This window comes from Cervus elaphus, chromosome 18, assembly GCF_910594005.1.
Source record: "Cervus elaphus chromosome 18, mCerEla1.1, whole genome shotgun sequence".
In the NCBI taxonomy this organism is placed as follows: Eukaryota; Metazoa; Chordata; class Mammalia; order Artiodactyla; family Cervidae; genus Cervus; species Cervus elaphus.
In genome coordinates this window covers 113,064,228-113,134,932 of record NC_057832.1, presented here as the reverse complement: position 1 = coordinate 113,134,932, position 70,705 = coordinate 113,064,228, and the positions used below count along the sequence as shown (strand labels likewise).

Genomic DNA, 70,705 nt, shown 5'->3' with positions numbered 1-70,705 from the left:
TAGTCTCACAGGAAGTGTTAGAAATCATACAGAGAGATCCCATATTCCTTTGCCCCAGTGGTAACATCTTACATAACTACAGTATAAAATCACACCAGGAAACTGATATTGGTACAATCCACAGACCTTACTCAGATTTTACCAGTTTTACACACACTCATTTACATGTATATGTATATATACTTGGGGCTTCCCTCGTAGCTCAGTCGGTAAAGAATCTGCCTGAAATGTAGGAGACCTGGGTTGGACTCCCGGGTTGGGAAGATCCCTTGGAGAGGGAAATGGCAACCCTCTCCAGTATTATTGCCTGAACTTGGCTTCCCCGGTGGCTCAGAGAGTCAAGAATCTGCCTGCAAATTGGGAGACCCGAGTTCAATCCCTGAATTGGGAAGATTCCCTGGAGAAGGAAATAGCAACTTATTCCAGTATTCTTGTCTGGAGAGTCCCATATATATTTGACCCCTGAACAATGCAGAGGTCAGTCGAAATCCTCTGCACAGTCGAAAATCCATGCACCACTTATAATCGGCCTCTGTCTCTGCGGTTTTTCCCTATGTGAGGTTCCACATCTGTAATACACTGTGGATCATGTAATTATACAGTATTTGTTATTTTTTTAAAAAATCTGCACACTTACGAACTTGTGCAGTTGAAACTCATGCTGTTCCAGGGTCAACTCTGTTTTAGGGTGCGTCAGCCACTCAGTCGTGTCCGACTCTTTGTGACCCCATGGACGGTAGCCTGTAGGTCTCCTCTGTCCATAGGATTCTCCAGGTAAGGACACCGGAGTGGGTTGCCATTCCCTTTTCCAAGGGGATCTTCCCGACCCAGGGATCAAACCTGGGTCTCCTGCATTGCAGGCAGATTCTTTACCACCTGAGCCACCAGGGAAGCCCCCGACTATGTTTAGTTCTATGCCTTTTTATCTCAGTGTAGACTCATGCAACCACGGCCACGGTCAAGATTCAGAGCAGCTCTATCAGTGCTGCCCGCCCCGCCCAGGTACAGCCACCTCCCGCCCCCTCTGCTCTCTAACTCCTGGCAATGGTGCTCAATTTCTGGTCAATGAACAATTATTGATCCCCGTGTGCAAGCCGCCATGCCAAGCCTGGGAGGATCTTGACACAGATTACAAATGAAATAAACAGGAAAGCCCGGTGGTTACGAGTACAGGCGGGAACCAGACTAACCGGGTTCAGCTCTTGGGTGTGCCGCTTACAAGCTCTGTGACCTTTGGCAAAGCACATAAGCTCCCTATGTCACAGTTTCTTCGTGATAAAATGGGGCTAACGACAGAACCTTCTGGGGTTGTGGAAATTCAGGGAGCTGAGACTTGTAGAGCAAGTAGGAAGCGCCTGGTGTGAACAGATGTTTATTAAGGCGTAAGAACTCACCAGCTGGTGGAGAGTTCACAGAATTCTCCTCTGGTCAGCCTGGGTTAGGTGATGTAATACATCGTTGTGAACACGGCACAGTGGGAGCAGGCAGGAAGCAGCAGTTCCTTCTGGCACTGGAAAGCCAAGATAGGCTTCCCAGGAAAGAGAATATGCCGGCTGGGCTTTGAAGTGTAAGACTTTGCCAGAAGTAAAAGGGACTGCACCATGTTCAGGCCTATCAACAATGTGATCTGTGGCCCTGAGGCATGAGAAGGCGAGGGCCATTCAGGGCGAGGTTGAGAGGGTCAGAAGGAGAGGAGACTGTGAGGAGATAGGAGCGGGGGTGTGGGTCGGGGGAGACAGGAGAAGGAAGACACAGATGAAGCCTGCGGGAAGGTCGGGGCCAGGTTTTGAGGCGAGTTCCAACGCCAGGCTCTTGTGAGCACCCAGCTTTGCAATCCTGGAGAAGAGCAGAAGGGAGCAGAAAGGAGACCGTCTGCTATAAAACAGAGGTGCATCAGGAGGGGATTAGCGTGGAAGGGAAAGCGCTTCGCAAATTACAAAAACACAAGTCATGGTGATATATTATGAGCTGTCGTTCAGTCACGAAGTCACATCTGACTCTTTGCAACCCCATGAACTATAGCCTACCAGGCTCCTCTGTCCATGGAATTTCCCAGGCAAGAAGACTGGAGTGGGTTGCCATTTCCTTCTCCAGGGGACCCCCCCTAACCCAGGGATCGAACCCGCATCTCCTGCACTGGCAGGTGGGTTTTTGTTTGTTTGGCTTTTGGTTGGTTTTTTTTTTTTTTTTTTTACCATCTGAGCCACCTGGGAAGCCCCTTATTATGAGCACGGCCTAGTTAAAAACGAGCAGCAGCAACCACACTGCTTAGACAGGCTCACTATTCTTGTTAGATGCAGAAAACCTTGAGAGTCTGGGGCACGGGGATTAGAAGTGATCAGGCGCATTCATGCCAGAACCTGTTTTCTCACTGCCGGGGCGGGTTCTGCTCTAAGCCAGGTGTTCTCAATGCCCATCACCAGCAACCTCCAAGCAGCCTTTCCTGGGGTTTCCCAAGCAAAGCAGCTCCGCAGAGACTCCAGCAAGCCCCCAGGGTCTCCCCCGGTAGCAGCCACCCTCGGTTTTGTCACACGGAGCCCACGGCACTCATCTGATCGTCCAGCCACGTGCCTTCCTCAGGCTCAGGACATCCTGCTCCCCTTTGCCCTCCTCTGCCTTGGGCCCTGCTGTCCTCCTGGTTGTTTCCTGGGGCCCTGATCTCCCGTGTTTGCGGGCACTGTGAGCTCCTGACCCAGGGCCTGTTCAGATTTCAGCCTTTCACAACCGCATTTTTGCCTCTGGTCCCAGGACTTCCAATGACCTGTTGCCCTGTACTCCCGTGGAGGCATGGAAGCCAAGAATGAATTACCCCATGTTGCTGCTTTGAAAACTTTTCTCAGTCAACTGCCTTCTATTGGTTATTTTCCTCATTATAGAGAAGAAGGGAGGAAGGACAGATAATGCTTATTTCATGTGTTTAAACTAACTGTATGGTTAACTCCACATAAACTAAAAAAAAAAAAAAAGATTAATTATATTCTTTACTAGCATCAGACCTCTTCCTTTTTGTTGTCATTCTCCTATCAAGGAGAAGAAAAGATGTTGGAATAAATGGCTCTTCCTAAAAGGGGACAGGAAGTGGTTTACAGTTTGGCTTTGAGAACCAAGGACAACCCCCTCCCCTACCCCAAAAGAAAACCCTTCCCTCTAAACAAGGTTACATACATGAACTTGCCTAAAGATCATGAAGATGCCTTATATCAAGACTTAGAAATAAATATTTCCAAGTACCCCAAAATAGAAATTTTTTATCCTCCCAATAAAGAGCTGTCCCCCTTCTCTGCCTTCTTCCCTTGAAGCTTCTCTGTGAAAGATGGAACTCTTCACAGCATATATTATAAAGACACTCCCTTCTCAACCTAGCACATCAAGACACACTCCCAAGCTTTCTTAGACTAAATTCACTTACAATAACTAAATCAAATATTCATGTAAATTAACAAAACCATACCATTTTTGGAAAGCCATAAAACAGCAAGGTGAGAATATTATTGAAGGAAAAATGGAAAGAAGAAGAAAGAAAAAGAAAGAGAACTTCAGTTTCCTGAATGTCATAGCCGAAGCCTAACAAATTCAATCATTTATGTGTTTAGAAAATGCCAACATCTTCTTCCTTCAGTGTGTATTTTCACTTTTGGCCAAAGGATTATTAATAAAATCACAAACTCTAAAAAGAGAAAATGCCAACATCTTCAATTCCTTAAGCCTCAGAGCAAACCCTTTTATACAATTAGACTTCATATTTTTCAAAGTTCTGTGCAAGCGTGGCAGCCAGTCTATGGGTAACTGAGTCTTTGCTTTTCTGACCTTCACCCAGGCAGAGGGTCACCAGAGAGAAAATATAAATGATGGTGGGGAAGGATGATTTATTCTTAACTTAATGAGATAGGATAACCTAATATTAAGAGATTAATTCTGCACTACAGCAGATAACCTCAGTAAAGGACAAAAGGTCCTTCCCCTACAAAGACCCCCCACCACCCACTTTCCCCACTTCTATCCCCAGGATGGTTTCAGGACTTTGTTTTTGCAGATCTACCGAGTGTCTCAAACTCTGATGTGAATAAGAATCACCTGAGGGGCTTGTTACACTTTCTAGACGCCTCTCTGGACTGACCAATTAAAATGTGTGGGAATGGGGCCTGGAAGCTACACTTTAAACAAATTCCCAAAGAAATTCTGATCCAAGGGGTTTCAGCAAGGGCTCCTTGAAAAACACAAGGTCAAAAGAGACAAAAAATTGGAACACGTGGGTGTGGGCAGCAGGCGAGCTGAGGCTTCAGAGAAAAGAACCAGACCTCAGAAGTCTCCTTTACCGGTCAGGGAGCTTGGTTTTTATCACACAGGCAGGCAGGGCTCATTGCAGAGTTTAAGCAGGGCTGTGACACAGTAGCAATGCCTCTCCCTTTAACCTTCAGCTCACAGATCTGTGTCACCCCCTCCACGAAGGCCTTTCCTGGCCCCACCCCCAATCCGAGTCCAGCAGAGCTTCCTGCTCCTCTGGGCATCCTTCTAACCCACCACCGACCTCTCCGTTGAATGGACACTGTTCCTTCTCTTGTGTCATTGTTCTAATCCCCTCTCCGCCAGTAAGCTTCTGCACTGGGCCTGGCATGACAGTGTCCTATAAATCTTTAATCAAGCAGACTATTGTATTCGTTACCACCATGTCACCAAATGGTGACTTTTCTCAAACATAGCCATTTTGCGGCCCTCTCTTTCTTTCTCACATGGCCCGGATTTCTAGCTGAAACTGGCCCCAATTTCTAAACCGCTCATTTACCTGAGGATATTCGTCTTGACGAAGTCAGAATGAAACACCAGAGGGCCTGGAATTATGATCATGTTATCACAAAATTAACTCGCTCATATGTTTATATTTTAGAACTGCCAGCTTTCCAAAGCTCACATGTGTAGGTCAAACACCTCAAAAGAATTTAAGGCACAGAAAAAAATATACCAACAGGTGATTACAGCCTGAAAGCACCCGCTGTCCAGAGTCTTTGCAATCCTAAAAGCAAAACACCTGGATTCGGTCCTGGACGGCCCCCCACCCCCACCCCCACCCCCAGCACCAAGCACCTGTTTCAATTTGGCCATCACCTCCCACTCAAGGGCAGATGGGAGGACGACGCCATGAGAATTTTAAATTCTTAAATTCTTTTATAAAGAAGGCAAGAAACGTTCCGTGAACGGAGAGTCACAAAGATCACGCCTGCAGGATCTCTCTTCTGTGCCCTCCGCCCCACCCATTTTCAGGGAGTAAAAGTGGTCTCAAGCGGGTGAAAACAGTCGAAAACTCTGAGCAGCACGCATGGCCTCCCCGCCCTCCGCCCGCTTACCTGTGGCCTCCAGGGCTCCGGCAACTGTGTCCATCCGAGACGTGTAGACTTCACCCCGTGGCCTGGCTTCTTCTAGCTCGGGGCTCTAGCGAACCTTCCAATCCGCACGGGGCCTTGGGGGCTTAGGCTTGGGGGAACCTCAGTGGAGCAGTGGTTTGGGGCTCCCAGGATAAGTGACTCCCTAAGTCGCCTCCCCGGGTTCCCAAGGAAGGACTCCGTCTCCAAGGCGCAAGTCGCCACCGGAGCCCAGTGCCAAGGCCAGCCTTGGGAGATGGTGGGCGCTGATGACCGCCGCAGCCTCCCGGTCGCGGGCCCTGGAGGCGGGCTGTCGCCCACGCCCCGCGTGCATCGGCCCCCACCCCGGGGAGCGGCCACACCCGCCCCTCTCGGCCGCGGTGGGGGCGCGCAGCTGCGTGGCCCCGGGCCTCGCGCCTGCAGCTGCCCCGCGCGCCGCCCTCCCGGGCGGGCCTCGCGGACGCACACCTGCCCGCGCCGAGGCTTCTTTAGGCGGCGGGCGGCGCGTGCCGGAGTCCAGGCCATGGAGCCTACCCGGGAGCTCGGCCCGGAGTTGCGGGGTGAGTGCGCGGGAGCCTGGGGGCCCAGCGGCCAGGCCTCTAGAGCTCCGGAGGGTCGGGGCTGGGAGCTGAGGGGGACTCGAGGGGGTGTCACGGGCCAGGGAGCACGCTTCCTTTTTTGGGGTTCGGATCTCTCTACGCGCAGAGAAGGAAAGAGGGTTGAGGCTCTGCTGTTCTAGGTCCCAAGATCCATCACCTTTCTTACCAGGGCCTGTCACCCTCATTTGTTGTTCTTCCGTCGCTCAGTCGTGTCCGACTCTTTGCGACCCCATGAACTGTAGCCCACCAGGCTCCTCTGTCCATGGAATTCTCCAGGGAAGGATACTCTAGGCAAAGGGGTGCCATGCCCTTCTCCAGTGGGCCTTCCTGACTCGGGGTTGGAATCGGGTCTCTTGCATTGGCAGGCGGATTCTTTACCGCTGAGCCGCTTTAGGAAAGCTATCCCTCTGATCCGTTGCCTTTAGTGACCACCTACTGTGTACCAAGTTTGCTAGGCTCCAGTGCTCCAAAAATACTGTAAAACGGGTCCGTCCCTTCTTCCGCATTTCGCTATCCAGCCTCGGCTTAGTCATGGAGTAGAAGCCTGCAAACCCTGTCACCAGCTTGTACACTAGGAAACGGTCTGAGGAAGCACCTTAGCCCGTGACCTACATCTTTCTTTACACAGTTAGAAAGCCGTTCCTTCAGTTAGTCAATCTCACACAACTTTCATTTAAAAAAACAAAAAAACTCGCTCTTGGAAACTTCCCTGGTGGTCCAGTGGTTAAGACTTGGGCTTCTAATGCAGGGGGCCTGGGTAGACCCCCCTAGTGGAGGAACTAAGATCCCACATGCTGTGGGGGCCAAAACAAAACACCAGTGAGCATCCACTTAAAAATATTCCAAAAAAAAAAAAAAAAAAAAAATTCCAGTTTAATAAGAAATAATACAGCAGCTCCTTGACCTGAGAGAGTTGTGGAGGTTATGAATAAGCTGGGAGGGAAATGAGGGGCAGGCTGGTGACCCTCGGAAGGGCTCCGTCTAGTGAGCAAGAGCCCTGTGCTTGAGTTTGGGCAAGTCCCTCAACTCTGCCATCCGCATTTCTTCATCTGTTAAAGGAAGAGATGCCTATGCCTTCCTCACAGGGATTAAATGCAGACCGGACTGATCTCTGAAAGGTGCTTAGCACCATGCCCAGGACCTGGTAAACTGATGAATCCATCATAGCTCAGAAAAGGACAGACAAGCTGGAGGCTGAGTGATGGGAACGTTCAGTGCCCGTCAGGTCACCCAGACCTGTAAAAGGGGGGCTGACCTAGGCCCCAGGCCCTGGGCTGAGGTCCTGCTTTGCAGGGAGGAGATGAGGGTGTGTATAGGGGTGAGGAGGGTCAGTGAGGTGAGAGCCAGTTCTGTGGGAGATGAAGGTAGACATTCCTGTTAGCTCCCCTCTGATGCGCTTGTCTGGGCCCCCAGACACCACTCAGTCCTGCGGTGTTCCTGCTCTGAGCCCTGATGCTGTGTCCAGAGCAGGACTGGGATCCAGTCTGATCAGCTGCAGAGCCTCCATCTCAAACTCACAATCCAGGTGTCTGGGAGAAACCTGGGAACTCCCAGGGAGTAAGTTCCCCCCAAATTAGGATCGCTCCGCCACCATCTAGGTTCACGAGCTCAGGCCCCTCATGGTTGCATCTGTGTGCTTTCGCTTTTCCAAGCTAGGTGTGTGCGTATGTGTTAGTAGCTCAGCTGTGTCTGACTCTTTGTGACCCCCTGGACTGTAGCCTGCCAGGCTTCTCTGTCCATGGAATTCTCCGGGCAAGAAGGATTCCCTCATTTGATCCTCACAGTAGCCGAGTTAGGAAGGTACACCTGGAACTGTTACCGCGTTTGCAGACCAGGAAGCAGCACGTCCTCCTGGGCCAGGCTCTTCTTTCTCCTGGGCTGAAGTCGGGGTGCTGGCTCTCCGCAGGCCCGGAGGGTGCAGGCAAGTCCCCCGCTGCCAGGCTGGAGGAGGAGGAAGCCCTGCAGAGGTCAGGCCCCCACACTCAGGACGCCCCAGGCAAGGACGTGCCCCTTTCCTGCACCATCTCTGGGGAGAAGCGGCCATCAGAGGCCCCTGGGGAAGGGGCTGGGGCTGGGAGAGCCTGCCAGCGCCCCAGCCCAGGGGCTCTCCGCGAAGCCAGAACCCTGGCCTCGCCTAGACCCCAGCCTCAGGGACAAGGGCCTCCCTTCCCGGGGACAGAGGGGAGGCCGGGGAAGAGGCCCTACTCTCCAGCCGCCGGCGAGCAGAAGCCTAGCGCTGTGGGTCCAGCCTCGAAGGCATCTCCCAGCAGAACTAACCCGGCTCGGGCCGCGTACAACCCCGTGCCTTGTGGGTTAGGCCGGGGGTCCTGCCACATGGCCAACCTCCTCAACACACTGGCCCAGAACAACCAAAACATGGAGCAGGAAAAGAGGGCCCCGGAAGTGACCTGCCAGGTCCGGAAGAAGACCCGCACCCTGTACCGCTCGGGTGAGTCCCTGAGGTGAGGGGAGACCAGAGGGGCCCTGGGCAAAGGTGGACCCAACAGAGAACGTGGCCCCAGGAGACGGGAGAGCAGTTAGCTTATGTGTCACCTTGGCTGGAACTTCTCTTGACCTCGGCAGGGCCATGACTTCTGACCCTCAGAGGGAAAGGTTGCGTTTTCTTATGGGGACATGGAAGAAACAGGAAAGTAACCAGCACACAGCTCCCTGCCACAAAGCCCGAGCCAGAGGAGGCCCCAGCCCACGGGGGGAACTTAGCCACCAGGCTGTGGGAGGCCCTTGGGTTGGGGACAGTGGTCCCTCCTGGAAGGCATGTGTACCTCCTCTGCTTCCTCATCACTGGTGTTCATCCTCAAAGCCAGTGATTTCTTCTTCCAGACCAGCTGGAGGAGCTAGAAAGGCTCTTCCAAGACGACCACTATCCAGACAGCGATAAGCGCCGGGAGATCGCCCAGACGGTGGGGGTCACTCCCCAGCGCATCATGGTAAAGGGTGCTGACTTCCCCGGTCTGGGGGTGGAGGGGAGCCCACGTGCCGGGACTCTGGGGGAGCTTAGCAAGTACTCAGCAGCTCCCCAGCAGGGGCTGGAGCGAGGCCTCAGCCAGCGCTGTGTTCTTGCCTGTTTCCACCCGGCTGTGGCCTTAGATGATTCAGGGAGGTGACTCAGACCCCACCTAGATGAACGCTTCATGCCAGTCTGAGTGGTGTGGGGACCTCTTCAGTCACAGCCATCATGGGCCAGCGGGCCCGAGCCCCAGGCTCTGCCCTGCTCCTCAAGCTCTTCAGGTGTCTTTTCCCCTACAGGTGTGGTTCCAGAACCGCCGGGCCAAGTGGCGAAAAATGAATGGGAAGGAGAGTAAGGACATACCTGCCGGTCCCGCCCCTGCCCCCGCCAGCAACCAGTGCAGGTAAGACTTTCTCCTCTTCCTGGCCCCTCCCTGTGGGCAGGAGGTGGGGTCTAAGCTGGGATCCTGGGGTTAGAAGGGGGAAGGTGTTGGAAGGCTGGGCACATGATGGGGTGCGTGTGTGTGAGTCGCTTAGCCATTCACCTCTCTGCAACCCCACGGACTGTAACCCGCCAGGCTCCTCTGTCCGTGGGATGCCCCAGGAAAGAATACTGGAGTCGGAGGCCATTCCCTTCTCAGGGGCTCTTCCCGACCCAGGGATCGAACCCGGGTCTCCCACATCTCAGGTGGCTTCTTTACCGTCCAAGCCAGAGTTGTCGGCTGATATTTAGAGGATTTGGACCAGGTGGGGTTGGGAGTTGCCAGTGCCTCGTAGGGAGACAGACCTTGGATGTGTGGGTGCCTTTCCCTACCTGGAAGCCCTGGTCAGAGTCCAGGGACCCCTTGACCTGCAGCCTCCGATCTGTCTGCCTTTAGCTCTGTGGCCGAGCTGCCACCTACCGAGTCCGTGAACCTGGAGCCTGGGACCCTCCCTCAGGATTCCCTTCCAGGTGAGCCGACCCCCTTCTGAGGGTTGTGTGGGGAGACAGCAAAGTCAAAGGGCTCTCTCTTGGAAGACCTGGGAGCAGCCAGAGCTCTCTGAGGTTTTTGTTCAGTGGAGCCTCTTCCGGGGGGCCCAGGCCTCTTGCACTCTGACCCCCTCCAGCGCTGCCAAGGCTGTGCCCCCTCCCCGTTTTCATACTTTCGCAACCCCCCGTGGCCTTCTGTTCCCAGAGCCGTCCATGCTGCTGACATCTGACCAGACTCTGGGCTCAAACCTGCAGAATGAGGGCCCCCAGAGAGGGCCTGTGACCCCACCACTCTTCAGCCCCCCACCTGTCCGAAGAGCCAACCTTCCCTTTCCCCTCGGCCCTGTCCACGCCCCCCCGCTGATGCCGCTGCTGCTGGATACTCTGGGCAGCGACAGCAGCCACAAGGATGGCCCTTGTGGGTTGTGGGGAACAAGGTACCTGTCTGCCACTTCACGGGGGGCCGTACTGAGCTGTCCTGGGGGAGGCACAGAAGGAGAAAAGATGGATAGAGCTTGGGAGGGGAGAGAGTAACTGAGAGATGGGGTTCCCCGCCCCCCACCAGACAGGAATACTGGAGTGGGTAGCCATTCCATCCTTCAGGGGATCTTCCTGACCCAGGGATCGAACCCGGGTCTCCTGCATTGCAGGCAGATTCTTCACCATCTGAGCCACCAGGGAAGCCCCGAGAGAAGCAAGGAGTTAGCAAACGTGGTGAGGGGATGGGGAGGGGAAGGATCAGGACATCACAGCCGTAGAGGAGGGAGGGTGAGAGCTGGAGCAGGAAGAGGAGGAGGCATCAGGCCTGGGGTTCGTGGAGGGGCAGGTGGGGGAGAAGGGCTCCGAGTGAAACCCATCGGAGCCTCAGGAAGTTCTCCTCTGTCCCCACAGCATCACTCCACCCCCTGCCTGCTCATACTTAGAGGACCTGGAGCCCCAGGAGTACCAACCCAGCAGCAGCAGCCAGCCAGGACTGTGCCCCTTCTCCCAGACGCCACAGACCCAGTTCTTCCAACACCCCCAGCCCCAGTTTCCATACCTGCATCCCTTCCCCTTGCCCAGCTCGCTGACTCCACCGCTGCCCGAAGACCCTCTTTTCACCTTGTCCTGTGGCCCCGGCGGGGGCTCATCCCAGGGCTATTGCCCAGGCCCTCCGTCGGGGCCCATCCTGCTGCAGCCGCCAGCCGGGAACGTGGGTGAGTCGGGGCTGGAAGAGAAGCCCCCCCTCCCCTGCCAGTGTTTGAGGAGGGTGAGAGGGGAGAGAGCCCCAAGACGGGCTGTTTTGGTGAAGCTCTTCGTCCTCCAGTTTCCTGGAGGTTTCAGAGCAGAGTAAGAGAGAGCTTTGTATATGTGTTAGTCACTTAGTCATGTCCGACTCTTTGCAACCCCAGAGACTATAGCCTACCAGGCCCCGTCTGTCCATGGGATTCTCCAGGCAAGAGCACTGGAGTTGGTTACCATTTCCACCTCCAAAAGGAGCTATAGAAAGAAAGAAAGTGAAGTTGCTCAGTCGTGTCTGACTCTTTGTGAGCCCATGGACTGTAGCCTACCAGGCTCCTCCATCCATGGAATTCTCCAGGCAGGAGTACTGGAGTGGGTTGCCATTTCCTTCTCTGAGAGAGCAAGCTTTGGAGGGAGGCAAAGCCAAGCATGGAATCCCGCTCAGCCATCACTAGTTCTCCTGAGCTTCCTAGATTCTGAAGTGGGATACCATTCCCATCTCTTCGAGGGCTTGGTGAGGGCTAGGAATGAGGGGCGTGAAACACTCGGTGCAGAGTAGATGGCAGCTGATGGGAGTGTCCGAGGGGCCACCTGGCCTCCGGGTATCCTGGAGTCACCGCCCTAGGAGACTCAAAAGAAGAGAGGGGGAGAAAGACTCTGGTTCCCGGGCTCCTCCCGACCGTGGCCCGTGCTCTGCGTCGCTGTGCCCCCACCCCAGGCCCTGGAGACATGGAGGCCGGGAGTGTGCCTGGTCCCGAGGGGAGACCCCCTCTGGGGTCCTGACCCGTGTCTGTGCGGCAGGGAGGGGCCCTTCATGCCGCGCGCTCTGCTGTGTGCTCTGGCCCCACAGGTCCGGTGCCCTGGGCCGACCCCTGCCTGCCAGACTTGCCGTTCCCCGGCGCCTTCTGTCCGCCCGCCCCGGGAGTGGACGGCTGCTTCCTGGACCTGTTTGCCGCCCCCTACGCGCAGGCTTCCGGTAGGCCGCCTTCTCCGGGCCTCGCCCAGGTGCCCGAGAGCACCCCGCCTGCAGCGGGACGAGCCCCGCTCGGCCAGGCCCAGGAGGAACCACCGGCCGCCCCAGGGGAGCGGCCCCCGGCCCGCGAGGAAGAAGACGAGAGTAGCCATGGCCCCTAGTCGTGGAGCCGAAGAACCGAGAGGCCGTCCTGCCGGAGACGGCTGGAGCGCCCCCGAGGAGACGGGGCTCGAAGTTGAAGGAGAGACTGGACTCAGGGCTCATTTTGCCAGACGCTGATTTGAGAAGGAAGAGACCCGGCCCCATCCGTCCTTCCCCCTCACCTCTGCATGGTGGTCCTGAAGAGATGGAGTGGGGGGCCTGTGTCCCCTCTGAAGGTTGTATCCGTTTATGTTGTTTCCTTTCCTTGCTTCCCAGATGAGCCCGTGGCCACCGTGAACAGTAAACTGTCTCCTCTTGGGTTTCTCTCTCTGTAGTTCTGTGTGTCCTTCACTGCCGCCCACTCAGCTGGGCAGTGTGCCCTGGGTGGCCCAGGAGGGACTGACCCCCCTGGGGCAGGATCGCGAGGAGCCTGGCATCCTTCTGGGCCCCGACTCTCCTGCTGGGCGGGGAACGGGGCCTCTTGGGCCTTGTCTTTGGTCCTATCTTTAAGCCATGTTCTCGTCTCAAACCCAGAAGTGAGCCTGAACAAACCTGAACCTGGGACTTTTTCTGGAATTTGGGCCCTACAGGGATGGGAGCTCAGGCTGTAAAGAATCCGCTCGCAAGGCAGAAGACCAGGGTTCGTTCCCTGGGTCGGGAAGATCCCCTCGGAGAAGGGCATGGCAACCCACTCCAGTATTCTTGCCTGGAGAATCCCATGGACAGAGGAGCCTGGCAGGCTACAGTCTATGGGGTCGCAAAGAGTCAGAAACGACTGACGTGATTAACACTTAACTAGGGATAGAATGACGAGAGAAACTCGAGGCTATTTAGGCCAAGTCTCTAGAATTGTGAACCATGACTTATTTTCCCAAAGCTCTTTTTTTTTTTTTCTGAGTGGAGAAGGGGTGGGGTAGATGGTTGGGAAGATCAAGAAGAGGATGCTCTTATATATATATTTAGTACCCACATATGATGACCCTGCAGGCTTCCCTAGTGGCTCAGACAATAAAGAATCTGCCTGCAATGCAGAAAATGCAGGTTCAATCCCTGTGTCAGAAAGATCCCCTGGAGAAGGGAATGGCAACCCACTCTAGTGTCTTGCCTGGAGAATCCCATGGACAGAGGAGCCTGGCGGGCTACAGTCTATGGCGTTGCAAAGAGTTGGACATAACTGAGCAACTAACACACACACTTCTGATGACCCTGTAGTGTCCAAATAACTAGAATTTCAGGGCTATTGACTCAAACCACTTTACTGTGCACTTGAGTGTACATGGGGGTGCTATTCTGGACCTCCAATGCTATGACTATTGGAAAACACAATTTGTTTCAAAAATATGTATTAACATATCCACCATACTAGTTCTAGGGTCATGAACCCTAAGAACTTAAAAGGGAAACTATTGAGAAATGGAGAAGAATCACCTTAACTACACAAACACATGTCTGGTTATCTGTGTAGGGTTTTAAAGACATTCCATGGACAGAGGACCCTGGCGGGCCATAGTCCACGTGGTTACAAGAGAGTCAGACACGACTTGGCAACTAAACAACAACAATAATTATGATGTAACTGGGTCTTTTGAAATATACCGCTCTCTTTTGCTTTCACATTTTGTCTCATGACACCCATGAAATGAGCAGGCTAAAAACAGCATAAGGGAAAAAATTCTTCTACATAAGGGGTAGAAGACAGTAACTGTTCAATTCCATGCTATTTTTCCTCTCTTGCCATCAGTTACCACAACATACTGCTGCTTTCAAAGCCTGCAAAGAGGCTGGACATTTTCTCATCCAGATCTTTACTGATTTAGGCTCCTGCTGCTAAGATAAGTAAGGGCTTCCCTGGTGGCTCAGTGAAAAAGAACCCAAATGGTAATGCAGGAGATGTAGGTTCCATTCCTGGGTCTGGAAGGTCCCCTGGAGAAGGAAATGGCAACCCACTCCAGTATTCTTGCCTGGGAAATCCCATGGACAGAGGAACCTGGTGGACCATAGTCCATGGGCTCATGAAAGAGTTGGGCACAACTTAGCGACTAAACAATGAAAACGACAACTTAGATAAGTAACGCCCTGTATTTTTAGCAAACAGTAGATATCCAAAGCCAAGAACTGGAGGGTAAAGGGCTTTAAGATCTGTGCTTATATACAATTAAAGTCTTAGGCAGTCTCTAACAGTATACTGAAAACAAAATGTGAGAATTGAGAATGAATGAAAGATCAAACCAAGGGAAGACAGTGAAAACATTTTAGAAGCACAGAATCCTAGGCTGAGCAAGTCCAACCAGCTGGCAGATGCAGGAATGAGCTCTACACCACCACTGATGGAGCATCATTAATTCTTAACTTCCAGTGGCGGCTGCAGGGTTGAGGGGGAGCTGACTCCTTTACATAAGAGCTTATAGAATTTTGAAAGCTGTAATTATAATGAAGTTCTTTCTTCTGCTAGGAGGAAGTCAGTATTGTTTAACTGATCTGAGGTTTGTTTTGCATTGTGCTACAAAGAATAAACCTGATATCACAAGATCTGAGAGCTATATGTCACTCCTCAGAGCCCTGGCCTCAAGGGGCCTGGGCTCACTCTCCCCACCTTAAATGCCTCTTTTCCAGAGAATAAGAGCTTGCACGTGCTCCTTATAAGAGTGGTGTCCATGGAACAGGATAAAACATCCAGAAATAAATTCATGTATGACAAAGGAGGTGAGGGTATACAATGGAGAAAAGACAGTCTCTTCAATAAGTGGCTCCTGTAAAACTGGACAGCTATTCTCTAACAACGAACACAAAAATAAAATGGATTAAACACCCAAATGTAAGGCCAGACATTATAAAACTCTTGGAGGGAAACAGGCAGAACACTCTAAATCACAGCAGTATTTTTTGAGTCCATCTTCTAGAGTAATGAAAATAAAAACAAACAAATGGAACCTAATTAAACTCAAAAACTTTTGCACAGAAAAACAAACCATAAATAAAATGAAAAAAAAAAAAAACAAACCACAACCCACAGAATGGGAGAAAATATTTGCAACTGAAGCCACTGACAAGGAATTAATCTCCAAAATATACAAACAGCTCATGCAGTTTACAAAAAATATTAAAAAGAAAAACCCAATTAGAAAATGAGAAGATCTAAATAGACAGTTTTCCAAAAAACACATACAGATGGCCAACAGGTATAAGAAAAGATGGTCAACACTGTTAATTGTTAGAGAAATGCAAATTGAAACTACAATGAGATATCACTCACACCAGCCAGAATGTCTATCATCAAAAAATCCACAAACACAGTAAATGGGAAGAGGGTGTGGAGAAAAGGGAACTCTCCTATACTGTTTGGTGAGAATGTAAATTGGACAGCCACTATGGAGTACAGTATGGAGGTTCCTGAAAAACTAAACCCAGAACTACCATATGATCCAGCAATCCCAGTCCTGGGCACATATCCGGAGAAAACCATAATGTGAAGAGAGACATGCATCCCCATAATCACTGTAGCACTGTTAACAACAGCCGAGATGTGGAAGCAACCTAAATGTCCATTATTGAGCTTGTTAAGGTAGTTTGGAGTCCTTACATAAATTAGCCATATTTTTGCAGTTTGGTTCTCTCTGTTCAGAATGCTTTATGAGTTTTACAGTCAAGTCATTTATTATTAGTAAACAAGATAAAAATAAATATGGAACATTTTGACCTAACTCTTTGAAAATATTAATAAGCATTTTTTTTTTTAAAGTACAGAGTTAAACTAGCTAAAATCTTCCTTAACTCTGTTCCTATCCAGGGCTCTCCTTTGCCATATTTAGGATTTGGGGAAAAAAACCTTTGCTGTATGACTCACTAAAAAAAAAAAAAAATCTCTTTATAGCACCCTAATAATTTAACATTCTTGGAAATCTAACAACATAAATTAGTTTGGCATGAGTCATTCATAAGGAACACCTATTGTCTTTTATGATTATTTTTAATCTAAATGTTCACAAACAATCTTTCAATAATCTAGCAATTTATGAAAATATTGCATTAAGTTAATTCTTTAGTTTCTACAAATAATCTCTTTGAAAATTAGGATGATTGCTTCTATTAAATTTCAGGCACCCTCTCCTGTTCTGCTCTGGAAGAAATATAGAATTGTTTAAATCAGCTGTAAGCATCCTGTTTGGGTTTTAAGACAATCTTGTGTTTTTTGTCCAGTCCTTTTCATTTCTAGAATGTTATCCTTTCTGGGGAAGACAGGCTAAAGTGACAGTCAGTTGTTTTTGCTTTCTCTGAATTCCATGTTTACCTTATAATGTCTTCCTCGAGAAGCATATTTATTTTTTTCCTTTCTCCCTGTTCCAAGTTAGGTTTTATTATTATTACCATTGTTGGTCTTAATGTTAGTATTGATTTTTAGCATGTTTTGCAGCAATAGGTTTCTTCTGAACTCTTTGAACACTTTGAGATAATATCCTTAAAATTCCAGGATGTGCCTCCTTTTACATCTTTTCAGCTCTTTACCTTTTAGATGACTTCTTTCATTCTTTGTTATAATTATCTGTGATTACACAGAACATCATAGTTCCACACTCTTCTGAGCCATCCCCACTTGGAAGGCTCTTGAGCAAGCTCTGTCTAGCTTTTGTTTCGGATTTGGTGAGAGTGAGTGAGCTGACACTGTGTGCTGGCGCTCTAGGGTCAGGCTACTCCTTCTCCTTAGATTGCAGGGCACGAGCACATTAGTCACGTGGGGGCTTCCCTGGTGCCTTCGTGGAAAAGGATCTGCCTGCTGCCGCAGGAGAGGAGAGTTCTATCCCCGGGCCAGGAAAATCCCCTGGAGAAGGAAATGGCAACCCACTCAGGTATTCAGTTCAGTGCAGTCGCTCAGTCTTGTCTGACTCTTTGCGACCCCATGGACTGCAGCATACCAGGCTTCCCTGTCCATCACCAACTCTCAGAGCTTGCTCAAACTCATGTCCATCGAGTCAGCGATGCCATCCAACCATCTCATCCTCTAGCGTCCCCTTCTCCTCCCACCTTCAATCTTGCCCAGCATCAGGGTCTTTTCCAGTGAGTCAGTTCTTGGCATCAGGTGGCCAAAGTATTGGAGCTTCAGCTTCAGCATCAGCATCGGTCCTTCCAATGAATATTCAGGACTGATTTCCTTTAGGATTGACTGGTTGGATCTCCTGGCAGTCCAAGGAACTCTCAAGAATCTTCTCCAACACCATACAGTTCAAAAGCATCAATTCTTCAGTGCTCAGCTTTCTTTATGTTCCAACTCTCACATCCATACATGACTAATGAAATACTCCACTATTCTTGCCTCAGAAATCCCATGGACAGAGTCGAGTCTAATGGGTCTTAGGGGTTGCAAAGAGTCGGACACGACTTAGCCAATAAACAACCACCCCCCCCATCACCAACCCTCCCCCCCATCACCAACCCTCCCCCCAAGCCCCTATTCTCTGGGTCTGATTACCCTCCAACAGTGCAATCTCAGAGTGTGCAGCTGGCTGGAACAGAATCCTTCCTTCCTTGCAGACTCCAGGATAGAACTCTTCTATGCCTCAAGCCTGCATGCTCACAATGTTTCCACTAGATGGCGATGCACCACCACTGTAACCATGGCCCTCGGTCTCCTGGTTGTACACAGTAACAAAGCCCATGGTAATTCTTTCTCTGAAATGCCCTAGAGCCACTGAGACATTAAAGATAGTCAGGTCATTTGGGTTGCAACTTAGTGTGCCAGATAAATATAGAGTGTTTCAGATAAACAACAAATTTTTTTAGTATACTTCCTGCAAGAGGGGCGTGACCTGTATTTTCATTTGCTAAATCTGGCAACCCTAGTTGTAGTGCTTTCCTAGGGATGGCTACATCCACCATAGCTTCACAACTGAGACTGTCCAGGAGCCAAGAGCCGGGAGTTGGCCTCTGTATCTCTACTCAGCTTTCTTGCATTTCAAGCTCTGAACAGTCCTGTTCACTTAGTATTTTCCTTCCTCCTGCCATCATAACCCTAAATATAGGCTCTGTACATGTCTGAAAAAATGCTCTAAAACCTTTTGGAATCCTACTCTATTTTCTGTTCCTGCTAGTCACATTATTAATTATTCATTTATATATTTCTGTGATAGTCCATTTGAATGTATTTTGAAATGCATATTTTAACATCACTTGCACTAACAGAAGACAGGAAAATAGGCTGCAAAAGACAATTTGGCTTTTGTTGATTTCATTTCAAGTTGTAAATGGTCTTGACTAGTTAAGAGTAAGTCTTAGAGGTGAAGAATTGCCTTCATTCACCTAGAAGTGGTATCGTTTTAGGCCAGAGAGAAAATCTGGGATAGTTAGCCTTCTTATACTTGTAGTTTAGTGTATAATGTTCTTTCAAAAATACCCTCTCTCTTGAATTTCATAACCAAGTCCTGAGAAATGAAGGCAGATGTTCATTCCATCATTCAGTGGGGATTTACAGGCAGCAATAGCACCGGGTGAACAAACACAAGATTAATAAACTGTCTTTCCAAGTTTCAGGGAACTCACAGTCTCGCTGGGGAGTCAAACACAAATGAGCAGTTACACTATAGGCAGGCGATGCTGTGCGGGAACTCAGCCATGAGAACAAGGTGAGATATACATCCAGAGGGTGCAGCACCCATGTCCGCGGTGGCTCAGAAAGCTTCCGAGTCCAGGGCGTTTCTCTTAAAGGAGAGCAGAAGTGGGATAAGCGGAGAAGGAAGGGCACTTCAGCCAGAAGGGAGACTGGGAAGACGATGAGGGAGGAGGTCGCAGGGGCTGGATTTGTACGTAGAAGAGGCCAATGGAGGGACTGTGGCAGAGGAGGCTGGTAAGAGAGAGTGAGACTGTGAAAGTGAAAGTCACTCAGTCATGTCCAACTCTTGCGACCCCATGGACTGTAGCCCGCCAGGCTCCTCTGTCCATGGAATTCTGTCCAGGCAAGAATACTGGAGTGGGTTGCCATTTCCTACTCCAGGGTGACAAAGGCCCAAATTCAATGCTGGGATGCTTGAGCTGTTTTCTGCGGGCCATGAGAGAGGCAGTGGCATTTTTCACTCACTGCCCAAATTTGGGTTTTAGAAAGACAAAGGGAGCCCAAGATTGGAGAGCTTAGAGAGGAGAGGCAGAGACACCAGACCAGGCTACTTATGGAGTGAGTCTAAGTGACAGATGACGAGAGGCTAGAGAAAGCTAAAGAAACAAGAGGGTCAAGTCTGAGAAATATTTCAGAATCAGAAGCATTGTAATATGACATGATAAGAAATGAGTTGAAAGGACTCAAGGAGTAAGAGAAGAGGACAAAGACTTTGGTAATTAAGAAATGCTACTGATTGTGAAAGGAAATAATGGGGCTGGAGCAAATACCAGGACAGGAAGGCCGTTTAGTTTGTGCAGGTTGAGGCTTTCATTCCTGTGGTTGTCGGGGTGGACGTGCCTAGGGAGGAAAATGGGGAGCTAGGCTCCATGAGAAAGACCAGAGGTTACTATTGAGCTTCTTCAGCATAGAAAATGCTAGTTGAGGTCCATGGTCCATGAGGACCATGCAGAATGGCTCAGACAGAACGTAGCACGAAAGAAAGAGGTCTTAGGATGGACTCGGGGCAATGCCAATGAAAGGAAAAGTATAAGAAAATGTGGCACTGAAACTGGTGAGGAATGGGCAAGGGTAAAGAATCTGCCTGCAATGCGGGAGGGTTAGGGTGAAGGTGGAAAGAGCTGGAAGAGGTGCTGGTGAGGAAAGATGCAAAGCCCACGTGGATCTGGAGAGGTGGTTGGACAAATAATTGTGCAAGTCAGATCGCTTTACCCCAGTCTACAGAGGAGGACACTGATATTTCAATGATTTCCTAAGAATGCCTTGACCGAGAAGTCTTTTGAGTTTTTTATTTCTCACCTCACTAAATGCAGGTAGAGATTCTTGCTTCCTGAATGCCAATATATCATCTAAAAGCTGAAAACTCTGAATAGGAATGATGCTATCAGTGATGCACAGTTTTGTGTATATTTTATGAAACCACAGGAAGAACTGAACTAGCTCACTCACTCAGAAATTGGTCCTCAGACAAAATATTAATGACGGTGGTAGCCATTTATTTAGCACTTATTGTGTAGCTGACTCATTTGAAAAGACCCTGATGCTGGGAAAGATTGAAGGCAGGAAGAGAAGGGAACGACAGAGGATAAGATGGTTGGATGCTCAATGGATATGAGTTTGAGTAAACTCCAGGAGTTGGTGATGGACAGGGAAGCCTGGCGTGCTACAGTCCATGGGGTCGCAAAGAGTCGGACAATACTGAGTGACTGAACTGAACTGAACTGAGCTCTTTAATAGGGAATTTCATTTCACAACAACCCCAGAACATATTATTCATTTGACAGATGAAAATCAAAGACACAGAGAGGTTTGTGTATTTGTCCAAAGTTGCAAAATAAGTAAATTTTGGATGGGATGTCAACTATGTCAAGAGGCGCCAACTTGAAGAAGCAGAGTATTTTGATAGCTGTGTGTGTGTGCTCAGTCATGTCTGACTCTTTGTGACTCCCGTGGGCTGTAACCCACCAGGCTCCTTTGTCCAGGGGATTTTTCCAGGCAAGAAGACTGGAGTTGGGGGAGATAAATTTAAAAAAGGAGGGCAGAAGGTGGGGATCAGTGTAAGAAAACAATGGGTGTGATCTAGATTAGATTTAGAATCAAATCCCTCCATAGACCCTTGGTCTGTATATAAGTAATTGACTCAGTATTGTCTGATTTAAAAAGAAGTAGGGACATTGTTATGAAGGAAAGTTATGACCAACCTAGGTAGCATATTAAAAAGCAGAGACATTACTTTGCCAACAAAGGTCCGTCTGGTCAAGGCTATGGTTTTTCCAGTGGTCATGTATGGATGTGAGAGTTGGACTGTGAAGAAAGCTGAGCGCCAAAAAATTGATGCTTTTGAACTGTGATGTTGGAGAAGACTCTTGAGAGTCCCTTGGACTGCAAGGATATCCAACCAGTCCATTCTAAAGGAGATCAGTCCTGGGTGTTCATTGGAAGGACTGATGTTGAAGCTGAAACTCCAATACTTTGGCCACCTCATCCGAAGAGTTGACTCATTGGAAAAGACCCTGATGCTGGGAGGGATTGGGGGCAGGAGGAGAAGGGGACGACAGAGGATGAGATGGCTGGATGGCATCACCAACTCGATGGGCATGAGTTTGAGTAAACTCCGGGAGTTGGTGATGGACAGGGAGGCCTGGCGTGCTGCGATTCATGGGGTCGCAAAGAGTCGGACACGACTGAGCGACTGAACTGAACTGAACTGAGGGACCTTGTCCTGAGACATAGAGAAGAAAGCACTGTAAAAAGGGAAGAGGAAGCTTCGTGTTCCAAAGCTGGAGAGGGACAGGCCTGGAGGGGAGTGAATCGTAGATAAGGGGCCATGTGAGAGGAGGGAGGTGGGGCTGGATGGCTGGGGTGGATCCAGACTTGTTACCTGGTAGCTAATCAGAGGGGTAAAGAGGATACAGTCAAACCTGAAATCACTATAAGGCACTCTTCCACAAAGATTGACGGTGAAAAGACTGGGAGTAGATAGATCAGTGGGGACAGCATGCCAGTGTCCAGGGATGAGGTATTGAGATTAAAATAGTGGTAGGAGAACAAGGGGCTTTCCCTAGTGGCTCAGCTGGTAAAGAATCTGCCTGCAATGGGGGAGACCTGGGTTTGATCCCTGGGTCGGGAAGATCCCCTGGAGGAGGGCATGGCAGCCCACTGCTGCATTCTTGCCTGGAGAATCCCAGGGACAGAGGAGCCTGGTGGGCTACAGCCCATGGGGCTGTAAAGAGTCGGACACGACTGAGCAACAGAGAAACAATAACAGGGAGAACAAGAGGGAAGCAATCAGTGGGAGTGATGCTGGGAAGAAAGCAACAGAACTTGACTGTTTGGGTAGGGGGGAGAGATGGTCAAACTGACCTCAGGTTATAGTACCCGGGCATCTAAGAGGAGAATGATTCATAAAATACGGAACTCCAGAGGAGCTGGCTTCTGCCTCAGCCTTCGCGCTTCTATGTCTTTGTGTCACCTTCATATTCTGGTTCTTAGCCTCATTGCTCTGGTCAAGTTGCGTCAAGTACGTCCCTTCCTGTGCAGTGTATTGTCTGAGAATGGAATTTCCACCCACAGGGATTCCACCCATCCTTCCTGGGTGGAATCTCTCACCCTGCTGTTGCTTACATCATCCTTTCCATCCAGTTCTGCCCAGTGTGTAGACAGCCTTGTCCCAATCTGTGTCCCTGCAGCCGCCAAGAGTGCAATCTGTTATTCGGAAGTCCCCTCCGAGCCACCATCAACAACAAGCACGGAATCTTCCCAAGCGCTCCAGTTCACCCACTTCGTTATCTTGCCTTCTTGTCCATTATTCATTTTGGTTTGGCTTTTATTTCTTATGGTGCTCAAGCTCAATCACTCAGTCGTGTCTGACTCTTTGCGACCCCATGGACTGTAGCCCGCCAGGCTCCTCCATCCATGGGATTCTCTTGGCAAGGATACTGGAGTGGGTTGCCATGCCCTCCTCCAGGGGATCTTTCCCACACAGAGATTGAACTCGCATCGCTGGCGCCTCCTGAACTGGTAGGTGGGTTCTTTACCACTAAGCCTCCAGGGAAGCCCTGTTATTTCCTATAACTCTTCATTATTTGAACCAGTGAAATCAGGTACATTTTCATACCCAGGAACTAAAATGTGTCCCCAGAACTTATTTAAAGGACTATTGTCAAATGTTTGAAAAAAAATAATAATTTACCCATTCATTTTCTTTGATTTTCAACTGGAAAACTCCTCCTTCATCTTTTTTTTTTTCTCATTTATTTGCTAATGCCAGTATCACTGATTTCAAGGAGGAAGTCCAGTGCCTCTACACACATTCCGTCTTCTATCAAGGATCCTCCTGTCCTTTCCTCCCCTAAAGCTGAGGACACACACACACACAGACACATACACACCGCACTCAGGAAACTCTCCAGTTCACACACACACCGCACTCAGGAAACTCTCCAGTTCTTAAGGCCCTGCTGTGCAAGGATGATGAATGCCTGCAAAAGCCACACCTTATCTTTCTTTCCAGTCTGTTGCCTGGCCAAGCTTAGTCCAGTCACTAAAACCTGTTTATTAACCATTCCACGAGTCTGACCGCCAGCTCCTCTCACTTTTTCAAAACTTATCTGCCTTTCCATTACTCAACCTTTGCACTTTACATCAAGTCACCTTCAACCTTTCGTGAGGCACACAAATGCCGCAGATCACGTGCTAAAACCCTAGAGGTAAACAGCAGGCTGTTCGGATTTGCAGTTTACAACTCTCTGGCTGTGTGGTATTAAGCCAATTGTCCCCCTTCCCCAAGCTCCTGTGTGACCAGGACGGGGTTAGACACAAAGACCTTTGGGGTCCTTTCCACTCCAACAGTGGGGGATTTTCTCAACCCCCACGGTGGATCTCAGAAAGAAAACCCTCTACAACTGGCAGGATGCCTCCCTTCCACAGGGCCCTCTTTCCTCCCGGCATTTTCCTTTTCTTCCCAAGGCTGCCTCTGTGATGGCTGGAATCTCTTGCCAGACTTGTGGTCTCTTACAGACTCAACCAGGGTCTTGCCTGGTCTGTGGCCCTCAGCCACTTTCCCCAGCAGAGTCTAAACTCTCTCCCTGGTGTTCTGGGGCCCTGAGGCCTATGGGCAGATTCAGAAGCTCCATGTCTTTCAGTGCAAACTACCGCGGCTCCTGCTGTCCTTCAGGCTTTCAATCTGCATTGTTCAGAGGTAACTGCTCAGGTAAAACTCCAGGAAAATATCTATCTGCCCATTGGAGCTTCTGGGGAGCTCCTGGGCCAGACTCAGGCCCCTCCCTGTAGCAGGCTCTGCCCTCAGGGCGGTGACTCATTCACCAAGCAGCTGGGATCAGTAGTCACTCCCTCCCAGCTTGGGGAAAAAAAGTTTACAGCTCACACCAACCCAACCCCTTTGCTTCCCCAGTTCCCGGGGCCCAGCCTTCCGGAAAGAAGAGACGAAACACCCTCTTTCACTTACCTACACGCCCCGAGGGATCTTCCTCCGGCCGTCGCCTGGCTCTGGGGATGTTTTCCTGGAAATTCTGCCAGCTGAAGGGATGCTGCGCTTCATCCTCTTCCCAGGAAGAGGCTGGAGAAATTTCCGCTCCGTAATTGGCATTGGAAATGGGTGGGTTGGAAGAAATGGGTCTAAAGCCATTAGGGATAGAGAATGTTTTCAGTCTACCTGAAACATGACTAAGTCTGGAGTCTGTCTCCCTTCAGCTCATTTGCTTGTAACCTTTGGCCCCTTGGCACACCTGATTTCAGAGTCAGGAGATTACGTTAAACAGCAGGCTCTGAGCCACTGCAATCACGCAGCTCCTGAGTCATATTTATAGCAGATGCGGCTCTAAGGTAACTGAGCTGTGTGAGTGATAGGGTCAAGTCACCACCGGCAGGAGGATATTTACCTAGAGGTGTGGAAAACCAAGTGCAGACACGCCCAGGTCTCAGTGAGGTGTCTCCAGGTGGGCGGGTGAGGTTCGGTTTTGTCTATAAACGGCTGCTGCACCAAAATACTGCATTTCTAATCTGACTTCATGAACCAGAAGAAGTTATGACAAGGAGAGCATCACTAAAGAGAGAATTATGGGTAGATCGACATGGGGTCCAAGAGGAAACTGGGTTTATTTCAGGGGGATAAATATGTGTGTGAAAGGAGAGCCAGGCAATGTAATTTCTTTACATTTTCAAAGACTTAAACAACTATCCCAAAGACTAATAAAAACAAAACAGGGACTTCCCTGGAGGTCTAGAGGTTAAGATTTTGCCTTCCACTGCAGGAGGTGCGGGTTCAATCCCTGGTCGGGGAGCTAAGATGCCACGTGCTTCATGCCCAAAAAAACAAAACATAAACAGAAGCGATATTGTGACAAGTTCAATAAAAGACTTTAAAAAATGGGCCACATCAAAAAAAAAAAATCAGTCATCCTAGGACCAAAATCCATTTTACTTTGTGTTGTGGATATAGAAGTTGTTTAAGAGAAAATGAAATCAGGGGAAATAAACACATCTCCAGCTGTGAGCCTTCCAGACACTGACATGTAAGCTGATCTTATTAAAGTCATTATAAATGACTGTGACAGCGTAAGTGCCGAACGCTAAGAATCATAACATCACAGCTAACTCTAAATGAAAAGCTGATGGTGAAAATAACCTTTACAAAACAGCTTTCTAAGTCATGTGAGTGGATAAAATTGACAGACGGAAATTTAAAGGAAGTGACTCAGCATATACCTACAGGATTTTAAGCGCCAAGCTTGTTACAGTTCAGCAAAGGAGCAATGAATAGGACTCCTAAAGGCACTGTGCACGGTTTTCCTCAAAAAAAATGCCAACAAAATACTGTCTATAGTCACATACGCCTCAAATGTAGTCTGTCCAGAAAGTGTTGGTTAATAGTTGTTTTCACAGTAGCTCAATAAGAAATTGCTAAGTTTCTAATGCACTGATGCCAATGAGGATTAAAGAATAAATTGAGTTAAATTCTGAAAATCTGAAGAAGGAAGGGACAATAACAAGAACTATGCCCAATTTTTTGAAGCCCAAAGTATAAAAATGTAGTAATTCAATTCAGGAACCATTATTCATATCTAAGCTTTTTTGTTGTTGTCGCTTGTTTTTTGTTTTTAAAACAAAGGATCTAAAGACAAGTAGAAGCCAATTGTCTCTTAATTTCCCAGATTAGGTGAGAATAACCTGATTAAACAAATATATGTTAGATGCCTCAAGACATTTTCAGCCTTAATAGAAGTCAGCTTACAGGTGCTCAGAAAACCTTAGCAACTTCAAGCAAAGAAGCAGTCATTTAACTAAAAACATTTTTTTTTTACATGTATATCATTCAGAAGTTGATATTTTATCTCCCTGGGAGAGTAAGGGAGAGTTTGCCTAGAAAATATAAGGTTGGATATGGCTCTCTTTGAGTCATATGGCCAGTGTTCAAATACTGGTGTGAACAAAAGATCTGGATCAAAATTACTGTTATTGCTATTAAGAAGAATCAGTTGTTAGTTTACTTATAATATATACATTTAACATATATTAATACTTAAAAGCTAGCTTTATGAAAAGATGTACAATCTCAATGGGACTTCTCTATAGTCATCTCTATTTTAGACTTTTTTAGCACTGTCAGCCTGTTCAGGATACATTAGTATTATTCTGAACTTAATTAACTTAATAGTGATAACTTTTCTAAAGATTAAGTAAGCTAACTTACATTTTAGGATGGACTGTAAACAAATGTGTTATCAAAAGTGATACTATCATGTCATATCACAGTTAATTGGGTATGAGACCAAATTTATAATATTATTCTTACCTTTGTACAAAGCTGCAGTGCAATTCTACCCTGAGGCCCTCTAAAGATAAAGCATGGCAAAGCAAGAGGCGACCCGCCCCAGTATCCTGCCTGGGAAACCTCATGGACAGAGGAGCCTGGGGGCTACAGCCCACGGGGTCGCAAGAGTCGGACATGACTGAGCCACTAAACCATCACCACCAAAGATAAAGCAGAGGGGTGGAATGTCCAGGGATGGACCAGTGTGCCCACTTAAAAGATGACGGTACCATTGCTGTGTGACGGCTCGATATGAGAAAAAAATGTAAGCGGGGATGTTCTCCAACTGAGAAAGGCAACCTGGTGGGAGATAGAGAATCACACATCACAGAGCTGGATGGGAGTCTGGAGGTTACGTGGCTTGATTCTGCATTTTACATGTAAGGAAACCGAGAAGTAGGCAGGCTGCGTCGTGCTGAGGCAGTAACTGGAAGTTAGGTCTTGTGACCTGGACTCTAGGATTCTGCACCATGCTCTTTCTCACACAGAGGATGAGGCAGCGGTGACGACACCCTTACAGTATCTAGAGTCAAAATATAAAATCATGAAGGGCCTGAGTAGCAGTTCCAAATCCACCTAAACTAGCTTAGACCTTAACTTGTGGGTTCAGTTAAAAAAAAAGGTTTGGAGTTTTCATCAACCATCAACTCATTCTATTTCCTGATACAAACGCTGAGGCCGTAACAAGCAGAAAAAAATTGCCCAAGCTCTCCAGGGTCAAAGAAAGAATCGGCCACTGCTATAACCCAGTCAGCATCGTGGTCTTTCATGACATCTGAACCATGGGATCCCACGTTCTGAACATCGCTCAGTGCACAGGAGTCTGGGGAGAAAACACTCGGAGAAATGCCACCTTTATTAGAGTGAGAGCCTATCACCTCACATAGCCGCCAACAGACCCCAGAGACCCAGGGCTGACCTTGCCCTGTAATTACAGGTCATCTCCAGAGTTGGAAGATACCTTAAAAGGTCACCGAGTTAACCCTCCCATCTGATTTGTCCATCCTCCTTAAATGTCTCCCTCCAGTGGACTGGGGTCAGATTCTGTTTAACACACAGCCATGATGGAAACTCTGGTCAGCTCCGAATCTGCACTCTGAAAGCATTTAGCTGCAGGGTAAGAGAAGTAAAGTTCCTTGGCTTAGGCCCCATGGATCCCTTTTTCTATGAGAAAAGGTTCTCAGAGTCCAGTGCAAAGTCCCTCAAAATCCCCGCACCAAGTACAAAGCACAAAAAAAGAGGAGGCCTGGGACTAGCTCCTGGCAGCTGGGTGTTGTTCTTGGGCTTCAGAAGGTCTAGTTCCTGATGTGTAGAAGGCCTCCACCACCATGTTCCGGGCCAGCCCTGTCCAGGAACATTTCATCCTTAAGCTCGGGGGTTTCCTCCCAGAAAACAGCTAGGTCTGCTGTTCCACCAGCTGTAGCTTGGCAGTCTTGACTCGGTGGGCCTCCTTCAGGTTCCGCGCGCGGACCTCTGGGTTGGAGATAAACTCCACTTGCTGTAGAGGGAACCAGCCTCGCTCCCCATCAGACAGTCTCACGCCCTCCAGCCAGCCTACGGGCACAGGGTGGGTGGGAAGAAGAATTACCTGGAAAAGACTCACAATAATTTCCCCCGGACCTCCTTCCTGGATGCACTTGTGAATTGAAGGCTAGAGGAACTGGAGAGTCCCCAGCATGGGGAATTCAGCCTCCCCATGCACTAGGTCTGATACAGTCTGTAGCTGCCCAATTCTGAGCCTTCTCCACTCTTACGGGTGAGCTGCATTCCCTCAAAATATATGTTGAAGTGCTAAGCTCAAAAGCCTCAGAATGAGGTCTTATTTGGGAGCAGAGTTGTTGCAGGTATTATTAGTGAGGGTAAGATGAGGTCATACCTGAGCAGAGTGGGCCATTCATTCAGTATAACTGGTTGTTGTTTAGTTGTTAGTTGTGTCCGACTCTTTTATGACCTCATGGATTGTAGCCTGCCAGGTTCCTCTGTCCATGAGGATTCTCCAGGCAAGAATACTGGAGTGGGTTGCCATTTCCTCCTCCAGGGGATCTTCCCGACCCAGGGATCAAACCCAGGTCTCCTGCATTGGCAGGTGGATTCTTTACCACTGAGCCACCTGGGAAGCCCAATATAATTGGTATCTTTATTAAAAGAGGGAAATGTGGACACCTACACACACACAGAATTCAGATAGAGCTTGGAGTGATACTGCCAAATGCCAAGGCAGCTGGGGCCATCAAATCTGGAAGAAGCAAGGAAAGACCTTTTCCTAGAGTCTTCAGAAAGGACTTCTGGCCTCCAGAACCATGAGAGGATACATTTCTACCCATTTAAGGCACCCAACTTGTGGCGCTTTGTTAGAGCGCCCTGGGAAATGAGGACATCCACCCACACCGTCCCACCTGCCATACCCGGCCTGTCCCCTGTGGAGTCCCCTCTTACCATCGCTGCTCTGCTGGGTCACCATCACCACGTCCGCCTTCTCGAGCGCCAACTCGTCATTCTCTCGGGGTTTGTAGGCTCGAAGGCACTGCACTTGTGGGGAGTCTTGGAAGAGAAGAGCAGGAGACGGGTGAGGAAAGGCAGGCACGAGAACGTGAAGGAGGACTTGCAGGGGTGGTGGCTTGAGAGGACTTGGAGGAGAGAGAGTTTAAACTGTTGAAAGTTACACACAAGAGAGACAATTGGAAAAGTCCCCATCTCCCAGGGACCAAGATGGTTGATGAGGAGATAGAAATGCCATCATTGAAACGAATCAAAGATTCTCTCTCTCTAGTGAAGATGAATTGAGAAACAGGTTGTGACCACCTTTTAGTGACCACTGTTACACAGAATTGAGATTCTGCTAAGCACTGAAATCTTCCCTGTGTCTTTCATCCTCATTGGATTCTGAACTCCTATAAAACTGTCTACGACAAACCATTTATCTTTTACCTAATTGTTCCAAGTTTGTGTTCTGCCTCTCCAACTCCATTGTAAACTCTGAGACTCATTCTTCCTTCTCTCCATGGTACATGTGGGACCAAATGAGACTTATCCAGTGGGCTTCCTGATATAATCTAAGCACTGAATGCCCTTTCGTTTCAGTTTCCTTTTCTATAAATTACTGAGCTGATCAAGATGGCTCAAGGACATTCTGGATTTTCTGTGGTTTTGTGATCCAGGGGAAATTTCCAAAGTTTTGAAGTTCAAAATTAAGAAGCCCCAGAGTATGCCTGACCCACAGTCTTCTATCTTACATGGGTTTGTGGCTCTTTATGCTTTACCACACTGCACTGGTTCTCTGAGAGAATAAATAGACTATGCACTGTTACCTGTACTTAGCTTGTCTGAATCTCCCATTCACAAGACCACAGCGATGGAGCAAGAATTTTCTTGCTTTCTTTCTCTTCTGAGAAAGTGAAGTGCAGCAGATGGATTGCACAGTGAACAGAACTCCATCTATATCCTAGTTTTCCTACGTCCTTTTCCAAAGTGCCCTGTATTTGTTCTTTTGAGTCACTAAAAGTTCAATGTTCCTTTGAGTTCAGTTCCTCTCTGGATGTAAATTAGAGAGTCCTTGCTGGAGGACAACTATGAGACTCAATACAGACACTTCCTAATGTGTGTGTCTGTGACTGCCTGTGGGTGCCTGGAAGCCTGGGGTAGAGGCAGGGTCTCAGGTCATCCCATACAGGGGGGTGGTGGTCAGGACAAATCTACTGTATTGCTACCCCCAAACTCACTCCACATGGACTTTCTCCCCTTATTTCCCCAAGCCTTTAAGTTGGTAAAATTTAGGCAAACAAGTAGCAGGATAGATTTAAAGGGATGAATATTCAAAATGAGTGAACTACTGCCCAAGGCAAGGAGTGTATGGAGGGGTGGCATTGCCAAGGTGATGAGCAGTTTTAAGCAGATGCATCTCAGTACCACCCACCCTCCTAAACTGCATCCAAAGCAGACTTCTGACCACTTCGCACTCCCTCTTGGACTTTCACCCACCATAACACTCCAGAAGGTCCAACTCCTCCCTCGGCATGGCCAAGGCTGAGATCCAGCGAAGCTTTTCACTTCTGAGAAAACAGAGCAGGGTCATGCTTCAGCAGCAGCTCTGGGGGTGCAGGACAGGGGCAGGTGGTGGGGAAGCGGGGGGACCATGGGAAAGACTTGTCTAGTTCAGTGATATCTAGGACAAAAGTCAATGGGACTCTGCTTGGATGGAAATTTGATCGGATCATGAATTACATGTTCATATGTCTTGCCACCATTTATCTTTCCCTTTCTCTTTCCAAGCTTACCCTCTTAAGGGCATCTCGTGTCTTTCAAGTAGAGGCATAAAGTCAACTGTCAATTGTGCACACATAGATTTTCCATTTGGGGAAGTCTACTGAGTGAAATGTTCAGCTCAATTGAGATTCCCTCTATCATTCTGCATACTTTTTGACACCCTGCCCACCTTCCTTCAGTCAAATATCTCAGAGACGAAATTATTCTGTAGTGATAACTGGGTCAGGTAGCTGCATCTACCATTTTTTTTTTTTTTTTTTGGTTATGTAATACTGGGTTGGCCAAAAAGATTGTTCCAGTTTTTCTGTAAGATGTTATAGAAAACTCCAAATGAACTTTCTGGTCAACCCAATATGATCCAAGCCTAATTCTGTAATTATCTGAAGGTTTTTGTATTATTTGAGCCTCTGCCTCCAACCACGCTGGAGTAACTGAGAGCTGACACTATTACTGTTCCAGGAAGATGCTACCCAAAGCACTAGACAAAGAATGTGAGTCTGTATCTGATGACCTGACGTTGGTGACATTTTCCATCTGTACAGCCCCTCTGTCCTGTAAGTGAGGGCAGGCATTACTGACCCTACCCTGAAGTGTCTTCCAATGGGACAAAACCGTAAAGTGTCTACAACGTGAGGACCCTCAGACCATTAGGTGTCAGGTCAAACTTTTCAAAGAAGAGGTTTCTTATATCTTCTGTAACAGCTGTAATAGATACAACTGTTCATTAGGGTAGGTACTGTGTACCAGACTTTTAGACATTATTTTGAATACTCTGCACTGTATGCATGTGTGAATATATTTTACTAATATTATTATTATTAAAGAGATGAGCCAATCAACATTCTCAATACTATAGATTTCTGTTCAACAGAGGACTGGGTGGGAAGATAGGAGCAAAGAAAGCTAAAAGCACCCAGTGCTTATCCAGTTCATGACTTATTCATGCATACACCCTCCAGCCTTGGGCACTGAGGAATTTCTGGCTCATTCACATTCAGTCGTGGATGTCAGTAAACCAATTACACACTTTGTCCTTCTTGGCATAACAGATGCTAAGCCTTGGTGGTAACAGCGACTTTACACCTCCCCCCACCCCCAGGCTCCTCAAAGTCACCTGTCAGCCCTAGGAGTTTGGGTGTAGGCTGGTCTGGGGATGCTCCCTGGTCCAGAATGGACTGACTGGTGCTGTAGCTGTTTTCTGCCCTGGTCCCTCTTCCTTGCCCGGCTGTCTTCCCTCCCTCCCCACAACCCCCCGAGCAGCCCCATCTCACTGGGTCTCCGTGCGGAGGAGGAACTCGGCCTGGGAGCCCTGGGCATTGTGCCGCAGGAAGAGTCGGAAGAGGTTTTTGTGAGCTCCGTGTAGCTTCATCTCACACTTTTCCCCACGGACGGCAGAGAAGGGAGCATGGTCGAATACCAGGAATCGGCTACCCCTGCAAAACACGAGGCTTTTCAGCCTGACGCTGGGGTGGTTGGACTTCATCCATCTGCTTAACTTTACAATTCAGAATCCCTGTCCTTAGCATGTTCAGCCTGTAAATTCTCATGAAAAACCATAAGATGGTGTCAGCGTGCCCCTGGAAGGGATCTGTCAATGGCTTGGCAAACCACATATCCAGGGCAATGGATGCTCACCACTTTAACGAGTTGAAGAAACAGAACCAGTATAAAGTTTCTAAGGACCAAAGAGTTAGGATCTGGAACTGGCTAAGTATCGCTAGGCTAGAAGGCTGAGCCCAGCCCAGAATGTGTGTTAGTTGCTCAGTTGTGTCTGACTCTTTGCGACCCTGTGGACCGTAGCCCACCAGGCTCCTCTGTCCATGAGGATTTTCCAGGCAAGAATACTGAAGTGGGTTGCCATTTCCTCCTCCAGGGGATCTTCCCAACCCAGGGATCAAACCCAGGTCTCCTGCACTGCAGGAAGATTTTTTACCATCCAAGCCACCAGGCAAGTCCAGAGACAACATAGACTTATTTGAAAATGTGATATAGGCTAACATGCTGCATTTTGCCCTGTCTATAACATGGTCGAGGTCCTGCCGGGTGATCTCAGGATGTAATTCAGTGGGATTCCCCTCTTTGGCTTTGGATCTTTTCTCCTCTTCTCCAGGTCATGACCTGGACTCCATGGGGTGAGCTGTTGAGAAGGTTCCTCTACAGGACCAGGACCCTTCTCTGTCCCCTCTAGTCCTTCCCTCTTGCCTCATCCCACGTCCCCCTCGCGTTCCGGCCTCCCGTTCCAGTCACTGACTCTCGGGGCCGAGACAGCAGCAGACAGTCGTTGAAGAGGTGCAGGTGGACGGGGCGAGTGTTCAGCTTCCTCCGCAGCGCCTGGGAGACGCTGAACTCCAGGGCCGTGAGTTCTCCACTCTTCACCAGCCAGCGTGACTGTGAAATGAGCGGGAATATCTGTACGGAGCAGGGAAGAGAAAGAAGGTGGTTTCACACACAGGACACGCGTGAGGGCAGGCCCCTCCTCACCAGGCCTTTTCCTCTGACATCCCTCCACCAACGATGATCCCTTCACATCTTCCTTCTTGCTCACAGCCCATCCACTTAAACTCTGCTTCTCTCTGAAGCATCTGACTACCGCTGTCTCCTGACTACTGCTGGCTGGATCCCATGTCCCCAGCTCACGCAAATGGAAGATGCCCTAAGGTTCAACCCAGGAGAGTGACTCCATGAGAACGCTCAGTTTTAGACACTAGAACTGAAGAAAGAGATGGGAGAATCTGACTGGGATGGGTGGACGATGCCCCAGAGCTGAGACCAGTATATGATGTGTCTCATAGAAGTTCAAGGTTTAGGGTGCTTCTGACGTCTCTTCTTTCTTTGATTATAATCTGAGATGTGAGAGGGGCAGTCAGAAACAGATGTGGATGAGAATACAGAGAGCTCAGTGGAGTCTGCCTGGAGTTTGCACAATGTTAAGGGTGCTGGACACTGATTAACATGTAGAGGAGGGATTTTCCCTCTCCTTGGGGGAGGTAAGGATAGTATCTGTTCTGAATCAAAATTTGAACGTGGAATGTCGATTTTAAATCTGGATTTGGATGCCAGACTTTGGCCCTCTATCTGGATTCAATTTTATATTGCCTTGGTGACTAGATAGAGACTAAAATATTGAATAATTCAACTACCAAAAGTGTATCTTTATAAAGGTGTACATTGATAAGTTCTCTCTCACTGCCCAGGTCTCAAAGGCACTCTCTCCCCATCAAGTAACCACTGTCCTTTATTTCTTAGGTATCTTTCCAGAGTTTCTTTATGAATACACAAGCAAATACATATAAATTTTTATCCTACTTTTTTGCTAAAAATAAGATACTGCAATACATATACAGCTGCATCTTCCATTTTCCCCTTAACACTATAAAATAGAAATTGAGTTTGCTGTGTGACTCAGGAAGCTCAAACCAGGGCTCTGTAAAAACCTGGAAGCCGGGGATGGGGACAGAGGATGAAGAGAGAGGGAACATATGTTTACCTATGGTGATTCATGCTGATGTTTGGAAGAAACTAACACAATATTATAAAGCAATTATCTTTCAATTAAAAATAAATACATTTAATTACATAAAAAAAAAAAGAGGTAGTAGGCATGTGGGTATTCCAAAGGGCAGAAGAGAAGGTGTGCAGAAAGGAGCTTAGAGGCTGGGATACTGTGAGCGAGACTGTTCTATGTTGGAAGGTGACCCATGGGGACACGAGGGATGAACTTACTTTGCACTCAAACTCAATCTTCTGGCTCAGGTAGATCAGCTCCTCCGTCCGTCGCATCCTCTGGACATTGTTATTGCAGTCTCGGATCAGCTATGTGTTCAGCAGGGAGAGGAGAGAGGAAGAGAACCTGGTTAAGAGGTCTTGACTTTGAGTCCCCTGCAAGAAATCTGGAAACTGGCTGTGATAGCTCTCCTTGTTCTATAGGCCTGGAACTGAGCAAAGACAGCGCAAGGATGATGGTCTACTTTGTGGAGACCTGCTAGAACATTCCTGGCTGCATCAAAGGAAGATGTAATCTGGGGACTGTCCCTTGGTGTGGAGTGTCCTTGTGGCTGAGCGGCGTGAATGCTTGGAGGTTTGGTGGGTGCAGTGAGGCAGCTGAGTGATCGCATTGGCCAGGACTTGTGCCTCCTGGAGTCATGGGCTAGGGCAGGGGCAGACTTCTCTGTGAAGGACAATCAGGGGGTCCGAGCAGGGACGGTGGCCGCTTACCTCCTCCAGGGCGTGGTGTGCTTTCGTGGCCTCTGCTTCCTCTGCAGAGCCAGGCTGTGTTCTCTTCAGAATGTTCTATAGAACAAGGCATAGGCAGGAGCCAGGTGGAAAGAAGGGATGGGCAAAGAGGAGGCAGAGGTCAATGGAGAGGGTCAGGAACCAAACTGTAGCAGCCAACCATTCTGAGAAAGGAGGGTGGGGGCCGTGGGGAGACAGCTCACTGTCCACCGGGCGTGGGAGCATAGTGCAAGGATGGACCAGCCTCTGGGTTCAGGGGAGCGGGCTGAGGGGGGACTTGCAGTACCTGGAGCAGGAGCTTGAGACGGGTGATGCGCTGGAAAGGCAGAATCAGGAAGGACTTGAGGGAAAGGCGCTGGCAGATGGGGGCACTCTCCAGCTTCTCCAGGACCTCTCGGAAGCTGCTGTTGCTACTCCTGCAGGGCAGGGGGCCTCGGGTGAGGAGGGGCGCAGGGCGTACGGGGGACACAGTGAAGGCGCGGGGCGAGGGGGCGCAACGGAACACCTATAGGCTGAGAAAGAACGGTGGGGACCCAATGCAGAGGAGCCCCAGGGAGGATGGCTGAGGGTGTCCTGGAAGCGGGGTGGGGGTGGCAATCGCAGGCCAGGCACGAGAGCATGTGCTCTCGGGGGCGGGGGCGGGGGTCACACTGGGCTGGCTATTGGGGGTCACTGCAGGGCCCAAGTGGGGACCAAATGGGGGATCAGGTCTCACAGCAGGCTCTGGAAGGTGCGTTCCTGGTAGGTCTGGTTGGTGACATAAGGTAGGTAGACCCGGCGGAAGTTGGGGGCGTGGCTCAGGACCACATCACACACTTGGAAGGTGAAGATGTTGTTCTCGAAGTTCTCTTCCAGGTCAGAAAGGAACCTGCACAGAGTTGAAACAAGTCTCCTGAGACCTGTGGGTCTCAAGTGAGGAGTCGGCTGACCCCTGCTGAAGCTTGAGCTTGGAACTTCTCTCCATTAGTCAATAACGTCTACTGACTGTTCTTCGCTGTAGAGTCCTTGTCACACACCAGGGTTCCCTCTGCTGCTACTTTGCCCCTGATCTAAGTCTCTGGTTCTAATATTCCACGCCTTGTCCTTCTTTTCATCTTGTTCTGGTTTTCTGATCGTCAGCTGTTTCCCACCCCATCTCCTGGAGAAGGGAATGGTTACCCACTCCAGTATTCTTGCCTGGGAAATCCCATGGACAGAGGAGCCTGGCAGGCTACGATCCAAGGGGTCGCAGAGTTGGACATGACTGAACACGCATGCGCCTCATCTCCAACGCTGTGCACGCCCCCAGGACAGCCAAAACCTCCATCCAGGAAGCATTTCTTACTTAGTTATCCATTACTGTTCCCATCCACCTGCACTTCCTCTCCTTGCTCTCCCCATCCCTACAGCCTCTGGGAATCATGCAGGGAGCAATGAGAGGGCTCTGGAAACGGAAAAACCCAACGAGAGGTTTACAGGCTAAGAGCGTGAGGCTGAGTGAGTGGTCTATGGGGGAAGGGAACGCTCACATGGTGCTGACGTCACGCACATCCTGCAAACGAGAGAAGAGCCATTGGTGATCCTGGTTGGAAAGGGTGGCCCGGAGCTGCTCTGAATGTTGGAAGTGATCCACAGCTATATGCAAGCTGCGCAGGTAGGAAGCCTCTGACACAATCAGCTCAAATTTGGCCTAAGAGATTAGGGAGAAGGAAGACTAATTAGAAACATTTATTGAATCCCTAGCGCCTATTAGCCACTGTGTAACATTTTAGGGATAGAGCGGTATCCATGACACATCCTATTAGAGCTCATAGTCAATATCAGAGTCCAACCTGATCTCAGGAGACAGAACGTTTGAAGCTGAGTGAAAGACATGTGCAGACTCTCAGAGGTGGAAGAGAAAATGAGGCTTTCAGGAAACTCAGATACACTGAGTATCATTGAAAGCAAGGGTATCAAAGGAGAGGAAGCTGGAGAGGCAAACAGTGAGGAGGTCTGAGGATTGTCTAAACAAGGTAAAACACGACAATGGGGAAATGAAAAGAGCCTTTATATAGGGGATAACTTGGTCTAATTTGTTTTATATAAAGATATATCTGAGCACACCATGGAGAAAAGATTAGAAGGGGCAAGAAAGACACACGAGGAAACCGTGATAGTAATTCCAGAGGAGAGATGAAGGCCTAAATAGCCATGAGGATGAAGAGATATAAGCCAATTTCATAGTGATATAGGAGGGAGATTTGGAAGCACTTGGTTATCTGCTAGAAATAGAAGCTGAAAGAACAAAAAGAGTCACAGCTAATGCCTGTTTTTCAGTTTGGTAACTGGGGCTTCCCTGGTGGCTCAGAGGGTAAAGATCTGCCTTCACTGCAGGAGACCTGGGTTTGAGCCCTGGGTCAGGAAGATCCCCTGGAGAAGGAAAGGGCTACCCACTCCAGTATTCTTGTCTGGGAAGTCCCATGGACAGAGGAGCCTGGTGGGCTATAGTCCATGGGGTTGCCAAGAGTAGGACATGACTGGGAGACTAACACCCTTTAACTGGGTGAGTGATAGAGTTCCTAAATGAACTAGAGATCTCTGGAAGAGGAATAGATTCAGGCGATGAAGGTAATTTGGGGTTTGAGGAGCAATGGGAGGAAGCAGGATATTTGAGGTTTAGATGGTGCAATTGTGGTTTAATGGAAATAGCCCAATTGTTGGGAAGTTCCAGCAGGAGGCACAGTGACTCACAGCCCTGTTCTCTAGCTGGGCTGGTCAAGTTCATCACCCAGGCATGCAGCTTCAAGACAGATGCACGGACAGAAAAGAGAAAGAGCACACACCTGGGAGATGACGTGGATAACTAACGACACGGCTGCAGGCCACGCACACACAACCCTGAACCAGGACACTGAGGCTTCACATGCGTCCTGGCTCAAATATTCACTCCTTATGTGACTTTGGTTGGCTCATTTAACCTCTCTGAACCTCAGGTTTCTTGTCTGGGTTGATACAGTGACCCCCTCCTCACAAAAAAATACGTGACAGGCAAAAGAAATGGAGTCGGTGAAAGCACCTTTTCCCAGAAGTGCTAATTCAGGAAAGGAATATATGTGTATAAGCACAGAGGCTTTTCTTCTCAGAAACGTGAGACCAGAGCTGGCCCAGGAATGCTGGCAGACTTCCTTGAATTCTGGTGTTGGTGAAAGAGCTATAGGGTCCATATCACCTGCCCACTCATTGGTCCATAAATATGGGCAGACCAGTGATTTTCTAAATATCACCCACATGCTTTAAAAGTTGAGGTCAGCACGAGGCCCTCAGGTGTGAGCTTCAAAAAACCTAAAAATTTATAACTCTTTAGCTTGGTAAAGCACTGTTTATTTATACATCCTTACAGCCAAAATTTTACTCCTTCCCACTTCTGAAAGGGGGGAAGAGTATGGTACTAACATGTATCAACCTATGTACCAGATGGGCTTCTCTGGTGCCTCAGGGGTTAAGAACCCGCCTGCCAATGCAGGAGATGTGGGTTTTGATCCCTGGGTTGGGAAGATCCCCTGGAGAAGGAACACTCCAGTATTCTTGCCTGAGAAATCCCATGGACAGAGGAGCCTGGCAGGCTACAGTCCATGGACTTGCAAAGAGTTGGATACAACTTAGTGACTAAACAATAACAATGTACCAGACACCATGCTCAAAGTTATATGAGAGTTGTTTCATTTAAACCACAAAGCAACTCTGAAAAGTAGTCATTACTATCCTTGATTTTTAGATGAGGAAAGAGATTTAGTCAAGTTACATAACTTAAGGTTACGCTGCTAATAAATGATAAATACAGGATTCAAACTCAGGTCTGACTTGAAACTAAAGAGTAAATATTTTGTATATAGTGTCAGGAAATGGTCTAACCTCATTATTTTACGTGGAGCTGTCCAGTTTTCCTAGCACCACTTATGAAGATACCACTTATGTCTTTACTCCATTACATAGACTTGCCTCCTTTGTCATAGATTAATAGACCATAAAATAAAGGAAAACAGTGACAGACTTTATTTTCTTGGGCTCCAAAATCACTGCAGATGATGACTGCAGCCATAAAATTAAAAGGTGCTTGTTCCTTGGAAGAAAAGCTATGACAAAGGTAGACAGCAAATTAAAAAGCAGAGACGTCACTTTGCTGACAAAGGTCCGTCTAGTCAAAGGTATGGTTTCTCCAACAGTCATGTATGGATGTGAGAGTTGGACCATAAAGAAGGTTGAGCACTGAGGAATTGATGCTTTTGAACTGTGGTGTTGGAGAAGACTCTTGAGAGTCCATTAGACAGCAAGAAGGTCAAACCAGTCAATCCTAAAGGGAAACAGTCCTGAATATTCATTGGAAGGACTGATGCTGAAGCTGAAGATCCAATACCTTGGCTACCTGATGCAAAGAGCCGACTCACTGGAAAAGACCCTGATGCTGGGAGAGATTGAGGGCAGGAGGAGAAGAGGAAAACAGGATGAGATGGTTGGATGGCATCACTGACTCAATGGACATGAGTTTGAGTAAACTCGGGGGGATAGCGAAGGACAGGGAAGCCTGGCAGGCTGCAGTCCATGGGGTCACAAAGAGTCCAACACAAGTGAGCAACTGAACAACAACAACAAATAGACCAAAGTGGATGCATTCATTTCTGGGCTCTCTGCTCTGCTACACTGATCTATGTATCTGTTTTAGTGCCAGTATAATACTGATTACAAAACTTTGTACTATAGTCTGAAATCTAAAGGAGCATGACACCTCTAGCTTATTCTTTTTTCCTCAAAATTCCTTTGCAATTTGGGATCTTTTGTGGTTCCACATAAATTTTAGGGTTATTTATTTTAGTTTGGTGAAAAATGTCATGGGTCTCTTGATAGGGATTACATTATATACCAGCTCAAAATGAATTAAAGACCTAAATGGAAGACCAGAAACCGTAAAATGCCTAAAAAACATAGGCAGAACACTCTTTGACAAAAATTGTAGCAATATGTTTTTGGATCTGTCACCTAAGGCAAAATAAATAAAAGCAAAGATAAACAAACGAGGCCTAATTAAACCTAAAAGCTTTTGCATAGCAAAGGAAACCACTGACAAACAAAAAGACAACCTATTGCAAATTATGTGATTGATAATGGCTTAACACCCAAAGTACATAAATAGCTCATAAGACTCAATACCAAAAGAGCAAACAACCTGACTGAAAAATAGACAGATGACCTGAATAGACATTTCTCCAAACAAGATATACAGATAGCCAACAGGCACATGAAGAAATGCTCAACACTACTAATCATCAGAGAAATGGAAATCAAACTTATAAGAAATCACCTCACACCTGTCAAATGGCCATCATCTAAAGGTCTACAAATAACAATTATCAGCAAAGATTTGAAGAAAAGAGAATCCTAGTACACTATTGGTGAGATTGTAGATAGGTGGAGTCACTATGGAAAACAGTATGGTAGTATCTCAAAAAACTAAAAATAGAACTAACATATGATTCAGGAATTCCACTCCTGGGTATATATCAAAGAAAATGAAAACACTAATTCAAAAAGATTAATGTACCCCAATGTTCATACCAGCTCTATTTACAAGAGCCAAGATATTGAAGCAACCTAAGTGTCTATCAACAGATGAATGGATAAAGAAGACGTGGTATACATACATACATACAAATACACACACACACACACAATGGAATACTACTTGGCCATAAAAATAATGAAATCATGCCATTTCCAACAACATGGATGGAACTAGAGAGTATTATGCTTAGTGAAGTAAGTTAGAAGAGAAAAACAAATACTCTATGTTCTGTAGACCACTGTATGTGGAACTTAAAAATAAAACAAGCAAATGTATATAATGAAACAGAAACAGACTCGCATATATGAGAACAACTAGGGTTACCAGTGGGGATAAGGAAGAAGAGAAGGGCAAGATAAGGGTTTCAGATGAAGAGGTAAACACTATTACGTATAAAAAAAATAAGCAACAGGATATATTTCACAACACAAGGAAATATAGCCATTATTTTCTAATAACTTTAAATAAAAAATAACCGATAAAAATACTGAACCACTAATATAATACTGTAAATCAACTATACTTCAATAAAAAAAGTGATAAACATTTTTTGACTGATTACTATGCACTAGGAACTTTTAAAAAATTATTTTTCAATTGAAGTATAGTTGATTTACAAAGTTTCAAGTGTACAGCAGAGTACAGAATTCAGTTACACACACACACATATACACATGCAAAATACATACATATATACATACATATTTCTGCTTTATTGACTATGCCAAAGCCTTTGACTGTGTGGATCACAATAAACTGTGGAAAATTCTGAAAGATATGGGAATACCAGACCACCTGACCTGCCTCTTGAGAAACCTGTATGCAGATCAGGAAACAACAGTTAGAACTGGACATGGAACAACAGACTGGTTCCAAATAGGAAAAGGAGTACGTCAAGGCTGTATATTGCCACCCTGCTTATTTAACTTATATGCAGAGGACATCACGAGAAACGCTGGGCTGGAAGAAGCACAAGCTGGAATCAAGGTTGCCGGGAAAAATATCAATAACCTCAGATATGCAGATGACGCCACCCTTATGGCAGAAAGTGAAGAAGAACTAAAGAGCCTCTTGATGAAAGTGAAAGAGGAGAGTGAAAAAGTTGGCTTAAAGCTCAACATTCAGAAAACTAAGATCATGGCATCCGGTCCCATCACTTCAAGGCAAATAGATGGGGAAACAGTGGAAACAGTGGCTGACTTTATTTTTCTGGGCTCCAAAATCACTGCAGATGGTGATTGCAGCCATGAAATTAAAAGACGCTTACTCCTTGGAAGGAAAGTTATGACCAACCTAGACAGCATATTAAAAAGCAGAGACATTACTTTGCCAACAAAGGCCTGTCTAGTCAAGGTTTTTCCAGTGGTCATGTATGGATGTGAGAGTTGGACTATAAAGAAAGCTGAGTGCCGAAGAATTGATGCTTTTGAACTGTGGTGTTGGAGGACTCTTGAGAGTCCCTTGGACTGCAAGGAGATCCAACCAGTCCATCCTAAAGGAGATCAGTCCTGGGTGGTTTTGGAAGGACTGATGTTGAAGCTGAAACTCCAATACTTTGACCACCTGATGCGAAGAGCTGACTCATTTGAAAAGACCCTGATGCTGGGAAAGATTTAGGGCAGAAGGAGAAGGGGACAACAGAGGATGAGATGGTTGGATAGCATCACTGACTCGATGGACATGAATTTGGATAAACTCCAGGAGTTGGTGATGGACAGGGAGGCCTGGCGTGCTGCAGTCCATGGGGTAGCAAAGAGTCGGACACGACTGAGTGACTGAACTGAACTGACTGATACATACATATTCACATATATATATTCTTTTACAGATTCTTTTCCATTATAGGTTATTACAAAATATTGAATATAGTCCCTGATATACAATTAGTCCTTATTGTTTATCAATTTTATATATAGTAGTGTGCATCTACGAAACCCAGACTCCTAATTTATACTCATTCTTGGTAACCATAAATTTGTTTTCTACGTCTGTGAGTCTGTTTGTATACACACCACATCTTCTTTAACCCTTCAGGTGTTAATGGACATACAGGTTGCTTCCATGTCTCAGTCATTGTAAACAGTACTACTGTAAATACTGTAAATAGCATTTATCTTTTTTTGATTCTCCCAGGAATTCTTTGCAACCAAGTTTTACAAATGAGGAAACAGAAGCTTGGAAAGATCAAGTATTGGGCTAGCCAAAAAGTTTACATGGATTTTTCCATAACATCTTATGGAAAATCCTGAATGAACTTTTTGGCCAAGTCAATAATTTGGCCCAAGTTAAATAGCTAGCAAATATTAACGTGGGTCCAGGTCATTTACGCCAGAACCTAAATGCTTAAACATTGTTCCGTAATGCCTTTCCATTGTGCCATATCGTTTTCCCAGGGAGAAAGGTTTAACCCATATTTTAGATTGATTATTAAGATAAGCTCTCCATGTAAAACATATTAATGATAGTAACAACATGAGACCAACAGCCTTTACTGTAGTCTTGCTATTGGAAGGGAGGACCAAGCAGAGCCTGATGGTCATTCAAAAGCCTCTATGAGACCCGTGAACCACAGGACGGCTACAAGGGCCACTCAGCAAGGGAATAGCAAAAAGCCCCTGCGTGCATCTTGGTTGAAGAGGAAAACTTCAGTGTAGGCTGAACCTTTGGTTGAAGAGGGAAATGTAAGTCTAGCCTGAAGCTAGACTAACTAGATTGAGCATATACTCCTCCCATCGAATTCAGGGGCACGGTCAATTTGTATGAGCTCAAACCAGTAATACGGAGCAGTAAATGGTCGATGGAGTGAGAAGGAGGTAGATGGGGGGAGAGTGGTGATGTTCACAAAGCAATTCGAACCCAGCAAGCTGGGGATGACCCGGCGTCTGGTGGTGAGTGTGGTAGGGACAGCCTGCGCGTGGGGGTGGCGGCTGCGGTGATGGCGGTGAGCAGGAGGCGCGGACGTGAACAGAGGAGACCCCGCTTGCCCTTCTGCAGCCCCTGCCCCAGCCCGCCCCGGTGGTACCTCCTGAAGCTTCTGGTCTTCGTGGGTCATGGAGAGCAGCACGGTGCTGTTGCGCACCACGGGGATCTCCTGCCACAGCGAGCCGCTGGAGGCCATGGAGAGGCGTCGCAGGTAGGACTCCGAGGAGACCAGGGCCTTCCGGGGCTGCCGGGGCGACATGGGCCCCGGTGCCTCCGTCAGGCTGTCCAGCCGCTGCTGGCTCTGAATCTCCTTGTTCAGAAACACATCACTGTATTCCTGATAAAGCAGCTGAGCTACAGGGGTGAAGCGGTGCGGGAGAGGGAGAGAGTCAGGGAGACGGGGAGTTGAGGCTCTGAAACACAAGCTCACCAAGCCCCGTGGCTCTCCCGGCATCTCTCCCCACAGACGGCCAAGTCCCACCGCGGATGGCCACGAAACCCTCTCTGGCTCAGGCCAAGCACTCACGCAGTCCACAGTCCACAGGTACTCACAGGAGTTGATGAGCTTGGAGCACCGTCTTGAAAAGCTTCCCATCACCTCCTTTGGCTTTTTCTCCCTGTGGGATAAAGAAGGGCTCCATGGTGCTTGCTGGCCATCAGACATGGAGAAGCCCCAGGCGACGAGAAATAAGACAATCTCTGACCACTGGGGCACGTGCTAGAATATCACGGCCAAAGCCTCTGAAGAGGCAAGCTGTAGCCTGACGCACTTTGGCTTAGTTCGAAGCTCTTATGGATGTCACGTCGAACTTTTACAGCAGGGTTTAGTTCATGGCCAAAGGGTCTAGAGGGATGGGAGATTGGGATTCAGGTGCAAGAACCATGTAGACAAAAGATCTCCCTACCCTGGAATCCTGGTGTCTGTCCCTTCCCCTCCCTACCCCTGGAAAAGACATAGTCCCAGCACCTTTGTCAGCTAATGAAAATCTCAGTATCCTAGGAAAGAGAGAAAACTGTACCCGTTGGGAGAGTGGGTGACTCACCGGAAAACAATGGCATCCGACAGGCCAGGAGATCCTTCTATGGTGGGACCTCTTGTGTCTAAAAATGGAAAATGGGTAAAGTAACAGATTTCGAGGGGGCGTTCAGACAAAGTCAAAGAACCTAAGACCTAGAGTGGGAGATGTAGGCATGGGGGCTCGGGTTAAAGGTTCAACTGGGAGTCTGTGAGAAAGGGAAGAGCCCGAGTCGAAAGCATTTGAGGACACTGGTGCCAGGTCTGTCCCCATCCACTGCATCAGAATGTGAACCGGACAAGGAGGAGATGCCTTCTCTGCTAGTGGAAGGGCATCGAGCAAGTGTTTGTAACTGGAAAGTACTCAGGGGTGGCAGTGGCGGGCACGGGGCAGGTGGGCCTGCAGAACAACGTTGGTAAAAAGAGATGCACCATCAAAGTGCACACCACGGTAAAGTGAGAGAGACGGAAGGGGAGAAGAAAGAGCCTTGCCATGAGCTCACAGACATCCTAGAGGACTTTCCCCTGCTTGGGGCTGGGTACGTGGGTGGGGGAAGCTAGCAGGGGGACCAGCAGGAGCCTGGAGGACAGAAGACAGGTGAGGAGGGGAGAGCCGGACAGAGTCTGCCCTGAGGTGAGGTCCCTGGGGTCCGGGCTCCGCACTCACCTACAGGGCTCTCGGGGAGGATGGAGGGTCTTCGCAGGCCCTGCCGATGCCAGTCCTTGTGCTTACTTGACCCCTCACCGGGGACCACCACCGCCTCACTGCCGTCCTCCACCGGCCTTCTCGGGTCCCGTCGATGGGGCCAGCTCGACGCCTTCTCCAGGAGGACGTGGCCCGGTCTCTCCGGCTGCCTCGCTGGGCCTACCTCTGACCTCCTCAGGCCATTGCTTCCTTCCTTCGGGGCTGTTCTTCTCCAAGACCCTCTGGCAGGGGCTTCGGACTCTTCTGAGAGCCCGGGTTCAAGGGTGGGTCGCTGGACCTCTGGAGTCCATGGGGTGGTCGGGGAAGAGGGGTGTAGAAGGGCTGTCATGTTACTGAAAGCCAGGCCCGGGGGCACGTCACTCTTACACCTGCCGACGGCAGCCAAAGGGTCGGTTGCCCGGCCAGTGGCTGGAGGCCAGGAGACCCGGCCTGCAGAAGGCGGGGTGGACACAGTCCACTCTTCACAGACAGGCCTTGGCCTGCCTTGATCCCCTGAGTTCACGAGTCCTCCCTGCGAGCTCCTGCTCCTCCCCTTGGACTTTGGGGGCAGAGGGGGAGGTTCAGTAGGAGGATCCAGGATAGGGACAGGAGGGAGAGGCTTGTAGATCCTTGAGATACTCGACGAGACAAGAGGGTGGTGGGGCTGGGGGGCGTGGGGGGTGGGGGGTAACGGCTTGTTGTATCTCTGCTTGGGGGAGACAGAGTGTTGAGTGTGGGCTGGCGCGTCTGGCGTGGAGGGCAGCGGTCGGTGCTCCCTTGCCACCAAGGGGTTGGGAACATGGGCTGGGGGGACCCTGGGGGGAACGTGGAGCCCCGGACCCAGGGTGAGTGGTGGAGGATGGCTGTACCGCTTCAGCGTGGGGACCCCCGCAGGGAGATGGCCATCTCGCTCCACCATGGAGGGCTGGATGGGCCTCCTCTCCGGGGGAGGCAGGGGTGGAGGTTCATGGATCTTCAGGTCTATGGGGGTGACAGGGGTTGGGGAGGAGCCACAGGCAGGAGACCCGGGGGCAAAGGCCCAGTGCTTCTTGGGGCCCCACGGCTGACTGCTGGGGGCGCTGCCGGCCGTGGCTGGATTTGAGGCCGGATCTCCAAAGTCCGGCCCCGGAGCGGGTGGTGAACTTGAGGCTTCTGGAATAATGGTGCAGTCCCTTGCGCTTCTCCTGCCCCTTCTTGGGAGCACAGAGCCATAGATGACAGGTTTGGGGGGCCTCTGTGGCAACTCTGAGTGGGAGGAGGACAGGGATATTCCCACCAGGTGTGGGGCTGCCTCTGTCCCGTGAGACCCGGGGAAGGAGTTGCTCCTCACGGGGTGGACCGTTCCGGTGGGGCTGCCCAGGGACCCCGGGGGGCTGGCCTGGCCCGCCAAGGGGAAGCCATAGTGGGCCGCTGGGGGGGTCTCAGGAGCCCCATGGGGAGATGGACTGTCGGTCGGGTGAGAGGCTCTAGAGGTTTCTGGAGAACAGGCAAGGACAGAAGGCTCCCTCCTGGGACAGGCAGCCAGGGGATGGGCTGGTGCTGTGGCAGCCGTGCCAGGGAGCCCTTCAGGAGGACCAGGCGCAGCTGCCTCTGGGCTCCTTGGAGGGGTTGCAGAGGGACTGTAGGCAGAGACCACCTCAGCACCCCCGCTGCATACGGTCTCCTGCCCCAGCTCAGAGCCCTCTTTCTGGTGGCGATGAGCAGTTTCTGGGTCCGGGGACTCCTCGGCAGGACAGGAACCAGGTAAAGAAAAGGGCTGGTGGGAGCATCCTGTGGGTTCTGGGGCAGGACTCGGAGCTACGGGGGACAGAACCTCAGCTCCAGGCTCTGTCTGAGTCCCCGGGATCCTGGTTGGGGGAGAAGAGGCCTCTAGAGGCAGGTCACAGGGAGGAGAGACCTCGGGGGCGACCAGAGCCAGCGCAGTGGGACCCTCACGCTCTCCTGGTTCTAGGCAGCTCTCTTCTCCTCCTCCCCCAGGTGTGTCCCCCTCCCCGCCCCCTGGTTCCTCCTCTGGTGACCCCACCTCCTCCTCCTGCCCCTCTGGGGCCTTGGCTTCCCGCTGCACACCCGGATCTTCCGGCTTTCCACTTCCCTTCTCTGACTTACTTGCTGAGCTTTGAGTCTCCCCATCCTGAGCATCCACCTCATTCTCCTCTGGCCCTGTTGACTCCCTCCCCTTCTGCTCCCCTTGTTCTAGATCCCTGTGGCTCTGAGTTCTCCAGACCCCCTCCCTATAACTCAGACCCCCCAGCTCCTCCCCACGGTGCCGCCCCTCTCTTTCTCCTTGACCTGCGCGCTTGACATCATTTTGCATCTGCTGTTGTTTCTGTCTCCCTTCTTCCTCTGCACCTTTAACCTGCTCTCCCATCTGCTCCGGAGCCCCAGAAAGCCCAGCAGAGCCAGCAGCCTCTCCCTGAAGTCCCCCTTCCTCCAGCCCCTCAGTTCCCTGGAGACACCGGGGGCCTGGACTTTCCTGCCTGGCAGGTCCACACTCCGAGTCCTCCAGGGGCTGACAAGGCTCGGCCGGGTGCTCGTCGTCACAGGAAGGCCCGCGTCTGGTCTGGGCACAGGCGTCAGGGGACGTTTCCTCCTTCCCTTCTGCTTGTCCCATTTCCAACATCAAAGACGTGAGTTCTGGTCTCAAGTCCACCTCTATGCTGCCGCCCAGGTCCCTGGATACCCAGGCCGTGTCTGGACAGTCACCCTGGTCAGGGCAGGCCCGGAGCTCCAGGAAAGCTGGCGTCCTTGCCTGTCCATCTGCCAGGCTCTGGGGCCTGGCCTCCCGGCATGAGGGGGTGTCATCACAGGCCTCAGCCGTCAGGGTTTCCTGGTCGGTCTCCACCTCTGCAGAGGCTTCACTGAGGAGAAAGCTCATGCTCTCAGCTGCACGGTCATTCACATCCCTCACGTGTCTCTGCTGGGTCTCCAAGAGTGTGCGGCCCTTGGCCCACTGACACCACAGGTCCTCGCCCTCTTCGACTGAAGGCTCCAAGGCAGGGGTCTGGCTGCTCCTCATGGGAGCTGCCTGGATAACTGGGAATTCTGCTCCAGCAGGGATGGGAGTCGAGGCTCCGTGCTGGGGCTCCTCTGCTTCCATCAGCGCTGAATCCTAAAGAGGAATAAGAGACCAAGTTTCCACCCCCTCTTCTGCTTTATTTGTTATTTATCCAGAGGGACAGACCATAAAGAACAAGCATGGGGCATTTCTTTGGTTCCATTTGCACTCATTCTTTGAGACAAAGGAGAAGGCAATGGCACCCCACTCCAGTACTCTTGCCTGGAAAATCCCATGGATGGAGGAGCATGGTAGGCTGCAGTCCATGGGGTCGCTAAGAGTCAGACACGACTAAGTGACTTCACTCACTTTGAGACAAAAAGTCTTTCACAAAGTAAGCAATGGCTTCTACAAAATTTATCATTGATTTGTTCATTTAATAAATATTTGCCAAGTCACTCTTTGAAGGGTGGGGTATTCGGTAGCAAACAAGGCAAACAAAAACCATGTCCTCATGGAGCCTGTAGTCTTGTGAAGGAGACAGATGAAAAACAATTACGTTAGGGCACCAGACCGCTGTCAGAGAGCTCCCCGCATTCCCCAGTGGTCATTAAGCTCTAACTGGTATGACGTCATGGTGTCTCCCTGTCGACTCTCTGGACACCTAGAGTGACTCAGGCCCGTATAACTCCCAGACACTGTGAGTGACACACCCTAGATCTTACAGCCCAGAGGAGCAGTGTCTGGAGGGGAATCCGCCTTCTAAACTGCTGACGGGATTAAAACAGGTCTGGTCATTATGGCCCGTGTCTGAGATACCACAGCACCGTATAATCTCCTTCATAGAGGGTCTGAATTTCACTCATCTTATTTTCCAGAGTGTCTAGTAAAGCCTGTAACTAATTAACAACAACAACAAAAATTGTGTTTCAATTACAGAACAGCTGTAGTAAAGTGGAATGATAACTAGACTTAGATGAGAACCAGATGAGATTAGACGAGAGTAGATACAAAGGGTACCCACTTCAGTGAGGTCCATCAAACTGGGGACCCCTCACCATCTTACTCTCCCCTTCTCTCTAACATGAACTCATCTCGTCACTGGTCACTTTTGACCTTCCCATCTTTCTTTGCTACTTTGCAAAGAATTTACAAACCAATTGGTTTTGTTTTTAGGAATTGCTTCATTTTCTTGCAGTTCAAAGCAACCCACACTTCACTCTGCCCATCTTCGCCCTCTGACTATGCCAGAGTATCCTCATCTCTAAGTGCCATCTTCTGTAGCCTGTCTTCTCAGGACCTGATGCAGTGGGTTAGCTTGTTCTCTAGCACCTTCACCTTCTTTGTCGGAACCATCCCACCAGACTTTAAGCATGTTTGTACCTTTCTTCTCTTTCCAATGTACACGTGGAATTCTTCACACCTGCTCTCCTCATATCCTTGCATCTCACCTACCTCCAACCAAGCTTTAACAGCACCACTTTGCTCACCTCCCCTACAACCTTCAACTTGTTAACTCTAAACAAGACTCTGCGGATGCTTGTTTTTGGTGGTTCTTGCCAGCATTTGACACTTCAGTGGACACTAATTGGACATTACACATACCCTTTCTTGTTATTTGTGAGACTACATTTTTTCCTCTTAAGTTTTCCCCAACCCTCTAACTGACTCATTGGAACTGACTCATTGGAAAAGACCCTGATACTTGGAAAGGCTGAAGGAGGGGGGAGAAGGGAACGACAGAGGATGAGATAGTTGGATGGCATCAACGACTCGATGAACATGAGTTTGAGTAAGTTCCGGGAGCTGGTGATGGACAGGGAAGCCTGGCATGCTGCACTCCATGGGGTCACAAAGAGTCGGACACGACTGAGTGACTGAACTGACAGACTGACTGACCGAACCCTCTATCTGGGTCACTGTGCTCCTCTTTGTAGCACCTATCAACTAGAGTTCACTTTATTTCTCCTTTGTAGCATTTATGCAATTATGTAGTTATGTGTGTATTTTAGTTTATCATCAATCTCAAACAATGAGCTTCACAAGATCAAGAACAACATCTGTTTTGCTCAATTGTCTATACCTAGGACAGCCGACTCACTGGAAAAGACCCTGATGCTGGGAAAGATTGAAGGCAAAAGGAGAGTAGGCCATCAGAGGATGAGATGGTTGGATGGCATCACCAACTCGATGGAAATGAACTTGAGCAAACTCCAGGAGATAGCGAGCAGCAGGGAGGCCTGGCGAGCTGCAGTCCATGATGAGGTCACAAGGAGTCAGACACGACTTAGCAACTGAATAACAGGACATAATACCTGGCCCATACTAAGCGCTCAGTAAATATTTTTCCATGATAGAATAAAATGCTTGTTTCTCTCCTAGCCGACATTTCCCATATTTAATCGAGCAGTAACTCCTCTGGATCCTTTCTCCTAAATCTCACTCAAGTCTGTGCACTTTACTCCATCTCCACTGCTAGAGTCTGGTCCATGCAGCTGCCCTCTCGTACCCAGGGCACTGCAGCTGGCCGCTGGCCTCCACACAGCTTCTCTCGCCCTCTTTCCGAGGCATTTTCTCCTTAGTGCCTGAGTGATCAAAAGCCCCACTTCTGGTTAAATTTATTCAGTAGTCTCTAACTATTGGGGTGAAACCCAAATATACATCGTGGGTAACATGCCCTCCACAACCTGGCCTCTGTCTTCCCTCCAGCAGCATCCTCGTCGGTCACCACCTCCCCCATCCCACTGGCTTCCCAAGCCTTCAGCTCTGCTTCCTGTCACCTGTAGGCCTTCACAGGTGTGGCTCTGCTACCTGGAGTCCTCTTCTCCTGCCCAGAGGACACTTAACTACTTCTTTCACACTTGGAGTTACGCATGTAGTGTCTATTTTCTGGGCCAGACCATGAGCTTCATGAAAACATAGATGCCGCTATGTTAACTGTTCAATTCCTTCTTCCCGAAGCTTAGCTGGCCCTCAACAAAGATTTACTGCACGGATAAAGGAAGGAAGAACACAGACTTACAAGAATGTTGTCCAACTTTTAGTTCTGCCTTTTTCGTATCTTGCTAATTTTAACATAATTGTAGAAATAATGTAGTTGAACTTTTTTTTTCTTATTTTCAGAAAGGGGATAATATATACCGTTTGCAAAGAGTTCTAATAAAGATTAAAGAAGGCAACATAAAAAATGAGGGAAAAAAGAAAAAATGAAGGAAAAAAAAAAGGATTGGTAACACTGATGGTAGCAGAAATGTCAGGAATTGTATGTATTTTGGGAGAAAGCAAGTGTAAGAGACAAATATAGGATTTATGAGCACGATGGACTTTTGGAGACACACAGAAAATTTTGCCTAATCTACAGATGAGGAAACTGAAAGTCAGCTAACCTTCAAGTTTCCTGAGTACAGGTGAACTCAAAACATGGTCTCCTGACTTCAGTCTACCATGAGCAACCGGAAGTCCAGTTGTAAGAAAGCTGGCCGGTCACTAGTCTAGAGGAGACCCTGGGGCCATATAGAACTCACAGCTCCACCTGGACTCATCCTTCCCTGTCTGGTCCAAGCTTAGAGAGGAAACCCACTACCCCCAATGCCAGCTGTCTTGCTGAGATATTGCATGTGCATAGACACTCACATAAGCACACACATGCACGCACACACACAAAACACTAAACCACCCTTGCAGATTCTATGGGGGACAGCCTGACATAACCAAACATGTCCCTAGCCACCCTGCAGCTGTCACATGTGACAAGCTCCTGGTCACTTCACACAGATACCATCTCTATGGGCTAAAGGGCCATGTCTAACACAAGCATACTGTGTACAAGGGCTTTTGTGTCCTTTTCCAGTTAATTGACACAGTGCGTGATTTGCCCCCGACATTCAGCCTAAGTACAAAACACTATAATCACTACGGACGATCCTGCTGTGACGTGACCCTCTTCTCCCAACCGCACATTAAATAATATACTTGCTCACCATAAACACGTTCTAAAACTTGGCTCCTACCTGCCTAAGGAGACCCTGTGATTAAATCTGTAGTCTCGCCTCCCTGACATGGGTATTGTCCCGGTCCTATATCCATACACAGGTTTCCCTGATGGCTCCATGGTAAGGAACCTGTCTGCCAGTGCAGGAGACGTAGGTTCGATCCCTGGGTGGGGAAGATCGCCTGGACAACCCATTCCAGTATTCTTGCCTGGGAAATCCCATGGAGAGAGGAGCCTGCTGAGCTACAGTCCATGGTGCTGCATAAGAGTCTTAGCGACTAAACAACAACAGACCCAAACACTGTCATGTCCTCAAAACAAGCAGCCTCTAAATACATAAGCGTGTTTCTGCTACATTCAGGTTGTATCTACGGACAGTATGTGCTGGACGAACATCTTCAGTTCCACTCTGGTCACGTAGTGCATGTCGGTCTCCCACTGACACTATTGCTAATACCATCTTTACCCCGTTGGCATTACTGGTGGTCAGCGGCTCAGCCCGCATATGCCTATTCTTGGTTCTGTGCTATAATCCTATGGGAATCAGGCATTACAAACCAAGAATGTGACAGAGCTAAAGGAAATCTGTAAAACGTGGTTTCATTCACATAAAGGCATCAAGAGAGAGATTTTTTTGCACTTCCCATTATCTTAGAGCCAGTGCCTCATGGCTTTCTGCACTGGGGGTGAATGATCATTTTTATCCGAGCCAGGCAAGGACAGAGCATAGCACCACAGTGACCTGGTCTTCCTCCAGGCCAGGGTCATTGTTGCATCTCCTGCCCCTGTTCACATGTGACTTCTTTCAGGACAAAACTCCCAGTCACCCCAATGACAGTGTGCGACGGAACTCAGCCTCCCCTGTAGAGCCCCCAATACCTTAGCTCTGGTCTATTTCAACTCACCAGATGTGAATTTGTATTTCAAAGATATCCCTCCTCCTCACCTGCACCCCTCATCACACGACTGCTTCTTCAGTCCAACACCAAGTGCCAAGTGTACTTTTGAAGACCATGCTTCCTGGATTTTCCAGCAGTCTCAAATATCCTGACTTACACCCAAATCACTGAAGTACTCTCGCGATTACAGTACTTCTGCATTTACACTGTGTCATCTATGTTCTATTTTAGGAAAATACCCACCAAATCAAAAGATATGTTCTCATTTTGCTTTCAAAAATAAGACCCATACATGGATGCCTTTATTCACTGTTTGACATTACTGCCTTCGATGCTACATCAAAATAAGAATAGCTTTCTGGACCACTAACTGCTAAGACCTGTGTCCTATCTATTTGAAGAAGGTAGAACCCCCATCATTGAAGTGAAAAACTGTAATAAACACCTCTATTTCCTAATGTCTAAAAATATCACATCATCCACTGCTTTGTAGCATTTACACTGTGTCATCTATATTCTATTTTAGGAAAATACCCACCAAATCAAAAGGTATGTTCTCATTTTGCTTTCCAAAATAAGATCCATAGATGGATGCCTTTATTCACTGTTTGACATTACTGCTCTAGATGCTACATCAAAATAAGAGTAGCTTTCTGGACCACTAACTGCTAAGACCTGTGTTCTACGTATTTGAGGAAAGCCCCACCATCCAAGTGAAAGCTGTAATAAACACCTCTATCTATTCCCTAATGTCTGAAAATACCACATCATTCACTGCTTTGTAGCCCCAGGGGGCTTACACAGACCATCACTAGTGGTAATGCTAACACGGAGCCCACAAACCCACCAGTGGCCCTGGTGCCATCCACATAGAAGTGTGAGTGACCTGTTTGTGTCCCTAACATAGACCCTGATGGTCACCTTGTTGACATTGTACGTGACCAGCTCCAGTTCACTCCACAGACATGGTGAGTGACTCACCGCTGTCTGCACCAGATGCTGTAAATCATCTGCTTGGGTCTACACCACTTGAGTAACCCCGATCCCGTCCTTATCCACACCACAATGCGACTGACCGCTCCAGACACCACGAATGACATATTCCTTGTCTATCCCACAAACACTATGCTTAATGAGGCCGCAGACAACCCCAGACAGACCACACTGTGGGCAGCCATACACTCCAGGAACCCCGAAATGATAAAGACTCTTGAGTAAGAACCACTGTATCCTTCTGATAAGAGATTCCTCCTCCCACCTCCTGCCTTCTCTTTCTGCCCCACCAGGACAATGACCTACATTCCTCCTGCGGGACACTCTCATTTGATTGATGCCCCACATCCCTTACCCTCCCCAGCCCCCCAAGAACCCTCTCCATGGACATGGTTCCAGTTTCAGGCCCACAGACTGGTGAACAGATGATCCCCATTTTGCCAGGGCCCGGGGTAGGGGGGTAGGGCGGTGGGGAGCTAAACCAGGAAGTCTGAACAAGAAGCCACATCAGGAGCTCTTTAGTCAGGGGCTGGGAATTCTGGAGCCGCCAAGGATGCAAGACCCTGGGCAGCAGTAGGGGAACAGAAGGGGACAAAAGATAGAAAAGTCACCCTCCCTCCCTTGTCTGTCGGACACACCCTTCCCCTCAATCTGACAACAGTCCTGGCCAGAGTTCACGTCTAGGCAGACAGGAGGGCAAATCTGGCTTGGGAACCCCAGATTCAGGAAGGCGAGCAGGGGCTTAGATCTGAGAATCGAGGTACGGAGTTGGGAGGGATGCTCAGAATCGGGGCTCAGAAGGGTGTTCTAGCACCCCCGCCCCCACCCCAGCTCTGAACAGCTCCCTTCCTACCTCGCCCGGCTCTGAAGGCAATGCTGGGATCCGCAAGAAGCTTTGGGAGCCCTCCCCGGGTGTGAGGAAGCAGGGGAGGGGGGCAGGGCGCGAGCCCTTGTTTATAGGTTGAGGCACCTCCTCGGCTCCCAGCGAAGAGCTTAGACACACACACATAGGCGAGTCCACATGCAGATAAGCGAAGGAAGGCCTGGCCCGAGTGGGAAAAAGGAGACAGCAAAACACCTCCAGGGACGGCGTCCGTCCACAAAGGGAATCTCGGCTACACCTTATTACAGGAGCGGGCTTTCCCCAGGGCCTGGACTTGGAAGAAAGAGCCCTGATTACCGGCCCGCGCAACATCTTAGGGGCAGGGTGCCCATTTCCGAGGCGGGGACCAGGCCGGAAGCAAAGTTTTCCAGGCAGGAGCCCTTCCTCCCGCTTCTCTCCCCTCTCCCAGGTCCAGGTGCTCGGGCCCCGCACCCCATCCCCGCCACCTGCCCGGCGCGCTGCCCCCCACTTTCTGGAGCCCGCGCCCCGGGAGCCAGCGGGGGCTGCTCCCAAGGTGAAGGCCTCGATTCCGGGGCTTCCCGCCCCTCCCTTCCCCTCCGCCGGGGCGCCACAGCCGCCCGCCCGGAGCCGGGCACCGGGCACCCACCTGGGTCAGTGTCACATGCTGTCCGGGCGCCCCCCCGCGTCCCCTCGGGTCCCCCGCCGGCCGGCCGTCCCCAGCGCAGGCCCCGGCCGCCCCGCCCGGCCGGGAGGGAGGGATCTGGTTCTCCTCGGAAGTTTCAGGTGAGGAAACCAGGGACACACCTTCCTGGGGGAGGGCCGGGGCCGGTCCGCGCCGCGGCCTCATTGGTGTGAAGGCAGCGCCCGCGTCAGAGCTGGGAAGTGCCGGCCGGGCCGGGACGGGAGCCCGGGGCCGGGCGGGGAGCCCGGGGCCCGCGGGCCGGCCCGAGGGCGTGGGAGCGGAGAGCGGACAGCGGGGCCTCCCCTGGGCCGGCTAGGTCTCTCAGATCTGCCTGGTGTTTCTTCTCCCGGTGTTTCTCCAGGTCTTTACCTGAGCTGGCCCCAGACCACCCCCACCCCCTACTTCGGTGATCTTTTTTCTGCTGATGCTCACCTCTTGGCCAGTCTGTGTCTCTTGAGTTTTTCTGTGTTCGTCTGTATTTGAGTCTTTATCATCAGGCCTCAAGGTTAATTTCTCTTCCTTGATGACTACCAGTCTCTTCCTACATGAGGAAGGGTGTATTCCAGCTCCTTTTTCACTTTTCTGCCTGCACTCCTGCCCCCCAACCCTCAATCCCCCAGTCCCCCTTCTCTCCCTTTCCTCCTGGCTCTTGACTCCCTAGGAGGCCATCTCTCCCAATGCCAGGCCTCTCCAAAATAGCTTGTCCGGGTCTTTCCTCTTTGTATGATCTGAGTTCACATCTCCCAGGACGTGGGCTCCTTCTGGCTTCTTCCCAGGACAAGTATGTGTGTTGGTATGTAAGTATCTAGCCTGTATCTCAGGCCTGTGCATTTTCTCCTGCCTATATTTTTTTCCTCTGATATTTTCAGGGACACTTTGTGTTTTCTTGGTCTCTGAGACCAAGGTTGAGTGGGTCTACCTTTATGCATCTTCACAGACTTCAGGGAGGACTTCCTTGGTAGCTAGCTCAGCTGGTCTGTCTGAAATACAGGAGACCTGGGTTCAATCCCTGGGTTGGGAAGATCCCCTGGAGAAGGGAACTACTACCCACTCCAGTATTCTGGCCTGGAGAATTCCATGGATTCTATAGTTCATGGGGTCGCAAAGAATCAGACTCAACTGAATGACTTTCACTTTCACAGGCTTCAGGGAACCCATAACATTCTATGATGTAGTTCCCTATGCAGCTGGTAAGAATCCCTCATGTAGGGGACGGAGATTTTTGGTATGTTCATTTCAATTAGAGCATCCCTAACCTCACTCATTACTCCAGGGGTTTCCATGATGAAATAAGTCATGCATGTTAAGTTGTTTCAGTCATGTCTGACTCTGTGTGACCCGCTAGACTGTAGCCTGCCGTTCCCCTCTGTCCATGGAATTCTCCAGGCAAGAATACTGGAGTGGGTTGCCATGCCCTCCTCCAGGGGATCTTCCCCACCCAGGGACTGAACCTGCGTCTCCCATGGCTCCTGCGTTGGCAGGTGGATTCTTTACCACTAGCGTCACTTGAGAAGGTAAGTAGAATCTTAATGGGCTTTCGGACTGTTTTGTTCTTAGGACTGCCATGGTCTATGAGCCCAACAGCTAGCTGGTTAGACCATTTCCAGATTACTGTGCCCATTGACTACTGCACTGATCCCAGCTGACCAGGCCGACCAGCATTGGAACAGGCTTTAGGACAGAATGTCACTTGGTCTCTTCTCCAGTAGGGTCCTGATACCTCTCTATAGTTAATGAATGTGCTGCTTTGGCTGTATTACTCTGAGAAGTTAAGCCCTCAGTAGTCCAGAAAGAAGTCTTTAACCTGCTCTGAGCTGCAGTGTAAGGTGTGGGTGGACATGGGGAAAACCAGGACTCAGAGTTAAGGTAAGCATAGGCCTCTCACTTGCCATAAGCTCAGCAAGAGGATAAGATTGGGGAGTGCAGTTAGTCGAAAAGTTTAAGCTAGAACTGTCTATTTCTCAACTAGGAGAGAGAATTCAGTCCAGAGTGTGAGCTAGCCCTTGATTTCTAATGGCTGAGCCGAGCCAGTTGGATCCTGGGCAGAAGTGACTGATCTCTGCTGTTTTGTCCTATCTCCTGGGAGTGGGTAGTATAGTCAGAGGTGCTGGGACTGCCTTCTTCTTTTCTTCTTTTTTAATCTTTTGGCTGCGCCATGTGGCACGTGGGATGTAGGATCTTATTTCCCCAACTAGAGATCAAACTCATGCTCCCTGCACTGGAAGCACAGAGTCTTATCACTGGACCACCATGGAAGTTCCTGGCACTGCCTTCTAAACCAGCCTGATTATCCTTCCTGCTCCCCTCTGGCTTCCCTTGGTTCCCGTTCTAGCCCTTCATCTTCTCTTAATCTTCTCACCCCTTCATCTTCTCAAGCCTCAGAGACTTGACCTTCTCTTAATCTGCCAACTTTGACCTATTGGCGTTTTTGGTTTTTTTTCTTAAGTCACTACCCTTGAGTCAGTGATCTTGAGGTCACTGAGAGTTAGGCATACAAGGCTTGACCTGACTTTTCAACTAGTAGTTAAGATATAGGAAAGCTGAAAATTACCACTTAGGGAGTTGATTCTCCCCATGGAGCAACCCTGTCTGCAGGGTGTTTACAATGTGGGAATCATCCAGCACTCCAGTTTTCTCTTCCCTTCACTTTGCATAGTGTTCTTCTTCTTTTTTTTTTTTTTCTTTTCCATGTTCTTGGTGAGTGGGCTTCTTAATAAGGCCTGTCATCCTATTCCAAGATCTTGATATTTTGCTTGGGCCATTTCCTCTACAAAGGACCAGAGACGAGAGAGAATGATACAGTAGAAAGAGGATGGAATTTAGATTCAGATACGGGTGGATTTGAATCCCACCCTCACCACTTTCCAGTGGTTCAGCAGGTAAAGAATCCACCAGCAAAGCAGGAGATACAAGAGACACCGGTTCAGTCTCTGGGCCAAGGAAGATCCCCTGGAGAAGGAAATGGCCAGTATTCTTGCCTGAAAAGTTCCATGGACAGAAGAGCCTGGTGGGCTACAGTCCAGTGGGTCGTAAAGACTCAGACATGACCGAGAACACACAGCAGAGATCACCACTTACTTAATGCAAAAATTTGGCATTATTAACCTTCCTGTGCTTCCACTTTGTCTTTCTAGGCTTCGTTTTACTACTGTCTTATGTGGGGAAACTAATATTTAATAATACCTGCCTCCCTAGGTTGTTGTGGTGATTCACTAAGCTAATATATAGAATCACCTTAGTACAAGGGTAGAAGGTGATTGACATGGGCTGGTTCCCTTTCCTAACAGTGCCTGACAGTTATGCACGTTGAATGAATACATTTACAATGAGAAAGCGAAAAGATCTGGGAAAGGTAAACTAATTCAAAAATAAAGTTATTTTAAAAGGAGAGATGTATTCAATGGGGGGAAAAAAAGGTTCTGGATTTGGGGAAGGTGGTGCATTTTAACTGGAGTCAGTGCCTTTGAGATCCAGCACGGTGTAGGAAGGACAGAGAACTGTCCTGTGTAGTTCTAGGTTTTGAGAGCAAAGGGATTATTATAGTGACCTTTTGAAGCAGGAACTTGTCGGATTTCTCCCCTGGGCTGTCCCTGACCTGACCAGATGTCCTCCCAGTCCCACGTTCTGTGGCCCCACGCTCTGTGGCCCCCCACTTAGTTAAATGACCCTCCGCTCATCCAGGATCCGTTCTTCCTATACTTCTCTGGCCTTTTCGATTCTGCTTTTTACTTGATCCCCGACCCACCTTTGAATGATTTTGAACTCAGTTCTTTTCTTAATTTGACCAATGGTGGTCTCTCCATCTTTCTCCTTTAAATCCACCCTGACTTGACCAGTGTGGTTCTTAACTATCCTGTTCTATTCTGATGAACATGTTTTTCTTTCTCTCCCTTGGTTTCCCTTTATTTCTTTTCTGAAACTTTGCACATTGGCTATAGCCTTAATGTAATGCTATTCAAGGTATAAATAGTGATTGCCTACACTTTTTTTCCCCTTCATTTACTTAGTATGTATTTTTTTTAAGAACTCAATATACAAAAACCAACTCTCTGCCCCCAGAAGAACTCTCAATCTAATTGAGGAGAAACAAGTAGCAAATAAGGATGACAGAGTGTGAGGAGTATTATGTTGGGATCTCCACAAAGTGTGATGCAGGCATAAAGGAGAGACTACTGCTTGGAGAGCAGGAAAAAGCTTCATGGATAAGATGACGTTTGAGTTGACTTGTCTTTAAAAAGTATTCTGTTTCATGGTGGAGAGGAGGAAAGGCATACCAATAGCGGGAATGGAATATGCCAAAATAGTAGCATAAGCCCCAGGGAAGCCCCTTTCACCATGAAGTGTGGTAAAGAATTAGCAGAAAAGAAAAAGAAAAAAGAAGTGGTAACTATGTAAGGTGATGAACGTTAATAAGCTGCATTGTGGTCATCATTTCATAATGTGTATGTATATTGAAACATCAAGTTGTGTACCTTAAACATATACAACTTTAATTTGTCCATTATCCTCAATAAAACTGAACAAAACCCTTTAGAGGAGCCCCATCTCTGGAAGCATAAAGTCCAAATTCAATAGCCTGTATGACCTTTAAGATCCTTCATGGTTTGACCTCACACTCTCCCTAGGTCTCTAGAGGTTCACAGTTCTTGAAATTTTACCTATAGGTATTTTTAGCTTGGGCACATATATCACAGGATAATATTAATATATAGGCCTCTGCATCTTATTTGGGCTTCCTCAATGGCTCAGCGGTAAAGAATCCACCTGCAATGCAGGAGACACAGGAGATACAGGTATCTCTGAGTTGGGAAGATCCCCTGGAGGAGGGGGATAGCAGAGACATTACTTTATCAACAAAGGTCCGTCTAGTCAAGGCTATGGTTTTTCCAGTGGTCATGTATGGATGTGAGAGTTGGACTATAAAGAAAGCTGAGCACAGAAGAATTGATGCTTTTGAACTGTGGTGTTGGAGAAGACTCTTGAGAGTCCCTTGGACTGCAAGGAGATCCAACCAGTCCATCCTAAAGGATATCAGTCCTGGGTGTTCATTGGAAGGACTGATGTTGAAGCTGAAACTCCAATACTTTGGCCACCTGATGCGAAGAGCTGACCCATTTGAAAAGACCCTAACGCTGAGAAAGATTGAGGGCAGGAGGAGAAGGGGATGACAGAGCATGAGATGGTTGGATGACATTCACCGACTCAATAGACATGGGTTTGGGTGAACTCCGGGAGTTGGTGATGGACAGGGAGGCCTGGCGTGCTGTGGTTCATTGGGTCGCAAAGAGTCGGACACGACTGAGTGACTGAACAACAACCTGGGAGGAGGAAATGGCAACCCACTCCTGTATTCTTGCCTGGGAAATCCCATGGATAAAATACCTGGAAAATAATACCTGAGAATGACCACATCTTTCCCTAGAATGGTTACAGTGTGTTTTATTCATTTGTAAATAATATACAAAGTGAAAGTGAAGTCGCTCCATTGTGTCCAACCCTTTGTGACCCCTTGGACTGTAGCCTACCAGGCTCCTCTGTCCATGGCATTTTCCAGGCAAGAATACTGGAGTGGGCTGCCATTTCCTTCTCCAGGGGATCTACCTGACCCAGGGATTAAACCCAGATCGCCCTCATAGTAGGCAGACTCTTTACCATATGAACCACCTGGGAAGTCAAATAATATACATGTACTTTATAATATAGAAAATGGACATTTAAAATAATGAGATGAAAATAAATATAATGAAAAGTTCTAATATTTTCATCCCATTCTCCAAGTAGATCCACTGAGCATCCTGCTGTGGATATCCTTTCATTCCTTATAGAAAGAATGGGATCAATATTTCCTTGGTTGGACCTCAACTCTTAGATTTTACCATCTCCAATAGTTAGTCTACAAGCAGAGTCACCCTTTTCAACCCAAGTAGGCACTCTCATTCAATTATTTAATTTCCTCAATTATTCAACATAATATTTGTTGTGTTTCCATTTTGTGCAAGGCATTGAATAAGAGGCTGGGGATATTATGGTCCACATAGTTCTTACCATGTCAGTTTATACTGTTGTTCAGTCGCTAAGTCGTGTCTGAACAGTATGGAAAGGCAAAAAGATATGACACTGGAAGATGAGTCTCCTAGGTTGGTAGGTGTCCAATATGCTACTGGAAAAGAGTGGAGAAATAGCTCCATAAAGAATGAAGAGGCCGGGCCAAAGTGGAAACAACACTCAATTGTGGATGTGTCTGCTGGTGAAAGTAACGTCCAACGCTATAAACTCCATGAATTAAGGTAAATTGGATGTGTTCAAGCAGGAGACGGCAAGAATGAAGGTCGACATCTTAGGAGTCAGTGAACTAAAATGGACTGGAATGGGTGAATTTAATTCAGATGACTATTATGTCTACTACTGTGGGCAAGAATCCCTTAAGAGAAATGGAGTAGCTCTTGTAGTTAATGAAGGAGTCTGAAATGCAGTACTTGGATGCAATCTCAAAAACAACAGAATGATCTCAGTTTGCTACCAAGGCAAACCATTCAACATTGCAGTAATCCAAGTCTCTGCCCCAACCACTAATGCTGAAGAAGCTGAAGTTGAAGGGTTCTAAGAAGACCTACAACACCTTCTGGAACTAACACCGAAAAAAAAAAAAAAAAATGTCCTTTTCATAATCAGGAATTGGAATGCAAAAGTAAGACGTCAAGACATACCTGGAGTAACAGGCAAATTTGATCAGCTTATGTTACGACAGTGCATAAACAGTAAACAAGTGATTACTTAATAGCTATTATAATTTTAATTGGCGCAGAAAGTTTATATGTTTAACTTAAGGCAATAAGTCTGGAGTTGGAGAAATCAATCATTTGGGAGTAAGATTTCAGCTGACTCTGAAGGATGGATAGAAATGAACTAGGCAAACAGGATGGGGCAGAGGGTTTCAGGAGGAGGTGAAGGATTTGAAAATGCAAGGCCGGAAGGTCACTGGCTTATTTTAGGAACTGAACAAAAGCTAAGAGTGTTTCAGATCTAGAGGATGGGGGGGAGGGACACTGGCACATAATGAAACTATGATGTGAGTGGAGACCAGAGATCCTGGGGAGCCTGGCTGGACCACAGTTAGGATCTGAGTCATTATCCTGAGGGCAGGGGAAGCCATTGAAGGATCTAAAGCAGGGATTAAGGGCCAGATCTGCATCTCAACAGGGTCACTCAAGAGTATAACAAATTGCGACTTCCCTGGTGGTCCAGTGGCTAAGACTCTGCACTCCCAATGCAGGGGGCCTGGGTTTGATCCCTGGTCAGGGAACTAGATCCCATATGCCATGACTAGAGATCCCACACCCTACAAACAAGATCAGAGATCTCACATGACACAACTTGCGCCAGGTAAATATTAAAAAAAAAAGAGAGTATAACAAATGATCTCTAATCTTCCCTTTCTTATCTTTTGATTGTACTTAGAAACCTGCTTTTCCATCACCCTCAACTTATACTTTCCCTTCTCCTACTTTCTGCAAGCTCTTACACATCCTTCAAGATTCAACTTTAACGTCACTTTATTTGGTGAAATTTCCCTCTTCTCTATTCCAAACTTCCACACCCTTTGGAGCTAATCTCCATAATGGCACTTCCAAGGTTTTTTACTATCAGTTACCCGTTTAACTTTGATTTGGGGTGGGTAGGTGCAGAAAGTGGATTGATTACAATCTTCATGGCACACTGTCTCCTCTGGCTCCTTTGGTTTCAAGTTTCCTCTACTGTTTTGCTTCTTTACTCCGTTTGTATTATAAAAAAGAACTCTGTGTTGTTGGACATATTTTTCAGTTCAGTTCAGTTGCTCAGTCATGTCTGACTCTTTCTGACCCCATGAACTGCAGCACGCCAGGCCTCCCTGTCCATCAACCAACTCCCGGAGTTTACCCAAACTCATGTCCATTAAGTCGGTGATGGCATCCAACCATCTCATCCTCTGTCGTTGCCTTCTCCTCCTGCCCTCAATCTTTCCCAGCATCAGGGTCTTTTCAAATGAGTCAGCTCTTCACATCAGGTGGCCAAAGTATTGGAGTTTCAGCTTCAACATCAGTCCTTCCAATGACCACCCAGGACTGATTTCCTTTAGGATGGACTGGTTGGATCTCCTTGCAGTCCAAGGGACTCTCAAGAGTCTTCTCCACCACCACAGTTCAAAAGCATCAATGCTTCGGTGCTCAGCTTTCCTTATAGACATATTTTTAGTTTACATAAATGCTATTGTGCTATCAACTCTTATGGTTTTCACTTTTCCCAATCAGAATAAATTTTGAAGGTCTAGTCATTTTTCTTTGTGAACCCTTATCCCTTCTACTTTTATTTTTCTTTTGCCCTGTTTTCTTTTACCCACCTTTAATTTTACCTTATGTGTGAATGTGTATGTGGATGTATATGTTTATAAGCCATATTATATTCTTTTTGTACATGCACATACAAATACATGCTCATATATACAGCTCTTACAGGGGCAGGATGAGGGACTCAGGGTCCCAAGAATTCCTGTGATGTGGGCTTAAAGTCAAATATTTCTTCTATCATTTTGTAGATATATATTTGATTTTTATCTTATTTAGGAGAAGCTGGGAAATGTGCATTATGTCTTTTTTTGATACTTTTATCTTTTTTAGATGAAAATCTCATCATATTATTGAAAGAAAGAGTTGAGTGTTTTTATGTATCACCTCTCCTTCTGATGGCAAAAACTTATAACCATGTTATCGGCCTCATTCTTAATCTCAAATCCTTACTGTCTAATTCTGGAAGTATCTTGCTCCAGCTCTCAAAGTCCCCAGGGATTGTCCTTAGGTGTAAGTGTAACTCTTCTACCTTTATTCATATTGTTCTATTCTTCTTCAGAAGGCAGCCAAGACTCCCTCAGCCACAGAGCAGGTCTTCTGTCTTACTCCTAAGAGCAGACCCAGAGCATCCTGTTAGCTGCCTGTAACTCCCTGTTGGGGCAGAGAGGTTGTGGCAACAAGAGGGAGAGGGAGTGACCAGCCCTGTATTGCTGTGTCCCAGTTTTGATTGCCAAGGCATGGAATGGGAGACAGAAAAATGGAGACGAGAATAAAGATGGAGAGAGAGAGAGAGAGAGATGCCATTCACTTTAGCAGAAAAGTCCTAATTCCCTTATGATACAGATAGTCCTGCTTCCATGGCTCCCTTAAGACAGAGATACTGAAGTCATTAAAGATACAAAAGTAAAACATTTGAGAGTTAGGTGGAGAGTTCAATCCTATCCTTTTGGTGATGATCAAAGAGGTCCAGAGAGGCTGTGGCTTAAGACATCACACCCCTAGCTCCTAGGTAGTGGCCAGGTGGTTAGCATCCGCCTGATTACTCAGGCTACCAAGGCAACTGGGCACTTTATTTAGATGGTCTGCATTCGTGATATCATGACTGTGCATGAATTTAAGGTAAGGTGATCGTTGTGGGATAGGCAAAGGGCAATTATGACATGGACTCTGTCCCAGAAGAACTTGGAGAATTTAGATGCAAATGATAATATTCTAAAGCAGCCTCTGATAAGCCCAAAGAGAGATTAAAAATACCAACCCAGAGAAACTTAAAGGAAAGTATGAGTAAAGTGGTAAGGAAAGGCTGAGTCTTGAGCTGCCCCTGGATGGAAAGTGTGGGTGGGTATGGGAGATACATTCCCATGATCGCTGACACTCTACACCACTCCTTAATATGCACGTTCCATTCCTGACACGGGCCTGATGGGGGTTAGAGCAGCATTTTGGAAAGGCGTGGCCAGCAGGTGAGCGCGAAGCCTTGAGACACTGACCCAGGTATGTGTGGAGGTGGTGGAACCATTATCATCTGAAACAACCTTCACCCTCATAGCCCACGTCAAGCTCCGCCAGAATGTCTTTGTACAAAGTGCTTCTTTGAAAGACTCATCAAACAATTTGGTCCCCAATCCTAGCATACTTAGGATTCCTACTTCCTGAAGGAAATCTGAATCTTCTGCTTGGCAGAAGCTATAGCACCATCTGGTGGAAATAAATGCTTTAGATCACAAGCCTCTCTGGTCACAGAAGCTGTCTTTGCACAGATCAATCTTGAAATGCTATCTTGGCTCTAAATCATGCTGGGAACACACCATTTTCAAGTAACAGAAGGTTTTTTGTATATTTTAGATCTTGGTCTCATATATTCTAACGGTTAAATTAGCAGCTTTCAATCGGTGGCAGCTTTCTCATTTTCAGAATAATCCCATATACCTAGGGTCCACTATTCTCTTATCTCAGAATTGTTTCCTTTAGGCTCTGCATCCTCAGATTTGGGTTTTAAACATGTCCCAAGGGATCCTTTTCATTGTGTTCATGGGAAAGATTGAGGGTAAGAGCAGAAGGAAGCGACAGAGGATGAGACGGTCGGATGGCATCACCAACTCAATAGACGTAAGTTTGAGTAAACTCCAGGAGACGGTGAAGGACATGGAAGCCTGGAATGTTGCAGCTCATGGAGTCGCAGAGTCGGACATGACTCAGCCACCGAACAATGAACAACAAGGAATCCTGTCCTCTCTGAATTTAGCAAAGCAACTCTAAATCCCCAAAGAAAATAAAAGGAAGAAACACTGACTGAATGGCTCTTTTCAATCTTCTCCAGAGGAGTTGGAAAAAGGAGGTCCCTTATATTAAAGGAGCTAAAACGCTGTGATGGTGAGCTCAGGGAAGAATTAATAGTTGCCAGGAGCTTACAGAATCATTTTCTAGAAATTGTATTGGTTCCACTAAAAAAAAAAATCCCTTGGACTATGTTTTAATTCAAATAATGAATGCACTGCATCATTGAGTAACTACTGAGACTTTTGAATGTGAGCAGTCTTCTTCTCAATCTCTCTTTACTCTGGTTTGGTCTACATCAAATATGGAATTGATTCTCCCTGTGAAGGTTTGGGACTTCAACAGGCTGCCCTCTAAACAGTTTCAGGCTGCTTTAGAGTTTTAGGTTAGTTAGTGTGAATTTTGTGTAAAAATCTGTCTGAACTTTCTCAAAATATGATTTTTAAAAAGTCATGTTTTACACATTGACATGTTTTGAAATGTAAAGATATAAAACTTTTCCTTTGATATACTTTGTGTGCTAAGTCGCTTTAGTCATGTCTGACTTTGTGCGACCCTATGGACTGTAGCCCGCCAGGCTCCTCTGTCCATGGAATTCTCCAGGCAAGAATACTGGAGTGGGTTGCCATGCCCTTCTCCAGGGGATCTTCTTGACCCAGAGATCGAACTTGCGTCTTTTATGTCTTTATGTCATTGGCAGGCAGGTTCTTCACCACTAGTGCCGCCTGGAAGCCCCTCCTTTTATATAAGTCCTGGTTAAATGCCCAGGAGTGGGATTGCTAGATTATAGGGTAGCTCTATTTTTAGTTTTTTAAGGAAACTCTATATTCCTATAATCCACAGTGGTTACACCAGTTTACATTTTCACCAACAGTGGTGAAAGTGGAGGAGGTTTCCCTTTTCTCCATGCCCTCTCCAGCATCTATTATTTGTAGACTTTTAGATGATAGCAAGTCTGATTGGTGAGGTGATACATCATTGTAATTTTGATTTAATAATTAGTTGAGCATCTTTTCATGTGCTCTTTGGCCATCTGTATATCTTCTTTGAAGAAGTGCCTATTTAGGTCTTCTACCCGCTTTTTGATGGATTGTTTTTTCTTGATATTGAGCTGCTGGAGCTATTTATAGATTTTGGATGTTAACCACTTGGTTTAATTTTTTGCAAATAATTTCTCCCATTCTGTAGGTTGTCTTTTAATTTTGTTGATGGTTTCCTGTGCTGTGCAAAAGCTTATAAGTTGATTTGGTCCCATTTGTTTATTTTACTTTTAATTCTTTTGCCTTGGGAGACTGATCTGAGGAAATATTGCTACAATTTATAGATGTTTTGTTAATTTAGCTTTTCAGTAGGTAAAAGTGGCTCAAATGGCAAACAGCTTTCAAAAAGTTTTTCTTGACATTCTGCTTCCTTTACTCGTTCTAAGAGGTAGATTTATTGTGACGCTGGTGAAACTTAAGATTCAGCGTCCCTAGCAAGGGCCCCTTTCAAGGACAGAAGTAATTTTATAGTCATAAATGTATGTTCTTTTTCTTAAAGAAGTTGAAGTTTTATAAACTTCAGCCTAGTTATGCTGCTGCTTGTCACCATCATTCCAGTTTCCGGCCTCTCTCTTTGGTTTCTTATGTATCCCTCCAGATTTATTTTATGTACATATAAGCATATATGTCTATAGATTATCCACACCTCCTATTATACTTGTTTTTCTTACTATAGCTTGGAGACTTTTCTATATAAGACACAGAAGAGCATCCACATTGTTTTATTCTTGGCCTTGCCAGGTCTTACCTGTGGCATGTGGAATCCAGTTCCCTGACCAGGGATTGAACCTGGGGCCCCTGCATTGGGAGTGCAGAGTCTTAGCCACTGGACCACCAAGCAAGTTCCTCCACATTGTTTTTTGTTTGCTGCTAACTGCATGACCTTCCATTGTATGGGGGGTGGTGGTTACTGCTCTTTATGCAATCGGCCCCCACTTGTGAAACTTAGTGGATATTTGTTTTGCTTGGTTTTATTTTTGCCATTTTCTTGTCTTCTGGCAAGTTTCAGAGACTTTAGAGACTTCAGTTCAATTCAGTCGCTCAGTCGTGTCTGACTCTTTGTGACCCCATGGACTGAAGTACACCAGGCTGCCCTGTCCATCACCAACTCCCAGAGCTTGCTCAAACTCATGTCCATCGAGTCAGTGATGCCAAACGACCATCTCATCATCTGTTGACCTTCTTTCCCAGCATCAGGCTCTTTTCCAGTGAGTCAGTTCTTCGCATCAGGTGGCCAAAGTATTGGAGTTTCAGCTTCAGCATCAGTCCTTCCAATGAATATTCAGGACTGATTTCTTTTAGGATGGACTGGTTGGATCTCCTTGCAGTCCAAAGGACTCTCAAGAGCCTTGTCCAACACCACAGTTCAAAAGCATCAATTTTTCGGGGCTCGACTTTCTTTATAGTCCAACTCTCACATCCATAAGGGACTACTGGAAAAACCATAGCTTTGACTAGATGGACCTTTGTTGGCAAAGTAACGTCTCTGCTTTTTAACATACTATCTAGGTTGGACTTAGATGGTAGCTAAAAATCTTCTGTGGCCACTGGTTTCAGAAGAGGTGAGGATTAAAATAGGTGAAATTGGCAAGAGGAGTGTCAGTCTCTAGGTATCTAGGACTGTAACTCTTATCAAAACAGGTTCCCTAGTACCTACTATTTACAACCTAGCATAAATATGTGCATCTGCATGCTTATTTATGATTGTGAAACAGAGGATGGTCTTGGTAAAGAAATCCTGGGTGTCTGAAGAAGAGGAAGAGATCACTGTAAGCCTAGGGTGCTTCTAAAATCCTACTGGGTAGGCCTTGGCTTCATAAAAGGAAAAATAGCTCAGGAAGTCCGCATTACTCTATCAGTAGCATTGCTGCAGCCCACAGAAAGATTCCCACTGCACACACCCCAACAATTTGTTCTGCTGAATTCCATGGAGAAGGATCCAGGCATGGAGTACTGGATGACTACTGCATACTGGAAGATTCAATCATTTAGCATCCTGACTTTTTACCAACTTCACCCACTACTTCCTTTCTGCTCTTCCAGCTCAATACAAACAACATGGGAAAAGCATTTTGGATAACTGGAAATGCAGACTTTTCCATTCTCTCCACCATCTTCAAGCATGAGTGTCCAATCTCCTATTATATCCTGCCTTCTTGGAAGAAAGGATGATTTATCTGTCTAATGGGTTATCTCAAATCTAACCCTTTGCCCAGATATAACTTTTGTTCAGACAATCTTCTTCGGATCTTCCCCAATTATCTTCTAAAGAATTGAATTGTAGAGGGTTCTAGTTAAAGAGAGCACATTTTAAATCCTGTGTGTTTTATAAGGGGCCATGTAAAAAGTACTGATGCCTAAAGCAGAGACATTACTTTGCCAACAAAGGTCCATCTGGTCAAAGGTATGGTTTTTCCAGTAGTCATGTATGGATGTGAGAGTTGGACTATAAAGAAAACTAAGTGCCAAAGAACTGATGCTTTTGAACTGTGGTGTTGGACAAGACTCTTAAGAGTCCCTTGGACTGCAAGGATATCAAACCAGTAAATCCTAAAGGAAATCAGTCCTGAATATTCATTGGAAGGACTGATGCTGAAGCTGAAGCTCCAATACTTTGGCCACCTGATGCAAAGAACTGACTACTTGGAAAAGACCCTGATGCTAGTAAAGACTGAAGGCAGGAGGAGAAAGGGACGACAGAGGGTGAGAATGGTTGGATGGCATCACTGACTCGATGGATATCAGTTTGAGCAAGGTCCAGGAGTTGGTGATGGACAGGGAGGCCTGATGTGCTGCAGTCCATGGGGTCGCAAAGAGTCAGACATGACTGAGCAACTGAACTGAACTGAAAAAGTACATAGAGAAAGTAGGGAAGGAGAAAAGAAATAAAGTGAGAGGAGAGAACCGATGAATCTCTATTTTATAGGTCTAAAAATGTTTAGTACTTTTCAGCTTAAAAATTGTTGATGTGTAATATTACCATTTTGAAATTCCCAGCTCCTCTTTGGAACAGACAGGGTTGGTGACATCTTATTAATACTTCAAAGATGGGGCAAAAAAACCCCAAAACTGATCATGGCACACCTGAACTCAGGTCCCTGGGATTTCCTGCTATCTAAAGATTTGATGATCAGGGCTGACACCAGCTGGGTCCCTCAGGAAGTGATCTGGGGAGTATTAGCAGTTCAGAATGTCTGCTGTCCTGGGGCCTAGGGGCTTTGCCTTGAAGCTTTATTTGGATTGTATTTCACAGAACATCAAACACAAATCCTTCTGTATCACTGGGAGTGCTGCTGCTGAGGAC

General features: G+C 47.8%; 2 protein-coding genes and 2 non-coding genes across 4 annotated transcripts; 2 read left to right on the top strand and 2 right to left on the bottom strand.

Moving 5' to 3' along the window:
* The first annotated feature begins 7,086 nt into the window (after positions 1–7,086).
* NOBOX (NOBOX oogenesis homeobox) lies at positions 7,087–12,248 on the top strand. The gene is made up of 8 exons (XM_043871812.1): positions 7,087–7,100; positions 7,741–8,405; positions 8,798–8,904; positions 9,224–9,327; positions 9,802–9,875; positions 10,099–10,330; positions 10,785–11,089; positions 11,965–12,248. Exons 1-8 carry the CDS (start codon positions 7,087–7,089, stop codon positions 12,246–12,248), a joined length of 1,785 nt encoding a protein of 594 aa, XP_043727747.1.
* Positions 12,249–27,498: 15,250 nt separating this feature from the next.
* Positions 27,499–55,854, bottom strand: ARHGEF5 (Rho guanine nucleotide exchange factor 5). Its single transcript, XM_043871990.1, has 15 exons — positions 55,725–55,854; positions 45,339–48,465; positions 44,700–44,757; positions 44,209–44,273; positions 43,757–44,010; positions 36,665–36,825; positions 35,872–36,024; positions 35,443–35,572; positions 35,139–35,213; positions 34,647–34,736; positions 33,175–33,332; positions 32,195–32,356; positions 30,639–30,709; positions 29,097–29,201; positions 27,499–28,214 (listed from the first exon to the last, which is right to left on the bottom strand). Exons 2-15 carry the CDS (start codon positions 48,451–48,453, stop codon positions 28,057–28,059), a joined length of 4,755 nt encoding a protein of 1,584 aa, XP_043727925.1. The 5' UTR covers positions 48,454–48,465; positions 55,725–55,854; the 3' UTR covers positions 27,499–28,056.
* A 7,136-nt stretch (positions 55,855–62,990) lies between these two features.
* On the top strand, positions 62,991–63,063 carry TRNAG-CCC. Its single transcript has one exon. It is a non-coding gene; the product is annotated as a tRNA-Gly (tRNA).
* A 5,106-nt stretch (positions 63,064–68,169) lies between these two features.
* Positions 68,170–68,242, bottom strand: TRNAG-CCC. The gene has a single exon. It is a non-coding gene; the product is annotated as a tRNA-Gly (tRNA).
* Between the last annotated feature and the right edge of the window lie 2,463 nt (positions 68,243–70,705).

Excerpts from the sequence above, each read along its gene's own strand:
- ARHGEF5 (XM_043871990.1), bottom strand. The coding sequence starts at position 48,453 with ATGGAAGCAGAGGAGCCCCAGCACGGAGCCTCGACTCCCATCCCTGCT. Across the intron at positions 34,737-35,138 it reads CACACCACGCCCTGGAGGAG|CTGATCCGAGACTGCAATAA; the intron begins GTAAGCGGCCAC and ends CTGAACACATAG. Across the intron at positions 32,357-33,174 it reads CTGCTGTCTCGGCCCCGAGA|GGGTAGCCGATTCCTGGTAT; the intron begins GTCAGTGACTGG and ends CGTGTTTTGCAG.
- NOBOX (XM_043871812.1), top strand. Across the intron at positions 8,406-8,797 it reads CCGCACCCTGTACCGCTCGG|ACCAGCTGGAGGAGCTAGAA; the intron begins GTGAGTCCCTGA and ends TTCTTCTTCCAG. Across the intron at positions 10,331-10,784 it reads TGTGGGTTGTGGGGAACAAG|CATCACTCCACCCCCTGCCT; the intron begins GTACCTGTCTGC and ends CTGTCCCCACAG.